This window comes from Helianthus annuus, chromosome 13 (assembly GCF_002127325.2).
Source record: "Helianthus annuus cultivar XRQ/B chromosome 13, HanXRQr2.0-SUNRISE, whole genome shotgun sequence".
Classification (NCBI taxonomy): Eukaryota; Viridiplantae; Streptophyta; class Magnoliopsida; order Asterales; family Asteraceae; genus Helianthus; species Helianthus annuus.
Genome location: NC_035445.2, coordinates 163,755,181 through 163,827,269, shown reverse-complemented (window position 1 = coordinate 163,827,269; position 72,089 = coordinate 163,755,181). Strand labels below are relative to the sequence as shown.

General features: G+C 35.8%; 5 protein-coding genes across 12 annotated transcripts; 1 reads left to right on the top strand and 4 right to left on the bottom strand.

Moving 5' to 3' along the window:
* The first annotated feature begins 14,072 nt into the window (after positions 1-14,072).
* Positions 14,073-24,245, top strand: LOC110900151 (beta-galactosidase 10). The gene is made up of 19 exons (XM_022147048.2): positions 14,073-14,318; positions 15,642-15,737; positions 15,859-15,971; positions 16,169-16,235; positions 16,744-16,836; positions 17,095-17,238; positions 17,327-17,415; positions 18,101-18,206; positions 18,315-18,402; positions 18,524-18,642; positions 18,730-18,894; positions 19,699-19,907; positions 20,527-20,636; positions 21,209-21,318; positions 21,550-21,657; positions 21,759-21,869; positions 22,434-22,642; positions 22,997-23,312; positions 23,899-24,245. Exons 1-19 carry the CDS (start codon positions 14,148-14,150, stop codon positions 24,007-24,009), a joined length of 2,535 nt encoding a protein of 844 aa, XP_022002740.1. The 5' UTR covers positions 14,073-14,147; the 3' UTR covers positions 24,010-24,245.
* Positions 24,246-24,494: 249 nt separating this feature from the next.
* LOC110900152 (beta-1,3-galactosyltransferase 7) lies at positions 24,495-29,419 on the bottom strand. The gene is made up of 11 exons (XM_022147049.2): positions 29,301-29,419; positions 29,103-29,193; positions 28,922-28,968; positions 27,888-28,096; positions 26,902-26,965; positions 26,510-26,582; positions 26,321-26,441; positions 25,784-25,871; positions 25,536-25,661; positions 25,085-25,194; positions 24,495-24,979 (listed from the first exon to the last, which is right to left on the bottom strand). The coding sequence occupies exons 1-11, from the start codon at positions 29,408-29,410 to the stop codon at positions 24,822-24,824; spliced, it is 1,197 nt and encodes a 398-aa protein (XP_022002741.1). The 5' UTR covers positions 29,411-29,419; the 3' UTR covers positions 24,495-24,821.
* A 1,314-nt stretch (positions 29,420-30,733) lies between these two features.
* Positions 30,734-34,253, bottom strand: LOC110900154 (pentatricopeptide repeat-containing protein At2g13420, mitochondrial). Of its 4 annotated transcripts, none has more exons than XM_022147059.2 (2): positions 32,340-34,253; positions 30,734-31,043 (listed from the first exon to the last, which is right to left on the bottom strand). In XM_022147059.2, exon 1 carries the CDS (start codon positions 34,222-34,224, stop codon positions 32,623-32,625), a length of 1,602 nt encoding a protein of 533 aa, XP_022002751.2. In that variant the 5' UTR covers positions 34,225-34,253; the 3' UTR covers positions 30,734-31,043; positions 32,340-32,622. The 4 variants fall into 4 exon arrangements, with proteins under 4 accessions (XP_022002751.2, XP_022002749.2, XP_022002748.2 ...); XM_022147057.2 differs by having other exon boundaries at positions 30,734-31,083; positions 32,366-34,253; XM_022147056.2 differs by having other exon boundaries at positions 32,366-34,253.
* A 1,697-nt stretch (positions 34,254-35,950) lies between these two features.
* On the bottom strand, positions 35,951-46,410 carry LOC110900153 (protein CHROMATIN REMODELING 24). Of its 5 annotated transcripts, none has more exons than XM_022147051.2 (25): positions 46,210-46,410; positions 46,044-46,136; positions 44,841-44,915; positions 44,604-44,729; positions 43,814-43,942; positions 42,910-43,727; positions 42,525-42,655; positions 42,374-42,428; positions 42,162-42,281; positions 41,973-42,080; positions 41,809-41,864; positions 41,298-41,388; positions 40,884-41,024; positions 40,722-40,799; positions 40,068-40,277; positions 39,907-39,978; positions 39,217-39,297; positions 38,726-38,847; positions 38,517-38,628; positions 38,358-38,426; positions 37,726-37,820; positions 36,953-37,078; positions 36,814-36,879; positions 36,281-36,413; positions 35,951-36,185 (listed from the first exon to the last, which is right to left on the bottom strand). In XM_022147051.2, exons 1-25 carry the CDS (start codon positions 46,325-46,327, stop codon positions 36,033-36,035), a joined length of 3,378 nt encoding a protein of 1,125 aa, XP_022002743.1. In that variant the 5' UTR covers positions 46,328-46,410; the 3' UTR covers positions 35,951-36,032. The 5 variants fall into 5 exon arrangements, with proteins under 5 accessions (XP_022002743.1, XP_022002745.1, XP_022002746.1 ...); XM_022147053.2 differs by having other exon boundaries at positions 44,604-44,726; XM_022147054.2 differs by having other exon boundaries at positions 44,841-44,912.
* Positions 46,411-48,002: 1,592 nt separating this feature from the next.
* On the bottom strand, positions 48,003-48,752 carry LOC110902226. The gene has a single exon (XM_022148935.1). It carries the CDS (start codon positions 48,750-48,752, stop codon positions 48,003-48,005), a length of 750 nt encoding a protein of 249 aa, XP_022004627.1.
* Between the last annotated feature and the right edge of the window lie 23,337 nt (positions 48,753-72,089).

Sequence of the window (72,089 nt, the reverse complement as noted above, 5' to 3'; positions counted from 1 at the left end):
ATTTATTTTTCTATAAATAATTTTAAACAAAAAGTTAGCTAAGAAAAAATATTTGTTAGTAGGTTACATGAGACCGAAGAGGGTCGCTTAGCTGTACGCAAATTCTTACGAACGCTGACTAAGGACTTCCAATAGATGTTTAATTTTTTATTAAGACATGTTTATATGCATGATTATTCTAACCTTTACGGTGTATCATAATTAATAGGCAACGCATACATGGAGTGAAGCTAAAGTGACAAGTCTCTGATCGGATCAAAGGAAGACATTTTGTAAATGATATTATTAAGACCAACAAACACTCTTAAATAATATAAATTACTTTGAGTAACCCGTGTAACACACGGGAACTTATGATTATATAAATATATATATTTAACGTATAAGATAAAAATTATATAAATAATAGTCTCGTTTAGGCTCACGGGCCGACTCAAGCTCAATAAGTGAAGCTCAAACTCAGAATCATTTACTACACGTTCTTATTTCTAGGCTCGCGCTCTGCCTTTAAGCTCTGCTAATTTCAAATGGCTTTTTTTAACGATAAATTTCATTAAACAAAGCAAATAACTTACAAGAGGCATTTAACCCAATCCGACCAAAGTAAGTCCATAGAATTCAATCTATTCTTAACTCCTTGAAAACTTTAGCAATACTCCTTTTCTTTGCCAAAAAAAAAAACCACATCGTTTACACTCATATTCACGAATCAAACCAATGTCTAATTCTACTGACCAAACAAATGATTTGTTATTAGGACTTTGTGACACAATGATATGGACATCAACCTAATGAGACTGGATCTCGTGACTCCAATCCAGAAGCATGACTGACTTGACTCTAGACCTGGCAATTTTGACCCATGGGCATAAATTTGGGTTGATTTGGACTTTAAAAAAGAAGGCATGGGCTATTTTGGGTTGTCATCTATACTTAAGGAGGTTGAAATGGGTATATACAAATTTTAATAGAAAAAAAATAGTGGGTCAGGATGGGCCAACTTAAAATACACGGTAGGTCAGGATGGGTAATTACATTCTGGTCTTGAACAGTCCAAAACTCAGAATGTACATAACAGATCTATCACGCAAAACAAATTTCCCAAGGCAAAATGATTGAGAATCGAACACTATTGCAAAATCGACCAGCAAAACGTTAATGTGGTGGCGCGTTATTCCTCCGGTGGGAACAAATTTCCAACAAATTGTTTGGAGAATTGAATGATATTGCAATCAGTTTATATTCTAACGTTCAAAACTGTTTGAAGATTGTGACATTAGTAGCTTAAATCTCCCCAATTTCAGTACAGATGCAATACGGTTAGGTTTACCAATTTCTGTTTGTTGTTACAGTAAATTAGTAGCTTAAATCTCCCCAATTCGTTGTCATTGGTTCCGGATTGTGTATGCATTTGACAAATTTGTTGTTTGGAGGACTGGAAAGTTCAGTTGTTTTTATTAACTTGTGATATTTGAAGTTCCATATTTCATAGTTGCTTGCTTGCAAACCGTTCGACGAAATCCCTCAGTGAAGCCATTTTAGTGTTCTTGATCAGGTGTTGTGAAAGTGAGAAGAGATGGATCAAAGAATCCAATCGTCTTTGTTGCTACAATCATTTTAGTTTCTTGTTTTTTTCTAATAAAGAGAATATGATATGATAAGAAAGATCTGGTTTATACATTTGATGATATCTGTTGTGATTCAAGCTGTGTATTTTTTTTTTTTTTTTTTGGTTTAAATGGACATGAAGCTAAATACAATTTAGAATTTAAAACCGAAACTATCTACCTTTTATTTATGATTCTATGAAAGTTAGAATTAAAAACTAAAACTTTTGTGGATTTTAAGTTGAATAAAGGTTAAAGATCATTGTTTTAGGTTTTATAAAGCTTAAACATTTTAACTGTATGTAGTTGTATTGATTTATTCACTGTAAGAGTTTTGTATGTTTGATTACTGTTTTGTTTTGGTGTAATTATCAATTATGGAGCATTAACGATATAAGAAGTGGATTATTGAGTTGCTAAAAGTTGGAAAGCACAAGTGTACGCTCAAGGTGGCTAAGAGAAAGTCGGGTACCCACCAGAGGGCGAAGAAGAAGAGAGAGGATATGTCAAGCATTCTTCACAAGATGAGATATTTTTCTTCTTTTTTGGACTTTTAGAATTTTTATGATTTTTTAGAATTTTTTTGATTTTTTTAGAATTTTTATGATTTTTTAGAATTTTTTTTATTATTAATTTTTTTAGATTTTTAGAATTTTTATGATTTTTTAGATTTTTTTAGAATTTTTTGATTTTTTAGGATTTTTTTTATTTTTTTGATTTTTTATATATTTTTTTATTTTTTAGAACTCATCTTAACCCAAACCCAACCTAACCCAAACCCATTTTGACTCATTACCCATCCAACCCTATTTTTAAAATACCCATCCTAACCTATACCCATCCTAACCCAAACCCATTTTGACCCATTACCCAAACCCATCCAACTTGCCCCTTTGCCACTACTAACTTGACTCCTTCGATTAGTATTGAACAAGTAACATATAGTTTTTTTTTTTTAAATTAAAAGAAAAGTGGATTGTTTTTAATTTTTTTTAATTTCATTGGACGGCAAGGAAAAGAAGGTAGCTTCCAATGAGCCTTCTTCTAATATATAAAATCAGGGGCGTACCTACCTTGACACATGGGTGGGCGAGCGTATCCTTTGTAAAAATATCTAGTGTATATTTTTAGATAAAAACCCCATCGCACCCTTTAAAAATATGGTTGAACCCTTCGTGTGTCTTCTAGAAAAAATTCATAGGTCCGCCACTTGATAAAATACATATTGATCTCTACAAAAGTATCTTGTAACAATACATATTAATAAAATGCATATTGATCTCTTCAAAAATATCTTGTAACAATACATAAATATAAAGTTTATAATATGTAAAGATTTGAACACCAAATCATTTGATAACCATTATTAAGAGCGTATACTATTAACGTGAAAATATTATTTATACGGCTAACAAGAATGTGATCTGAGGGTTGAGTACATATTATTTGTTTTCTAAATTCATCCTTCTGGTATATTTCTTACACGATTCTCCATTTTATTATTGTTATAACATTTACTCAATCTAGAAAACCTCCTAAACTTTCATCAATTGGCCGACAGCACTCCTAACTTTCAATTTGTACCACGTCACTCCCAACTTTTAATTTGTACTATGTCACTCTCAACTTTTAATTTGTACTATGCCACTCCCAACTTTAAACTTAGAGTAAAGTACAATTTCAGAGTCTCTGAGATTTACATTCAATCACGCTTTCAGCGTTCATTTGAAAATTTTCGACAGTCTGGTCCCTGTTGTTGTCGATTGCTAGCAATCTATGTCACTCCCAACTTTAAACTTAGAGTAAATTACAATTTCAGTCTCTGGGGTTTACATCCAATCACACTTCCAGCCTTCATTTGAAAAAATTCAACAGTCTGGTCCCTGTTGTTGTCGATTGCTAGCAATCAAGTCCCTCCCACTAACTAAACGTTTGTAATTCAGTGAAAAGACTAAAATACCCTCGTAACTTTATTTACAATTTCAGTCCCTGAACGTATAAATCACATTTTCCCTCCATATTCAAAACAATTTCCTAATCTTGCAGCTAAGCATCGATTAACCTAAATTAATCTGCAACATGAAGGTATTAACAACAACTACAAAACCCTGTAACAACACATGTAACCAGATTTGAACTTCAAATGGGTTTGACTTTTCGAAAATCAAATGGTTTCACTTCTAGAACTAGAATGTTGTTTTGACCTTTGTAACATCTGTTTGCTCAATTTACAAACACCTTACTTCTATTTTGAGATGTTCATCCAAAAAAAAAAAACAGGTTATCTAAAACTAAACAAACAAGTTTTCAAACCAAAACACACAATTACGATTCAATGGCTTACCCCTGGTCAAAACTAGTGACAACCCTTAGTGTCAATTGGGTCCTGTTGTATAAGTCCTAAATCTCTTATTGTCCTGTTGTAACATAAATCTCCTAAATCCTACAAATCCTTAATCAAGTTAAGCCTTGATTATAACAACCCTTAGTATAAGTCCTGTTGTGCAAACCAAATACATTTGCATCCCGGTTTTATTTATAACTAAGTCACAATATGCATAACTCTCCTAAATCCTACAAATCCCTTGTCAAATTAAGGCCTAGATTATCACAAACATGTGCATACCAAAGTATAAGTCCTGTTGTGCAAACCAAACACATGTTCATCCCTGTTTTATTTATAGGTAAGTCTGAATATGCATAACTCTTCTAAATCTTACAAATCCCTGATCAAGTTAAGGCCTTGATTATCACAAACATGGCTCAATATGCATATTTTCATGTACCATTAACACCTACATTACAACAATATCCCTATTGTGCATAACTACAATATCAATCAAGAATCACTAACGATTCCTGCATTCACTTACTGGTTTAAATGCAGTAAAAAATTTATAGGTTTATAAACTTTACCTCATGTCGTAAAAGTTGATTAAAGGAGCTACAATAAGTTTTCCTCAGTGGTTTAATGCTATTTATATCAAGAATGAGTTAAATACTGGCTTACGACGACGACGATAATAATAATAATAATAATAATAATAATAATAATAATAATAATAATAATAATAATAATAATAATAATAATAATAATAATAATAATAATCTACCTCTGTAGGGACATGCAATGTTTCAAGAAGTGCATCTAGTTCCGCAGCCAACGCTTTATAATTGAATGACTGCATTAACTTGTTATTCTCTGCTTCTATCTGTAACCACAAATTGAAATTCGCCATATTTAACATTTTAAATATAAGTAGCAACAATTTTGAATATTTTACACATTAGTTTAAGAACTGTAATACTTGATTAGCATATTTAACTTAGAAATATAAATTATAGAGTAAAATGCCATTTTCGTCCCTGAGGTTTTGCCAGTTTTGCGACTTTCGTCCAAAGGTTTGTTTTTCCGCATCTGGATCTAAAAAATAACAATACTAAACCAAAAGAACTTTTATTTGATACCTAATCCTTGGGCCATAGGTTGTGATTAAGTATTTTATTTTAACAAAAATTAATAAGAAGCAAAGCCAACTATAAAATTTTCCATTGATGACAATACGCTTAGGTAGCTCAGCTAGATAATTTGCCAAACACTCTAATTCAAGACTCGGCTCTAACAAATTGTAGAAAACAACAATTAAGAATGTGAAGAAAAGGAATTAACCCAAACATCAAGCAAAGAGGCAATAATTACCTTGTTGGAAGCCAGTTCTGCTCTTATAAATCTCCTGTAAACAACAAACATTCATAAAGGTGCTTTCTTTACGAGATATGTAAACAAAATATTACTTTCTTAAAGATACTTGAGAAATGTTTTTGCTGTTGGTGGTGAAAATTCAAAATGTTCAGAACTTGAATTTTTTTATTTTCGGAACCTGCAAGTAAACTTGTCAATATACTAAGGGGGTGGGGGTGGTACATAGCTTCAGTAGCCACCTCATCAAGTACGTCATCGATATCGTAAGCCAAATGTTGGAGATGAGTGAGCCATAGGCTGACAGACTCATCAGTTATTTCCTTGTGAGAAGCATCATTAAGCAGAGCTTGGATCTGGGACAACGTGCTCCCCAATTGCTTGAGCTCTGAGTGGATATTCTGAGAGCAAGCATATTTCTTGAAGGCTTCATCGGCTAGCTTCTCAAAAATGACTTTGACGAGGGCAGCAGCAGCGGCTTCAGCCATTGTTAACAGTGAAAACGTAAACTGGAAATTGGAATGAGAGTAGTTTTTAGTTTGTATGGTATGAAAATGTAGGTAAATAAGATGAGTGGAGATAAGAAAGAGCATTCTTTTTAGCCATTCAACCAATTATGTTAATATTCCTTCCTTTTCATAATGGAGTAATTGATTATTATTATTCATATGAACGTGTATCACTTTATGACGGTATGGGGCCCGGCTTGGCCCGGCGCCGGTCCCCCACACCGCCCCCCTCGGCCTGGCTAGTTCCAAACGGCTCCCACTCGCCGGTCTCGCCGTGTCTCTCTTCTCTCACATATACCTATACATACATATATATACATAAAGGGGCTCATCCCCCACCCCTAGGTCCATCCCCTTGAAGCCTTGCTTACGTGGCGGTGACGGGATGGCCCATCCCTTGGGGGTGAGGCTCTCCATACCCTCCAGTCTAATAGGAAGCAGAAAGAAAAATGGGTTACTTTACCTGTCAAAATCTTTTACATATGGAGTTGAAAGTTGTCAGACAATACAGGTTGTTACGTAGTTCCGCATCAAAGATCATATGCAGATTTCCTTATTAAAGTACAGCTTATATAGTTTGCTTTCTTTAGCCACAGATTGATATATAGTTTCACTTATCTTCCTATATAATAAAGCAATCTTTATGAATCCTATGTGTCACACTCTCAAGCCCCCATGTTAAAATCATCCTAGGTGTAATTTTCTTAGATTTTTCAATTTTCATGTTTTATTAAAAATATTGCATCTCTATCTTTTCCAATACCTTAAAGCATAATGTGCAATTATTTAAAGCATAGACATCAAACCCTCCTCATTCCGATAATCAAAAGCCTCCCGGAGTTCAATCGCTACACCCACGCCCTCAAGGTATGTGTACTGTTACTTCCTCAAGTTCTTCATATTATGGTGATGTACAGTATTTTTTTTTTTTCAAATATTGAAATTTATAGATTATTGCCTCATTGAAGCTTTGTGATTGTGATGGTTGAATATGTATGGGGCATATATAATAGTAATTTATTAAAAAAAATATGTATGGCATGCGACCTGGTAGCAACAATGAAAGCTGTATAATGTATTTTGATCTATTACCTTACGGCTTAAAGTCTTACCTTTCTTAATAGGAGGCATTAAGAGTGTCTTTCGGTTTGAAAAGAGGGCAAAGTTTATCTAATACCAAATGTGACTTTTGTTACATGTTTATTTTGTCTAAAAGGACTCTAACCGTGTGACAGATAACATTTTGTCCATCGGCCTCAAATCAATAGATAAGTGGTTGATTCTACTTTCAGAGTGTAATTTATGCTTCTATAGCTTTATTTCATAGTGTGTTCCCGGCTGTGCCATTTCTTTCTTAAGATATGTGTAGATTACTTGAGAAATATGTCCGACAGAGTGGCGAGGAGGTGTTTGTTTCCAGGACCTTAAAGATTGATGTCAACCGAGTGACAAAACAGAATTGAAAGTGATAAATGCTTAGAGGCGTGCGGTCTTGCCAGTATTGTTCTCGCAATCTCATCTGATTCCCTTCTCGGCTCCCCGTTCATTCAGAATCTATGCTCGACTCAGTGTTACAATGGTTGTCCCAACATTTTTTAAAATTATACATTTGCTGCTGGTCAATTGCCCTTTGTGTTGAACAGTTAGAAAAGATTCATACTTTTTATTGTGATTCTTTTTTGTTTCTTTTTTTTTTTTAATTTTAAACAGTTAGAAAAGATTCATAGTTGATTTTATGGTAATTAAAATCACAGGTGAAAAGACAACCTCACACATACGCATTCCTACAAGCAATGGGAGATCATGGAGAGTAGAAGCTGAAAAACTTGAAAACACTTTGTATTTAACAATTGGAAGAGATATGGTTGTAAGAGACCGCGACTTGGGTGCTTTTTTTCTTGTGTTTCGGTTGGTTGGTCAGTCCACTTTAAAGATACCTTTAGTTCTTCCTTCATTTTAGACCTTCACTAGAAGATGATTCCTCATTCTGCATAATCTTGGGTATTAAGAAGAAAATTATATCGTATTCATTTTCCTTACACTATTTTAGTTTTATTTATTTGTCCTAACATTATACATTAAATTTATAGTATTCTTATGAGGGGAATGTTCATAAGGTAGAAAATGGATGGTCAGTTTTGTTTTAGTGATGGATGGATCAAAGTTGTAGCAGATATTCCATTGGTTAGCTATTTATGCTTAAATTTTTTTTTTTTTGATATATTCAATTCAATTCATATACATTTTACAATATGAAGTATAATGATTATAGAATAAAAGAGTAACAAATTCTTAATACATACACCATTGAGTAAATTAAATTGCCCAACCCGTGTAGTACACGGGTTATAACTTAGTTTTAAATATATCAAACTCATCGGATACACAAATCCATGCCTTAAGTTGAAAGTGATCCCTCACTCGTGTATTGTTGTACAATATTCTAGCCAGAGTGGTCTTTCCCACCCCACCCAAACCGACTATGGGATGAAGTAAGAAAGGGGAGAGACACACCTGATTATCCACAACAACCTGCAATCGAACTGTCAAAAACCACTAGTGGATCTTTCGATACAAACAGAATCGGTGAAGTAAAATCATGGCTAGCTTCTCAATTCGATGCGGCCAGCAAAGATCATGTTCCTGATTTCGAATACACCTCTCGTAGCATCTCACATTTGCATAATCTGGCCACAATTTCTCAAGAGAGAACACAAGCTGGCTCCATAATCGCCAATAATTTTTGACTTAAAGCCTCCGAGTATCGAGGTTGTTAATCTGTTTTGTTTATGTTTTTCTGTTATGGTTCTGCATTGGTTTCTGAAAATTTGCCATAAATTATTAGGATGGAGGATGATGATTACATGTTGTGCTATTGAAAATTTGTGTACATTGATTTAAGTCTGATAAATTTGATGAAATGCATATAGTTATGTTGATAGTATAGGGATGTTTGGTAACTGTTTTTGTTGAAGTATTTAATTGAGAGAAAGGTTAGAGAATGAGAGTGTTGTTCTCGATTTTGTAAATTGATATAGTATGTTTGTTGCACTTTAGAAAGAAAAAGTAATGGATCTTCATGTTGGTGGTTTCATTGGGTTATCTTCAACTGGATCTTCAATGTGGTGGCGGTAAGTTTAGGTTTTCTTTGTGGTGGTGACGGTGGAATGAGAAGGTAAGAGAAAAAAGAGAGAGGAAGGTGGGGGTGGTTTTTTTTTTTTTTTTTTTTTTTTTTTTTTTTTTTTTTTTTTTTTTTTTTATAAAGCAGTGGGTCCTACAAATAAATAAATCTATTTAATATGTTAAATTATTTTGTTTTAAAGTAAGGGTATTTTTGTCATTTCACATCCTACTATTAACTGAGAAAACTAACTGATGTTAGGCCTAGGGACTATTCGAGAACGATAGCTGTAATTTTAGAAAGTTATGGACTAAAGGTGAAAAAAAGGCAAACCACAGGGACTATCTGGGCATTTAACTCTAATAAAAAAAGAAAGATACATGACAGTATTTTTGTAATTATCTTCTTTTATTTTTATATATTTTAAGTTACCAAAATTATCTTCTTTTTATTTTTAAACAGGGTCGTATTATTGGCACACCTGAACCCTTAAATCAACACCTTCAATACGGGTCGTATAGGCCTATACGGGTCGTATTGCTTTTTCAATTCCAATAAAGACTGATGTTTCAGATTTTGTCTATTTGACTGGACCTATGCGTGTCGTAGAGGTCTATATGTGTCGTATAGGCCTATACGGGTCGTATCGACCCCCTGATTTATCATTTAACCCCTATTTTTTTGAGAATTCAGGGGGTCTACATGATAAAGATTTAAAAATGTTTTTTGTTTAAAAAATAAAAGAATTCTTTTATTAAACTTTGTTGAAACTATGATTAAATGTGTACAAAATTTTGTAAAAAATGGGTCGTATTGGTTGAGGTTTTTTTTGACAATTTTTTATACATTTGTTTATGGTTTAAACAGAGTTTTCTAAAAAATATTTATTTATTTTAAATAAAAACTTTCTTAAATTTTTTTAAGAATACCATGAGTTTTTTTTTTCCACAAATTTTTGTACACATTCAATCATAGTTTTAACAAAGTTTAATAAAATAATTCTTTTATTTTTTAAACAAAAAACATTTTTAGAACTTTATAATGTAGACCCCTTAATTCTTAAAAAAAATAAGGGGTTAAATGATAAATCAGGGGGTTTATACGACCTGTATAGACCCTCTGATTTATCAATTAACCCCTTTGTATTTTTGAGAATTCAGGGGGTCTATACGACCCGTATAGACCCTTAATGTATCAATTAAGCCCTTGTTTTTTTAGAATTTAGGGGGTGTATACGACCTGTATAGACCTATAGGTCCAGTCTAATAGACAAAATCTGACACATCAGTCTTTATTGGAAATTGAAAAAGCAATACGATCCGTATTGAAAAGGCAAAGTGTGTAGATAATTGGCTGGTATGCCAATAGAATTCTCCTTTAAATATTTTAGAGTAAATTACAAGTTTTGTCCTTTATGTTTGTACCAAATTGCAGGCGGTGTCCTTTACCTTTAAATTTGACGAGTTTTGTCTTTAACGTTTCAAAATATTGCATGTTATGTCCTTTAGTCTAAACCCAGTTAGACTTTTGGTTAAGTATGATCATGTGTCTTACGCATGAGAGCATTTTTGTCATTGCATCTTTCCAGGGGCTATTTTGTAAAAAAAAATTATTCAGGGACTACTTTGTACCAAATTTATTCACCACCATCCACCATCCACCACCACCACCTCCTCCTCTCCACCATCCTTCTCCTTACCACCATCACCGCCACAACCACCGATCTCACCGATTCCGGCAACCTCATCCTCCAAAACTCAACAAATTCGTTGTCTGGAGCTCGTTCGAAAACCCTATCGATACGATTCTCTCGAACCAAAACTTCACCGTCGGAAACCCCTATCAACCACCACCGTCCACCTTCAGAATCCATCCAACCACCACTGTCCTCCACCCAACCACGACCGTCCACCATTACCCTCCACCACATCCACCATTCAAAACCCACCCACCAGATCCACATTCAAAACCCACACCCACCCTCACCTATAACCAAGAAAAAGAATCTGTCGTTAAACAACGACTTAGAACCTGGGAAATTAACGGTGCCAGAACAGCGAAAAGTTATCTCATGAGAAGACACAGAGATCTGGGTATTGGGGTTTTGTAATTTGATCCAAATTGAATTGAAATTGACTGGGTAACAAAGTTATGATCTTGTTTGATCAAGAAAATAATAGTTACAATCTAACTTCGTTACCCTCCACCAGATCCCCAACCACAAACACACAAACCCCCTCCATCTCCTCCGCCAATGGCATCTCCGACTAGGGGTGTTCATCGAATCGAACATCGAATTTTCGAATTATTCGAATCGAATTATTCGAATAATTTTTATTTTTTCTTGAATTCGTATTCGTTTCGAATTCGATTAAAACTTATCGAATTCGATTCGAATTCGTATTTGAATAAAAAACCCAATTCGTATTCGATTAAAAATTCGAATTCGAATAAATTCGATTTGATTTAGATTCTTTAAAAACATGTAAATAAATGAAACATAAATTTTAAAGCAGCCATAAAACACGATATCACATTAAAATGTTCCAAATAAAGTACTATAAGTCTAAAATTCAAAACGAGAAGTCGGCAATAACCACTTCACATTACAAGATAATATTTTTAGGGTTAGAAATCTATTGATAGATTTATTACTTAGGTTTTAATTATGATCCATGTAGTGAGTTTGGTAACGGGTAATTTTAATACTTGTAATAAATTTTGAAAATAATTTATAGTATAGCCTAATAAAAGTTATATATGTATTATATTTAAAAATAATAAATAAAAATGTATAATTTTTATTCGAATTTCGAATCGAATTTGAAATTATAAATTCGTATTCGATTCGTATCCGATTTACTTGACTCGAATTGAATCGAATTCGAATTCGAATTCTTCTAATCGAAACGAATTCTTGATAATCGAATCGAATTTAAACGAATTTCGAATTTTTCGAATTCGAAACCAATTCTGAACACCCCTATCTCCGACCACCACCAAGGCCCCTTATTCTTCGTTTCCATTTCGTGTTCTCACCGCCGCCGCGATATACTTAAATCTGGTCTCTCTTATCGAACAGACGCCTCGATTTTGTGTTGCTCTTCGGTGTCGAATGCGGTGCTCTCCCCTTCTGGTGTGGTGGTGGTGGTTCTGGTGTGGGGGTTTTGCCTGTGTGGGAGTTTGCCGCAGATGGTTAGAGAGTAGAGAGAGGCTATTTATTTATTTTATATAATATAATATAACTCATTTTGTTTTAACTATTTAATATCTAATGGATTTTTTTAAATATTTAGGTAAAATGACCGATTTGCCCTCTACTTAACAGTTAAAATTAGCTGGGTTAGGGTCAAAAGGCAAATCGTGTAAGATTTTGAAACGTTAAGAACAAAACTTATCAAATTTAAAGGTAAAAAACAGCGCCTTAGGGTGTAAGGGGTGCTCACCTAATAGGTGAGTCCCCCCTCTTACACATAACCAACCAGAAAGTGCCACGTCAACTCCCCTCTAACACTCCCCTAATACCCCTTTTTGATGGCGGCACTCCCCTATTAGGGGAGTTGGTTTTTTTTTTTTTCTAAAATGATGCATGTTTATAAATTAAAAAAAAGATTAATAAAAATAAAAATTAAATAAAAGACATTTCATTAAATTAAAAAAAAACATTCGAACTAGAAAAAAAAATACATTCAAACTAGAAAAATATAAAAACAAACTACTCGTCGTCCGAATCAACTTCAAGGTGAGGCAAATCTAAACTTCCGAGATGCTCAACGATGGACCTTATCTTTCTCACCGTTTTCGAACGCATTGGACGATTTAGTATTCCCCACTTCGACTTTAACACACCAAACGCCCGTTCCACATCTTTTCTTGCGGCCCGTTCCACATATTGTCCACGCAATTCTGTGGGGCACATTCTCCAGACGAAGTGTGTACAATCCAGACTACCCAACATACCAGGTAGGTGATGCCTCTCCTCATGAGCCTGATACAATAGCGCGACGTCGTGGCTCGTTGGTCTACGTAGGAATTCACCGCCATACCTTTTACATACCGTCTCGCAGAAATATTCAAGGCACTCACGAGAGGTCCTTTCAGACATATTTAAATACTCGTCCCCCTCGTCTGGTGGGTTACCGGTTGCAAGTTGTTTAATTGCCGAAGTAACCTTTTGCAACGGTGTAAAACTTTTCTTCATTCTCCCGTCTAAGCCTTCTTGAAACCACTCGTCATACGCTTCCACGTCACTAACAATTTTTAGGAACAAAGACTTGGACATACGAAACCTGTGACGAAAAGTATCTTCATTAAATTTTGGATTTTCATCAAAATAATCGGCCATGAGTGTCTCGTGGCCCCCCACACGATCTCGACGGACATAATTTTTTTTACTAGACGATGCTGTGTCTAGTAGCTCCGCTTGTTGGATGAGATTTTGGAAGAAAATTAAGCTACTATCGCTTGACGATGCATCTCCATCGTCGGGAAAGTCGGGTAGGGTAGAAAGAAACGGAAGCTTAGAATCCATTTTGTGTTTGAAAGATTTGAGTTTGAGATTTTTGGTGTGGGTTTGAGAGTGATGAGAGTGGTAAAAAAATTATTTAGGTTGGTTTATATATATTGTTTAAAAAAAATTGAATTTTTTTTTTTTTAATGAAAGTCGACCGTTGTTCAACGGTCAAATCTCGATCAACGCGCAAATTCAATCGGTGAACCCACACCCAAACCACCCCCCGAATCGGGACCCCGCGATGACGGCGGCGGTGTTCCCGATCGGGGAAACCCCTCACCGATGGCCCTCCCCGAGAACGCCCCGTACACCCTTAGTAAGAATATAAAAGGTTGTAATTTAGCCAATATTTTATTGTTACCAAAATCTTGCCACTAAATCAGCAAAATCTCTGACGACCACCGTCATCAATTCAACCTCAGACAACACATGAGCTGTTTATCTGACCAATCTCTCTGTATCTTACCCTTCTTCTTGAAAATCTCCCATTTCTCTCTCACCAACAAAACACACACACTAATGGTGATAAATGCAGGCTGCCGGTTGGTCCATCCACTGGACCCCACCACCCCACCTTCTCAGATCACCACACGTGTCCTCATCCAACTTCTGTTTGATTCCATAACAACCCATATAAAAAGTTTCAATCTTTATCCAAAATTGTAGAAAATCTTGATACCCAGTGAAGCATTCTTGAATGGGTTCATCTGTTTGTACTCTGTTTCTTTTGTGCATTGTGTGGTTGTACATTTTGTTATTTGTAGAAGCAGCTAACAATGTGACTTATGATAGTAAGTCACTCATCATTGATGGTCAAAGAAAGCTTCTTATTTCAGCTGCTATTCACTACCCTAGAAGTGTTCCTGCTGTAAGACTGCTTATTATTTAAAAAGTTTGTATTTTTAACCTGATTTTGATTAAAGATTTTGGATCTTGATGATGTGTGATTTGGGTTTGTTGGTTTTGTGTTTGGTTGTTTGAGTTGGGAGTTTCTTGAAATGGGATTATGTTGAAGGTGCTATATTGGTGTATTTTTAAAAGAATTAGATAATAATAATAATAATAAAGGAATATTACTATTTTGATTGGGGGGGGGGGGGTATTGCACGGTCCTCCCAACCACTGGAGTGATCCCACTCCACAAGCTAGCTTAGCCCCATAGCTGCCTGGCGGTTACTACCCAACCAAAAGCGAAAGCCTGAAGGGTGTGCCTGCCAGGATTCAAACCGGGGTCCTCTGGGAAGAGGTGGGTGAGGCTGGCCACTGGGACACCGGCTAGAGGTGTACAAAAAAACTGGTTTTAGAACCGAAACCGGAAAACCGAAACTGGTTTTTTTTTAACCGGTTTTTTTATAACCGGTTTTTTTTAACCGCCGGTTTTTATACTGGTTACTATTCTGGATTTCAAAAACCGGTTATTAACCGAACCGGTTATTAAAAACCCGGTTTTTTTGGGAAAAACCGGTTAAAAACCGGTCCCAACCGGTTATACCGGTTATTGTTTTGGACCTCAAAAACCGGTTAGTAACCGGAACCGGTTATAAAAAAAACCGGTTTTTATTTTGGGTGAAAAAACCGGTTTTTTTTTAACCGGTTTTTTAAAAACCGATTAACCGATTTGTACACCTCTGGGACACCCCAAGTGGTTACCTATTTTGATTATGTGCGTTAGGGTTTTTATTGGTTTTTTAGTAATTTAACAATGTGAGCAAAATGGGAAGTGATGTATAATTGGTTGATATGTTTAGTTATATGAAAGTGAAACATTTGACCCTAATTATTAGCTAAAGTCTTTGCATTGATTGATTTTATTAAAATTTAGGGGTTTTATGGATATAATTTTATTTTCTTTATCCCATTTTTTTGTGGAGAATGAGAGAAGTTTTTATTTGTTTGATTGAGTTGGAGGCATAGTTGTCAATAGCGACAAGCTACCTATATGGTACGTAGCGATAACAACGAAATAGCGCCTGCTGGCTGCTATTTCATGTTATCGAGCAGTGGAGATGAGGAAAAAAAAGAAAAAAATGTTATTTATCACTATATACTATATAGCGACATATGACCTATACGCTATGTAGCAATACGAATCGGATTCCTTTAACAAGATTTAAGTTTTCCTTTAAAACGCGAAGCTTTACACGATTCCATAAGATATTTACATAACTATACAACTTTCTGTTGTTAATAGATGTGGCCTGGATTGGTAAAAACTGCAAAAGAAGGAGGCGTAGACGTGATTGAAACGTACGTATTTTGGAATGGACATGAACCATCACCAGGCAATGTGAGTGGCATTTCAGGCTTTGACTTTGACTTTGTCAAAAAGTCAAAATTGCTAGTTTCAACTGTCTTCATGTTGACTGATTAATCTTTTTTTGTGCGTTTTCTTGACGTTGTTTTATTAGTACTACTTTGGTGGAAGGTACGATCTACCCAAATTTGTGAAGATAGTTCAGGATGCCGGTATGCTTTTGATTCTTCGGATCGGCCCATTCGTTGCCGCAGAATGGAACTTTGGGTATGCCCATGACTGTTGTTTCTCAATTTAATTTCAATATTGAGTTTTTTATGCTTTAAATATTAAAACTATATGATCGGGTGGTTCCGCTGGTGGCACGATGATACTCCAGTCGTCCGTCAGTGATCCAAATCTGCCGTTCAAAAAAAATATATTTCTTTCAAAGATTCCTGATGACTTTCCATTAAAATATTCAGCGGTATACCTGTTTGGTTACATTATGTGCCTGGGACCGTCTTCAGAACCGATAATGAACCTTTCAAGGTGAGAAATCGGTTAATATTGAGTAAATTACAAAAATCGTCCTTTATGTATGTCACTTATTACAAACTATGTCCTTTGTCTTCAATAATTACAGAAAACGTACTCGATGTTTGCAAACCCTTGCAAGTTATGTCCTTTAGCCCTAACTCAGTTAATTTTTTTGTGGTTAAATCTAAACAAATGGACCCCGCATGAGGGTATTTTGGTCATTTTACTCTCATGTGGGGTCTATTTGGTCAGATTTAACCACAAAAATACCCTCATGTGGGGTCCGTTTGGTCAGATTTAACCACAAAAATTAACTGAGTTAGGGCTAAAGGACATAACTTGCAAGGGTTTTCAAACATCGAGTACGTTTTCTGTAATTATTGAAGACAAAGGACACAGTTTGCAATAAGTGACATACATAAAGGACGATTTTTGTAATTTACTCGTTAATATTTCTTCTAATTTCATAAGAAATCTGAATATTGTGTATATAAACGTCTGTTGTTGGTCGAAAATGCAGCATTACATGCAAAACTTCACAACTCTAATTGTGAATATGATGAAGAAAGATAAGTTTTTCGCATCGCAGGGTGGCCCCATTATCTTAGCTCAGGCAAGTAAAGATCAAATCTCAAACTCTTGACACCATACAATGATACGGCTATACGAATTCTTGTTTATTCGGAAACAAGGGCGTAGCTTAAGAGGGGCCGGGAGGGGCGCCCGACCCCCCGAACTTTTCGCTCAGTAGTGTTATATATGTAGTTTTCGTATATAAATTTTTGGGTATATACGTTTTCGACCCCCCGTTTTCATGGTCAAGCTTCGCCACTGTTCGGAAAGTAACTTTTTTTTGTTTGACTTATTGTAGGTGGAAAACGAGTACGGATACTACGAAGCTGCATATGGCGAAGGTGGCAAACGTTACACTCAATGGGCGGCTAAAATGGCTCTTTCTCAAAATATAGGTGTACCGTGGATAATGTGTCAGCAATGGGATGCTCCCGATCCAGTGGTAAGGGTCCCGCTGACCGCCTTATGCATAATTGCGCATAACTCGATAATGTTTATGACCCAGTTGACCATCATTGTATTATTTACAGATCAATACGTGTAATTCATTTTACTGTGATGATTTCAAGCCAAGCTATCCAACGATGCCCAAAATCTGGACTGAGAATTGGCCAGGATGGTATGCAACTCATAATTTTCGTACACCATCTAACGTTATTATTAGGGTTGTAAACGAACAGAACGTTCAACGAGCAGTTCGTGAACTGTTCGGCTAGAAGTTCGTTTGTTTAATAAATGAACGGACACGAACAAAAACTTTTGTTCGTTTAGTTAAATGAACGAACATGAACAGTGACCGCGGTCGTTCATTTATGTTCTTGAACGTTCAGTAATGTGTTCGTTTGAATTTGGTAGTTCATTAGGGTTGTTTACGTCTTGTATCTTATTTATATTCTTCAAAATCCCCATTAATATAATATTTAATAAATATTACCTTTCTACATATGTTCATTTTTGTTCATGAACGCCCTTTGTTTTGGCTTATGTTCATTTGTGTTCATGAACTTTCGTTTGTGTTCGTTACCTAAAATAAACAAACGAACTCAAACGAACATGAACAATTTTATTTCCATAATGCACGGACACGAACATAGAATCTCGTTAGGTAAGTGTTCATGAACAGTTCGTGAACACATTATTTTCTTAACAAACGAACAGGGCCTTGTTCGTGTTCGTTCGGTTCATTTGCAGCCCTAGTTATTATCAACATACAAATAAACTTATTTCACAATAAACTCTATTTTTAATATAGAAGTTAAAGTGAATAATATATATGAAACGCGGTCTTTGTTATGGTGGCATAGGTTCAAGACGTTCGGAGGCAGAGATCCCCATCGGCCCGCAGAAGATGTTGCGTACGCCGTTGCTCGATTTTTCCAAAAAGGAGGAAGTGTACATAACTATTATATGGTATTGTTTTGATGAGTTTTTATTTCATTAATGCAATTGTTAGTATTGATACCCTGCATAATTTCTCTTCATGTTTGACTTTGACTTTGTTTTTCTTGTCGAGTTTAGTATCACGGTGGGACGAACTTTGGACGTACGTCTGGTGGGCCGTTTATTACCACTAGTTATGATTATGATGCACCGGTTGACGAATATGGTTAGCTCATGAAACTCTTTAATATGGACCTTTGACTTTGACTTTGACTTTGACTTTGAATGTCAAACTTGTATCTCACAAACTTACAAGAGTGTATATATCTTGTACATATGGGGTGTAGGGTTACCAAGGTTTCCAAAATGGGGACACCTTAAGGAGCTACATCGAGCTATAAAGTTGTGTGAACGTGCATTGTTGAACAACAAACCGACCTTGGTTCATCTTGGTCCTAAACAAGAGGTTCGTTTTTCAGGCGAAATTACCTATTTGCCCATTGTTACTAGATGTGATGATTGTGTTTTTTTTTTTTTTTTTTTTTTTACTTAGGCTGATGTCTATGATGATCAATCGGGAACATGTGCTGCCTTTATCGCTAACTTAGACGATAAAGATGAGAAAACGGTACAGTTTCGGAATGTTTCGTATACGCTGCCAGCATGGTCGGTGAGCATTCTTCCCGACTGCAAAAATGTCGTCTTCAATACCGCCAAGGTAACCAACCACCTTTCACTTCTCTCATTCTCATGTTCCTGTTTCGTGTTTGACTTTTGAGTGTCAAACATGCTATATACAAAACGAAGGGTCGAACATTCAAAATTTGAGTTCAAGAGCTACAAATTTTAAGGTTATAGAAATTATCTATGACTAGGGGTGCAAACGAGCCGAGCCCGAGCTCGACCAGGCTCGAGCTCGATTAACTTATGAGAGCTTGGGCTCGAGCTCGGCTCGATTCGAGCTTTGTTTTCAAAGCTCGAGCTCGGCTCGTTTGTATTTTCTCAAGCTCGAGCTCGACTTGGGCTCGGCTCGTTTATTATCTATTAACTATTATATTAAATAAAAATAATATAAATAATAGACTTTTTAGGCTCGCGGGCTCGATAAGTGAAGCTCGGGCGTGGGCTCGTTTACTAAATAAGCTTATTTTTAGGTTCGAGGTCGGCTTGGAAACAAGTTTAAATAAGCTCGGCTCGACTCGGCTCATTTACACTAAGGCTCGACGAGCCTAACGAGCTTCACATGCGAGGCTCGAGCTCAGGCTCGATAAACAAACGAGCTTTGTTTTGAGGCTCAAGCTCGGCTCGGGCTCGATAAGGCTCGGCTCGTTTCGAGCTTTTTCTCGAGCCGATCTCGAGTAACTCGCGAGCCGCTCGGCTCGTTTGCACCCCTATCTATGACTACATTAAACGACATAGAGTTACTAGAAAAACAGCACTGGCTGTGCTCGAATTATAGGATTTAAAAGTAGTTTGGTTGACCTTAAAAGTCAAAGTTGACATTATACATGTTTTTAAACAGGTTAAATCTCAAACTTCGACCGTTGAAATGGTACCAGAGCTATTGCAGTCTTCAATGGTGTCACCGAATAAAGATCTGAAAGCACTTAACTGGGAAATATACGTCGAGAAAGTCGGCATTTGGGGAAAACCCGACTTTACTATCAACGGTTTTGTCGATCACATCAACACCACAAAAGATACTACCGATTACCTTTGGCATACAACAAGGTTTGTATATATAAAGATTTCTTTAGGGGCGGCAATTCTTGACACGACCTGCCAACCCAACCCGAACCCGACACAAAAAAACAGGTTTGGGTCGACTAACACATTCCGTTTTAAAAAACGGGTTGGGTTTGGGTTGACCCGTATTAAAAACAAGTTGGGTTCAGGTTGACTCATTAACCCGTTTAACTATTTAGAAAAAAATATTACATTTTTGTTTTTGTTCTTTCCGTTTCTATTTTACATCGTTAGTCATAATCATGAATTAGTTTTGACACAATATATTATCTACTTGTCACACTCATACTCAGCATTAAACATGTTATAAATCGTCATAACTTTATGACCCATTTAAAAATACGGGTTAAACGGGTTGGCTTCGGGTTGACCCGCATTTATATGTGTGCGGGTTAGGGTTGAAATCCCTGACCCATATAATAATATGGGTCGAGTTCGGGCTGAACATTTCAACCCGCCCATCCATCAACCTGGCACGATTGACACCCTTAGATTTCTTTGTATTTTAAAAGCATTTAGAAAACTCTTTACCTATAAGTCAAACGTCTAAAAGAACTTTGACTCGTAAAAGTCAAAATTAATGGAGGTTACATTTTTCTTGCAGTTTATTTGTTGACAAGAATGAAGAGTTTTTAAAGAAAGGAAGCAAACCAACTCTTCTCATTGAGTCAAAGGGACACGCGCTCCATCTTTTTGTCAACGGCATACTTCAAGGTTATATGCCTATATACATTAGGAAAAATTACAAGTTTTGCCCTTTATCTTAATACCGCTTATCAGACGGTGTCCTTTTTAACGAATTTTGACAAGTTTTGCCCTTTACAAGGAATTTTGTTGCATGTTTTGTCCTTTAGGCTTAACCCAGTTAGATTTTCTTGTTAAATCTTGTCACCCAAGGGTATTTTAGTTTTTTTACCCATTTATTTCAAGAGTCAACCCTAAAATGTTTTGTTTTATTCTTTTAAATAATATTAAATAAACGGGTAAAAAGACTAAAATACCCTTGGGTGACAAGATTTAACAAGAAAATCTAACTGAGTTAAGCCTAAAGGACAAAATGTGCAACAAAATTCCTTGTAAAGGGCAAAACTTGTCAAAATTCGTTAAAAAGGACACCGTCTGATAAGTGGTATTAAGATAAAGGACAAAACTTGTAATTTTTCCTATACATTATTCTAAAGTCAAACTTATTATTCAAGAAGTTTGACCATTTGTTATTCACTCATTTGATCATTAGTTATACGCCTGAGTAACATTGTTTGTATGATTTACTTGGTTCTACTCAGCTAGCGCATCGGGAAATGGTACCGTTTCACCGTTTAAATTTAAAGGGCCGGTTTCTTTGAAGGCAGGGAAGAACGAAATCGCTATTTTGAGCATGACTGTAGGCCTCCAAGTAAGTTACTCTTTTTAATGTTTTAACGTTTTCGTTTTATGTCTTGTATCTATATGATGTGAGACGAATCTTCGCTCTCCTCGAAACGGCTGGGTAGTCACCGCCAGGCAGCGTTGCCAGGTCGCTAGCTTGGGGAGGGGGATCCCTCCCGCGGTCAGGGGTACCGTGCAATTACCCTTTTTTTATGATGTGAGAGGAAATACTGACGTGATTGTGGGTCCCGTTTAATAGAATGCAGGATCGTTTTACGAATGGGTTGGAGCCGGTGTAACCAACGTTACACTTAAAGGATTAAAGCATGGAACCAATGACTTATCTAACGCCACATGGACCTACAAGGTACAATCCTTTCCTTTGTCTTTAACATTTGACTTTTAATAGTCAAATTGGTCAAATTTGAAGTATTAGGTTTGACTCGCTTCTTTCTGGCTTTATTGCAGATCGGTTTAGAAGGAGAGCATCTAAGTCTATACGATGTGGACGCTTCGAAAAACGCGAACTGGACTAAGGTTTCTGAGCCACCTAAAAGCCAGCCGTTGACATGGTACAAGGTACGCGACAAACGAGCTTAGGTTCCATTAATTTTAGCCATTTCAGACCGTTTTCTTGCAGGGGTGCAAACGAGCCGAGCCGAGCTCGAGCTCGATTCACTTATGAGAGCTCGGGCTCGAGCTCGGCTCATTTGTATTTTCTCGAGCTCGGCTCGTTTATTATCTATTAATTAGCATATTAAATAAAAATAATATAAATAATAGACTTTTTAGGCTCGCGAGCTCGATAAGTGAAGCTCGGGCTTGGGCTCGTTTACTAAATAAGCTTATTTTTAGGTTCGAGGTCGGCTTGTAAATAAGTTTAAATAAGCTTGGCTCGACTCGGCTAGTTTACAGTAAGGCTCGATAAGGCTCAACGAGCCTAACGAGCTTCACATGCGAGGCTCGAGCTCGGGCTCGATAAACAAACGAGCTTTGTTTTGAGGCTCAAGCTCGGCTTGGGCTCGATAAGGCTCGGCTCATTTCGAGCTTTTTCTCGAGCCGATCTCGAGTGGCTCTCGAGCCGCTCGGCTCGTTTGCACCCCTATTTTCTTGGTTCTGTTTTACGATTATTGAATCTTGTAGGCTGTTGTGGATGCGCCACCTGGAGATGAACCCGTTGCACTTGACATGGTTCACATGGGAAAGGGCTTGGCATGGTTAAACGGAGAGCAAATCGGAAGATATTGGCCCCGAAAGGCTCCAAGCGACAAGTGTGTTAAAACGTGTGATTACAGAGGCAAGTTTAACCCCGATAAGTGTAATATGGGGTGCGGACAACCGACACAAAGATGGTAACTTACTAACGTCTCCCCTTTGTCCCATAGATACAAGAAAGAGTTAATTACTGTTTTCGTCCCTGTGGTTTGTCAAAAATCACTATTTCAGTCCATTAGTTTAAAAATTGCGATTTCAGTCCCTGTGGTTTCACTTTCGTAACCATTTTAATCCATTTATTATGTTAAGTACAGGGACTGAAATGGTTACGAGGTGGACTGAAAAGGTTACGAAAGTGAAACCACAGGGACTGAAATCGCAATTTTTAAACTAATGGACTAAAATAGTGATTTTTGACAAACCACAAGGACGAAAACAGTAATGAACTCTACAAGAAAAAAAGCTTATAGTTATAAACATTGTCATCATAGGTACCATGTTCCAAGATCTTGGTTCAAGCCGTCGGGCAACGTTTTGGTGATGTTTGAAGAAAAAGGTGGAGACCCAACTCAGATTAGGTTTTCAAGACGGAAACTATCCGCTCTTTGTGCTCATGTAGCCGAAGATCATCCCTCTTTTGTTACCAACAGCTTGCAAAAGAGCAAAGCGAACTTGGAGTTAAAATGCCCGATGGACACACAAATTTCCGCTTTCAAGTTTGCTAGCTATGGAACTCCTACCGGGACTTGCCAATCGTTTGCGGTTGGAGATTGCCATGATCCTAATTCCACTGCTATTCTTGAAAAGGTAATCAATCACTTTCGCGGTCTTTAAAGTAGCGTTTGGCAATCGATATATCCAAGTTAGTGTTTAGAGTTTAGGGTTTAGGAATGTACGTATTGATACAAACCATAGTTATTGATAGCGAATAGTAGACGAGAGCTACAAGCTACCTATACGTTATGTAGTGATGGCGATGAAATAGCGGGCGCTATTTTATGTTTAGCGACGCACTAGGAGAAAAAAAAATTTAGAAATATTTTATATGTATATTATATCCAAATAAGCTTTTATACGATGTTTTATATGTATGCTTAACAAAAAAAAAACCTAAAATCCTGCTATTTTATACCCTACAAAATCCTGCTATTTGTACTAAAGCAAAAAAAAAAAAAAAAAAAAAAAAACCTAAAATTCCGCTATTTGCCAGCTATGGAGGTTGCCAAAATCAAATAGCGACACATGAGTGCTATGCTACGCTATTCGCTATAGCACTCACTATGAGCGCTATTAATAACTATGATACAAAGTGGTTTCGCTTTCGCATGCATCTTCATGCAAAAAAGATTTATGTTCCCATTTATTGCGGTTTCATTTCTCATTGTCCGTGCAGCAATGCTTGAACAAGAACGAGTGCACCGTAGAATTAACAAAAGAGAATTTCAAGACGGAGCTCTGCCCTGGCATAACGAAGAAACTTGCGGTAGAAGTAACTTGTAGCTAAATCTTGCCATTTTGATATGTTGTACGGCTTATGTTTTTTTTTATATAACTACGAGTCCTTTTTAGGTACGTTTGGCGTTTTTTGTAATCTTTATTTTGAGGGTTATATCCGCTAATACCCATATTTGGTGGGTCTCGAGTACATGTAAGCAGGTGTCGAAACTAATGTTTTGACGCTAAGATAATATAACTTATGTGTACCAATATCACGTTTAAGCAATAGTTTTGAGTGTTTACGCATTTCTCTATTTAAAACTGGTTTTGTATTGAACGTCTCTTTATATATGTGTATTCAAGTTGGAAACAGGGACGGAGCTTAGTGGAAACCCGGGGGTGCACACACCCCCCCCCCCCCCAAATTATTTTGCCTAAATATTTATACAATAAATAAATTGGATCCCATGACTTTCCGCCCCCTCGGAACTTTTAGTCAAGCTCCGTCACTGGTTGGAAATCAGGCCCTTGATCAAACAGACACAAACACAATTTGAACTAACTGTTCGACTCTTTTTATTATTAAATAATAGAAGCGCACAAATACAATAACCCTAACCCTTTATTTATACTAAAACTCATTCTAGTCCTTTATCGCACAATGTAACTTGAACCATTAAACAAACATATAAATACTTTATAAATAATAGACTTCAATTTTTAAATATGAAAATTTCGAATACGACTGTTCTTGCGACAGCTTTTACAAAGGTGTTCTGTGATTGTATGGAGACTCACAAGAACTGCCTTGAGAGAAACCGTCGACTGCGGTCATCTCCATGATTGTCGTGTGTGATTTCTCGGGTACAATTTAGCATCTCAAATTTTCAATGTTGGTCGGTTCCAAAGTGCAGCGCGATTTTCGCCACATTTCTTATGAACTTCTTTGATTCTTTCTACGGATTTGCATATCCCACTGCAACTCCAATCGAATGACGCAATGCACACGTTGCCTGTTTCCGCTTTCCACTCACATTCTACATAAAGTTGAAACCTTCATTGGCAAACTTTGACTTTGACTTGTAAAAGTCAAACCTCAATTCTATTCTAAGTTTTAACAAATTTTTTTTAGAAGTACATACCAGGAGGGGTCCCACAGCACATGTTTCGATCATCAATGTGCTCAACGTCAAGACCAATAAACCAAGCGCCAAGTGATACATCTTCGTTCGCATACTTGTGTAGTATTTGCCTGCATCACTCAGATTCGTTTTACGCTATTATTCTTTGTTTATCATACAAATATTATCAAAACCAAGATTTATGTAATGAACAGTGGCGGACCTACCCACAGTCGTGGGTGGGCGGACGCACCCCTTGAAAAAAACATTTTAGTGTTTTTTTTTTTGGCAAAAAACCTGACCGCACCCCTTGAAAATATGGTTGAACGCCTCATCCGCACCCCCAACAAAAAATTCCTGGGTCCGCCATTGGTAATGAATATATAGTTTTATTTTTTGAACTTGTATGAAAGAACAAGATTTGAAAGCCGTTGACCAAACCGGAAAGACAAAAAAGTCAACGGATTCTTACTGATTGCTGGAGATGTATGCTGCAAGATCGTGTGAAATAGCATAAATTTGTCCGGTTGCATGCCAAAAATATTTGTTTCCTTCCTCTCCGAATTTCCAGTATTCAGGTTCATGATATTTGACATTCCTACATAACACCAAAAGTCAATTACTTTGACTTTGACCATCAGTCGAAACATTTATATAATTTCGTCTTTTAAATATTGCACTTTTGATGAGAAACAGAGATTAAAGATTTAGAGGAATTACTTTTGAGAAAGAACAGGTCCAGATTTCATGCATCCGATGTAGACCCGAGGCTTTGACTGATGCCTGTCGAGAGTTGAAGCTAACATGCCTGCAAAATGACGATAATGAGCGACTTTCGTCCAAAGGTTTGTTTTTCCGCATCTGGATACAAAAGGTTTGTTCATCCAGCTCGTTAACTCCATCCATTTTTTCAGTTAAGTCAGGGGTATTTCCGTCTTTTTTGCTAACTTAAAGGGCAATTTGGTCTTTTTCACTTTATGTAAAAAAACGGAATACCCCTGAAAAGACAGAATTGCCCTTTAGGTTAACAAAAAAGACAGAAATACCCCTGACTTAACGGAAAAAATGGATGGAGTTAACGAGCCAATGAAAATGGCAAGATTTCAAACCTTTTGGATCCAGATGCGTAAAAACAAACCTTTGGACGAAAGTCGCAAAACTGGCCAAACCTCAGGGACGAAAATGGCATTTTACTATTTTTTTAATAAAAACTGAAGAAGACATGCGAAATAATATTAAACATGCAACTTTATATACCCAAATTGACATGAACATCATCGTCCACTTTGACATAGAATTTTGCATCCCAATTAGCGTATGCAGTCGCGAAAAATGTTCTTGTTTTGGCGGTTAATCCATGATACCCTTCGACATGTTCCTGCAACGATGATAATATCAAATAACCGTACGTGTGATCAATATGAAATCAAGTGTGTTTGATCTTACAAGCCTCAAAAAGTCCTTATGTTGTGAATCCTCAGAGTCGATAGCTCGATCTAAAATGCTTTTAGATGTCACACTGCAAAATAACCAAAGAACATATCCTTTATTTTTTTGTAAACAAATCATCGTTTTTTTTTTTTTTTTTTTTTTGTGAAAATGAAAGAGTTTTGCACCATCAGGGGCGGAACCAGAGGGGGGTCAAGAGGGTCCGTTGACCCTCCGGTCACCGGAATTTTTTGAATTTTATTTTATAAAGTTTTTGAAGAACAAAATTAAAGATGGACCCCCAAATTTGAACCAGTATAGAATATAAGCTTATGATGACCCCCTAACTAAATCGTTCTGGTTCCGCCACTGTGCGCCATTCATTGTAAAGAAACGAAAGCACGAATCACCTATGACCAATTATGAAACGGACGACAATGCCCTTTTCCTTCTCGAGCTGAATCAACTTTTCGCCTAGACAATGTTAAAACATTCACATATAATTGTCTAAACTCACAAAATATAGTTAGCAGTTATACACAAAAAAGTTGATCAACAGTCACCAAAATGCATTTTTTTAGAGTTAATTACGTTTTTGGTCCGGTTTGTTAAAAATAACCATTACAGTCCATTTGTTTAAAAATTGCCAAGACAGTACCAATACTTTCACTTTTGTAACAATTACAGTTCACCCTCACTAACCCCATCCAATTATTTTGTTAGTTTATTTGAAAGAGTAAATTACAAAAATCTTCCTTTATGTATGTCACTTATTGCAAACTGTGTCCTTTGTCTTCAATAATTACAGAAAACATACTCGATGTTTGCAAACCCTTGCAAGTTATGTCCTTTAGCCCTAACTCAATTAGTTTTTTGTGGTTAAATCTGACCAAATGGACCCCACATGAGGGTATTTTGGTCATTTTACTCTCATGTGAGGTCCATTTGGTCAGATTTAACCACAAAAATACCCTCATGTGGGGTCCATTTCGTCAGATTTAACCACAAAACTTATCTGAGTTAGGGCTAAAGGACATAACTTGCAAGGGCTTGCAAAGATCGAGTACGTTTTCTGTAATTATTGAAGACAAAGGACACAGTTTGCAATAAGTGACATACATAAAGGACGATTTTTGTAATTTACTCTATTTGAAATGACCATAATGCCACTTAATTAAAAATTAAAATATAAATAAATAAAGAGTTAATTACGTTTTTCGCCCCTGTGGTTTGTTGAACGAAACCATTACAGTCCATTAGCAGGGTATTGGTGGGGCCCGTGAGTTTTCCCTATCGAGTTCTAATGGTTACCTAAAAAATGCATTTTTGGAGAAAAAAATTGGACTGTTGATATAAGTTTTTTTTTTTAGTACAAACGTTTAAGGACGAAAAGTACCCCTAGGCATCCATGTTTCTCTAACCGAATCACGCCTTCTTCTGCTACTAAAAGCAGTGTTGATCCCGATAACCACAAACGCTTTTTTCCTTCTTGTGTGCTCGAAAACTGTCTTGTTTGTTTGCAGCTTGCTATTGTTAACCTTCTCGGGTACACTTTGGACACCAGGGAGCTCCATTCGCAGCCTCGAAATCGAGTTTCCAAGTGACCTGAGAGTACTCCAGTCATCCATTAAATGTGTAATGTGTTATATTTGTAAAAAAATAAAATAAAAATAAAAATAAGAAGATATTTGTGAATCCAAAACAACATCAATTAATTTTGTAACCGCAGCTCGAAAACTTCCCAAAATATGAAAATACGTTGTAATTTTTATAGGGGTTGGCTAAACGTACCCTGTTGCTGAATGCACCCCTTATTGATTTGACTGATTTTATTTATTCTATTTTTTGTTTAGAATGGCCCGTATAAGATGTAGCGTACGAAGGTCGCCTCTTATATGGTTCGTATAAGTAACGTTCACCCTTTTATACAGTCGGGTGTCGGTTAGAAACTTAAACATCAAAAACCCGAACGGATTAACACAAAACCCGATTAACCCGAACTACATCAAATCAACTTTTGGCATGTTATCAAGAATTCATGAATACAAATTTTTTTTTTTTTTACTTTCGAGATTAATTTCATTCCAATCAACACGGCAAATTACATAAGAATAGCAGGTAGACGGGCAACAAACTGCGCCGCCATCCCCTTCTGAATGGAAAACCCGAACCTACTAAAGTCTAAACCACACGATAACCGAGTAATCCAAACCCGATGAACCCGACTGTGGTACGGATCGGTTATCGGATACAATATCATACACAAAAAACTCGAATAACCTGACCCGAACTACCCAAAACCCGAATATTAAACCCATCAACACCAACTGATTTAACGAGGGTACATTCGGTAAAAAATGGAGAATGAGGTACGTTTAGCACAACCCTTTTCATATTACGTAAAATATGTATCGATAACAAATTATTTACCGGATCGCTTCATCGGATCTTTGAATTGCTCCCAATAAATCATTATCCTGAACCAAAATCACCAACATCACATCAGACAACAACATCTTTTAATAAACAAAATATTTATAAATTAAAAAAAAAAAAAAAAAAAAAAAAAAAAAAAAAAAAAAAACAGTTTCTAAATGCATGAACATGTTACCTTGTTTGTGAGGCAATCATGAGACACAATCTTGATCTCTTGTTCTCTTCTACGCATAACAGTTCCATCTAGATCAAGTGGGGCCCACACCCTACAAATTAAAAAATAAAAAAGAAAGAATAAAAGAGTTATATGTGTGGATCAAATGGGTGTGTGATAATATAATATAGAGATTATGAGTGATGGGTTGAGAGAGACCTGTTGATGAAAAAGATGATGAATGTGAAGGTGAAGATGCTGAAAATGAGTATCCATTTGGGTGATAATTTGCGGCCACTGGATCGGTTGTTGTTGTTGTTGTTGTTCATCTTGTTTAATGTCAGATGATCAAGTGTCAGAAGTTTGTCATATTATTATTATTATTATTATGAGTTAATTGCTCGGATGGTCCCTGTGGTTTCAGATTTTTTCACGTTTAGTCCCCACATTTTGGAAATAGCAGGTATGCTCCCTATGGTTTGTCATTTTGTTACTCGGATAGTCCCCTGACATTTACTCAGGGAAACAACGCTCAATTGGTCCTCAAAAAAAGGACCAACTAGCAACCCATCGAAAAACAACTCAATCCAAGGGAAACAAATGCCAACTAGACCAATCTACATCTTTCCATCTAGACCTATTACAAATCCAAAAGAAAGTCTCAACGATCTCTATCGGCCTTCGATGCTTGTTATTAAAGATGCGATTATTGTCTCAACGATCTCTATCGGCCTTCGATGCTTGTTATGAGGTGGCAATAAAAAAGACAAACCGATGAGGCGGTGGCGGAGTTTTAACGAAAACTCAGTGGGAGGCAGACTCTCAAAATTCAAATCAATGGGGATTGGACTCTTAAAATTCCAATATTTTACACTAAAAAAAATCAGAAATTTTCGTTAAAATTAACACTACATATGAAAAAATCGGTGAACCCCCCCCCCCACGCGCGGGCCCCAGTAGAGCTTTGCCAGTGCAATGAGGTAAAATCGAAGCAAGTCAGTCAGTTTGGTCGGTTTAAGATTCGTATGGTTAGGTTTTCACGGTTTAGTCGTTTGTTTAAAACTTGAAACTGGTCATATATCCTACTAATTATATATACTTTTTGAAACTTGAAACATGTAGTTATGTATTAGTGGCACAAAATTTTTGTCAAGACAAGAGAAACCGGACCGTAAACACCACTATTAGGCTGGATGGTGTGGTTGGAGCCCCCTAGGGGCTTTATCAGGCCACATTAGCGCCACCTAGGATCCACCTCAACCATGGAGCCCCCTTTAATTTGCATGGTGTGGATGGAGCCCCCTATTAAACAAAATTAAAAAAAAAAATCATTGGTTTAAATCAAGTGGGCCCCTCCTATAGCGCCCCTTCTCAATCTTTACCATGATGGAGCCCCTCCTATAGCGCCCCCCTTTAAATCCGAGGGTGTGGAGGTATAGCGCCCCGGGGCACTATAGATGATGAGTTGGCGGGGGTGGCGCCCCCACACCCTCCGGCCTTATAAGTACTCCAGTCAGTGGCTGCTTGTATGATTCATAACAGTTTAGATTTTACATAATACAGTATCTGAGATGTAATATAAACTATTATATGATATTATCTAAAAATTAATTTTATTTCTGTACAATTTACATGCATGCAACGTAGATCAATGATTAGAAATGTTGCTTAACTTAATCTCATTTGATGACACATAGAAATACGGATATGTTGTATACAACTTTAAAACAATCAATAAAACAAATAAAGAAAATTATTTATTGATGTCACAGATAGAGCATATGCAGTAGGGACCGGTACGACAGGCGCGGACACTGTCAAACCTGCCCGAAAAAAAGCCCACGGACCTTGACCGTCTCTCTTCCACGTCAGCTCACGGACCTCCCAAAAACCCGTGTTGCTGATGCTCTTATGTGGTACATATTTCTTGATGTGGTGGCTCTGTGAAAAAGAATCACCTAACTGTTCATGAGGCCAAACTTTAGCATCAAGTGGTAACAAACTGTAATTAAAACAAGAGTTAATTACTGTTTTCGTCCCTGTGGTTTGTCAAAAATCACTATTTCAGTCCACTAGTTTAAAAATGTCGATTTCAGTCCCTGTGGTTTCACTTTCGTAACCATTTCAGTCCCTGTGGTTTCACTTTTGTAACCATTTCAATCCATTTATTCTGTTAGTACATGGACTGAAATGGTTACGAGGTGGACTGAAATGGTTACGAAAATGAAACCACAGGGACTGAAATCGCAATTTTTAAACTAATGGACTGAAATAGTGATTTTTGATAAACCACAGGGACGAAAACAGTAATTAACTCTTAAAACAATAAGAATCATTTTTAATGTTTATTGGTTGAAAGTAGAAACAGAATAAACAAGCCGAAGCCATCCAAATAGTTAGGGTGTTCATAAACCGTTGAAACTAACTCGGGGCCAGTTTGGCTGGTATAAGATCCAAAAGGTTCGGGTTTTGCGGTTCGGTTTGGCTTGTGATTTCTAAAAATAAAGTATAAAATCGGCCAAAACAAAACAGTTTTAGAACCTTAGTTAGCGATTGACACAAAATTTTCATTAAAAGTTCAAAACCAGCTAAACCGGACCCCAAACTACATGTAATTCTGTTAACTAGAAAGGCAATTCGGCCATATAAAATGACCGAATCCCCCTTCTCGTTAACAGAAATAATGGATGAAGTTAACCCAGTGCACTAAAATGGCAACAGTGAAACCTTTTTGGACCCACAAGCGAAAAATGAAACCTCTGGACTAAACTGACAAAATGGCCCAAACTACAGGGACTAAAATGGCATTTAACTCTTTATCATTATATAAATAATACAACTTTTCAATTATAGCTATAACATAGTTGTCTATGGCGAATAGCGACAAGGCACCTATAGGCTACGTAGCAAATAGTGACGGCTATTTTATAAATAGCGATTACACTAGAAAAAGAATTTTGAAAATTTTTATATGTATATTACATCAAAATACCCTTGTATATATGATATTTTACATGTATATTTAACAAAAACCTATAAATCCAGCTATTTTATAGCTATATCTAATTGATATTAACATCAAAAAAAAAAAAGCCTAACTGTCGCTAAGTTCGCTATTTATCGCTAAGACCTATATAGCGACACATGGTCGCATTGCCATATAGCGCGCTATAGCGACCGCTATAGCCGCTATCGACAACTATGAGCTATAAGTCTAAAACAGTAATCATCATAAATTCAAACAAATGTATGCAAGACCTATTAAAAGATATCTCAGCAAGTACCATTTCTCTGCATGTATTTGACTTTTTCCTACTGCATCTGCACTAAAACTAAGAAAATGAAGTCATATAAGTATACAACCCTTGGTTTCAAAAAGCGCGAGACGCTCCAAGACGTCTTCATCACCGCCTCAGTCGCCTCGTGCATCACGCGCGCTTGAAGCGTGATTCGCTAACTACTTCGAAGACACAATAACCAACTATTTATCACCTAAAACCAAGTCTTTTTGCATTCAAGATCCCAAGCTGCATTGATCATTTCATCTTTTATAAGGTTTAATATGGTAGTTTTCAAATTCCGAAGAAAACGACACAAATTCATCATCAAGCTTCTTCTTCAATCTCCGCCACGTTCTTAACATATCAGCCTGTATCAAACCCCTGTATAACGTTTCAAACGTCGCCTTTTGCGGCAAAATCCCTTTCTCAATCATTTCAACAAAATATCCACACGCTTCTTGCCACTTTTGCTGGTCACACAAATGATGAACCAACAACGTGTACGAATCCAAATCTGGCCCCGACCCGCTACCCTTCATATCATCCCAAATCTCCTTAACAAGATCGAATCGGTCCAGCTTTATAAACATCCCCAAAAGTATGTTATACGTGTGCGTATCGGGTATCAAAACCGATTCCTTTTTCATCTGTTTAAACAATCTCATTGCACTCTCAACATCTTTCCTACCCCTATACTCTTTAAAAAAACAGTTGTACGTAGTCGCAGACGGTGTAACCCCGTTCTGCACCATTTCATCGAGCAACCGGTATGCATTGTCAACTCGGCCACACGAACATAAACATTTAACAACCGACGTATACGACACTAGTGACGGATGAATACCTCGGTCCTTCATCGTCTTTAATATCTCGAGGGTCCCGTCAGGCTTATGCGCGCGACTATAAACATGCAACAAAATCGAATAACTAGTCACATCCGGCTGAACCCCTCGTTCAGCCATTTCATCAAACACCTTACGTGCACGTTCAACCGTCCTCTCAAACCTTTCCTCCGGATGCAAACTAACCCTCCGACACATCCCATTCAAAACCACATTATACGTAACCACATTCGGCTCAATCCCACTCGCCACCATCTCGTTAAAAAACCGCTCCGCCATCTTCCCATTCTTAACCTTCCACCACCCGTTAATCAAAACCGTGTACATCTTCACATCCGGCTTAAACCGCCACCCTTTCCACTTATTAAACATCTCCGCCGCCACTTTCGGGTACCCGTATTTACACAATGTATCAAACAAATAACAAAAATCATCAACTTGTTGCTCCATTTGTTCTTGGTCAACATCATCGTTGACCACATTGTCAACGAAACAACCGATATCATCGAAAGCCCGAACCGCTTGTTTCGTTAAACCTGCGGAAACTAATCTACGGATTAACACGTAAAAAGTGGTGAAACTAGGGTTTATACCTTTACTATCCATTTCTGTGATTAATTTCCAACAGGTGTCGAATTGTTTAACTTTACCTAATATGTCGATGATGAGGGTGTAAGTGGAAGTGGTGTGAGTGTAATTGGGGTGAGTTTGGGCCCAACGGAAGAAGGAAAAGGCGATTTTGGAGGTGTGTTTGAGGCGAATTAGGGTTTGGTGAACGAGAAAGTGGGAGAGAGTGATGCCGTTGAGTTGGAGGGAGGATTCCATGGAGTGGAAAGGGTTGTGGTGGTGGATTAGGATCTGTGAGAGACGATCGGCGTCTGGTGAGGGTTTGATTGTTGGGGTTAGGGTTAGGGTTAGGGTTTCGTTTGGGGAAGATGATGATGAACAGAGTGTACGGATGTGAATGAGAGTGTGTGTGATTCGAGAGTGGGTTAATCGGAGAGACATTGTAAGGAACATGTGGAGATGATGATGTTGATGATGATGATAACTTTGGTTCATTGATATATGTTTAAACGAAAACTAGCGGGATTTCGGTCGGTATTGATTTGTTGCTTTGGGATATAGGTTTCATACGGACGCCTACAGAAGAGGATACCGACGCTTGTTTTATTTCATATTGATTGAAATCATAAAAATGAATGTTGGTAGTGTGTTAATGTTGTTCAACGTTATCGGTCTGATTTTTTATAGTAAAAGTATGGTACATGCACTCAGTATAGCTTTTGGTAAAAAAATAAATAAATACTTTGCTGTGAATACAACTCCGTTTTAAAGGGATTTTACATTGTCAAGTCGAGGGAGAAAACGAACTTGGTGCTTGGGAGGATCGGTAGGTTCGGTAAAAGACAAAAAAAAATAACTATATTTGACTAGTTCAAATAAAATTATGAGTAAACTGCCATTTTGGTCCCTGTGGTTTGGTCATTTTTGCCACTTTAGTCCAAAATTCAAACTTTTTGTATCTGGGTCCCTGTGGTTTCAGTTTTATTGTCATTTTGGCCCAAAAAATGAAATCAGATCATATTTGTCTTATAAAATTCTGCAATTTTGTCATTTTCCTCAAGGGCAAATCAGGTCATATTTGTCTTATAAAATATGGTATTTATTTATAAAAAAGAAATGATCATTTTGCCCCTGCGGAAAATGACAAAATAGCAGGATTTTATAAGACAAATATGACATGATTTCATTTTTGGATCAAAATGGCAATAAAACTGAAACCACGGGGACCCAGATGCAAAAAGTTTGAGTTTTGGACTAAAATGGCAAAAGTGGCCAAACCACAGGGACCAAAATGACAGTTTACTCTAAAATTATTATTGAATTTTGGATAAAAATAAATACGTAGCAATGCTCACAATTTTATAATACATTTATCGAATTAATAAGGTGGCAAAGCGTTTAGGAAAACGACTTTTCCTTGTGAATAACAATATATCATTTTTAAATAACGCAAAACATTGTTAAGTATCTTAAAAGCTTTTTCCCCTACCATTTTTGTATTCAAAATAAAGAGTAAAATGTTAAAATCGTCCTTGAGTTTAGATCATTTTTATTGTTATTTTCATTCAATTGGCAAACTGAAGTTTCATTTTTGTTGTCATTTTCATTCAATTGGCAAATTGAGTTAGAATTTTCTGTTACCCTCTCTTGTTTTTGTCTTTTTCCTCATTAAATTAAAATATATTATGGCATAAAACGATGATTATACCCTTCATTTAAATGAGAAAAACAACAAAAAAGAGACGAAGTTAACAGAAAATTTTAACCCAGTTTGTCAATTTGATAGAAATGGCAACAAAAATGAAACCTTAGAGACCCAGATACAAAAGTTTCATTTTTTGATTGAAGTGGCAAAAATAGCCTAAAATAGCCTAGAATCAAAAACCAATGGACCATTTTAGCATTTTACTCCAAAATAAAAGTATAATGCAACTATAATTTTGAAGTATCTATTTCAAAATGTTCTGTCATGATCATAATGCTATAACGCACTTAAAAAAAGGCTTTATTTGTGTTTTTTTTTTCTGAATCTTAATATATAGTGGATTTGAGTCAGTAACCAAACTAACTGTTAACTTGAAGTATACTTTTATAGTGGATTTTGCAGTATTGTCCAATTTGTAATATAACAAAAATAACCAATTTCATGGAAACATCAAACATGAAAGCCTTCTGTGCAGTGGAAATGGTATCAAAAAATAGAATGGCTTAATGTTTTCAAAACATTGAGGATATGTTTCACAACAGTTTCATGTTCTCATTCAAATATTAATCACCCTGTTAAAATCATCACTTAAATCAACGGTTTCTATTTCACCGGTCTTCGACAAACGAAGCTTATTAAGCTCAGAATTCAACTCCGAGATCTGTTTTTGTATCTTCGCCCCATTGTCCCCTAACCTCGCCACCATTGCCTGAACCAGTCGCACCAAACAGATAACCACAATATTAAATATTTAACAAATTTTGAACGATTTTTCATCGTAGTTTCTTCATAGTTAGATGATACCTTGTTTGCATAGATTTGAGATAGGCGGTTGATTTGTTGTTTGATTTCTGATTCCGTTAATTTGTTGGAAATGTTTGGGGAGTGATGCGTTCTTCGCACAATGTCCTTAGGATTGACAGCAAATTGAGCACTGCTAAAGAAGAAGATATATAATAAATCGAGTTAATTACTGTTTTCGTCCCTGTGGTTTGTCAAAAATCACTATTTCAGTCCATTAGTTTAAAATATGTGATTTCAGTCCCTGTGGTTTCACTTTCGTAACCATTTCAGTCCCTGTGGTTTCACTTGCGTAACCATTTCAATCCATTATTCTGTTAAGTACAGGGACTGAAATGGTTACGAGGTGGACTGAAATGGTTACAAAAGTGAAACCACAGGGACCGAAATCGCAATTTTTAAACTAATGGACTGAAATAGTGATTTTTGACAAACCACATGGACGAAAAAAGTAATTAACTCTAATAAATCAGATCACTATAAAACTATAAAAGTATTTGATCTAAAAGAAGTATTGGGATTCTGAGAAGACATACGCGTCGACATTTTGTTCATGCAAGGAACGCGACGTTGAGTGGCCCACATATGTTGATTGTCTAATCCTACAAACCAATCAGAAAACAGCGTTAAAATGTGAAATGACCAGAATGCCCTTATAGGTTGAAAAAGGCTCACCTTGTAAGTTCTTCCTCTGCTACAGGTTGAACGGGAGCGGTTCTCGAGAAGAGCAAACTGTGGTGACTGATGCCGGCTATACCGAGAGATTCCAAAAACTTTGTGTGGACTTTGAGCGACGGATCCCTATAAAAATATAATACCGGTAACTATGATATAAAACAAAGAAATGGTTATATAATTCGGAAAATAATTACAGAAAGAGTAAAATGCCATTTTTGTTCCTGAGGTTTGGCTAGTTTTGCGACTTTCATCCAAAGGTTTGTTTTTCCGCATCTGGATCTAAAAGGGTTGAACCGTTGAAATCTTGACATTTTCATCCAGCACGTTAACGCAATAACGTCATCCATTTTTCTCCGTTAAACCAGGGGTATTTTCGTCTTTTTATATTAAATTAAAGAGCAATTCAGTCTTTTTAAGGGTATTTGGTCTTTTTACTTAAAGTGAAAAGACCAAATTGCCCTTTAAGTTAATAAAAAAGATGAAAATACTCAACTTAACCAAGAAAAATGTACGGAGTTAACGAGCCGAATAAAAATGGCAAGATTTCAAACCCTTTGGATCTGGATGCGCGGAAAAACAAACATTTGAACGAAAGTCTCAAAACTGGCTAAACCTCAGGGACGAAAATGGAATTTTTACTCTTGTAGAAAAGAACCATCATTCTGCAGCAGATCCAAAACTAATCATTCAAATTAAAAACTAGGACCATATTTCAAATAAAAAGTAAAAACTATATAAAAAATGTAATAACGATTGAAAGGATTACATACATTGTGTGTTCACTATCATGTTCTTCATGCAACTGTTGCTGAGTTAGAGAGACATCAAAACCCTGCTTCGGGAGACTGAAAAGCTCCCTAAGATCCTGAGATTACAACCAAGTAATTTCGCTCGTTTAGTTATTTAAACGGATGAACATGAACAAAGGCAGCATTTGTTTGTTTATGCTCGTGAACGTTAGGTAACGTACTAATTTGTTTGTGTATGTCCGTTTGTGTTCGATGGTTCATTAGTGCTTTTAACTTTTATATTTTATTTAAAAAATTCAAAATTTTGACAAATGAAAGATTTAATAATTATCAGTGTATTATATATTCTGTTCATGACGCGTGTTTGTCTTTGTTTTCATTTGTGTTCATAAACATTAGTTTATATTCGTTTGTGTTCATGAACGTTCGTTTTCGTTCGTTACTTAAAATTAACAAACAAACACGAAACAAGTTCATTTCCTTAACGAACGAACACGAACAGGAAATCCCGTTCTGTAAGTGTTCATGAACAGTTCGTGAACACATATATTTCCTTAACAAACGAACGCGTTCGGTTCGTTTGCAGCCCTAACCCACCCGTTTTTCCATCTCTATGTACAAATAAAAATAATATCTAACTTTCTGGTATTCACCTGTGCGCTGAAATAACGAATTTGCTCTTTTTGTTCTGTAGCACTTCTGAACAACCCACCTTTGTATATCTGTCTTGATAAACTTAAAAAGGTCAGACATAAAATACGAGAAACAAGAACATCGAAAACTTATTATATAAAACAAGGATAATGTTTGACCTGCTTTCTGTATATCTTTTCTTCCACAGTACCACATGTCATTAAACGGTATACGAGAACATCCTTCGTTTGTCCAATACGGTATGCACGATCCACACTTTGATTATCAGTACTGCAAAATAGTTCAAAAGTAGAAATGACTAACTGTCACTGAATTTGATAAAGATTCATCACGGTCTAACTGAAAAGACATAAATGCCCTTTTCAACCTCGGGTTCCAAGCGGGATCAGCCACAATAACACGATCGGCCTTTGTAAGTGTAAGTCCAAGACCGCCAACTTGAGACGTCAAAAGAAATATAGGTGGAGCTCCAACACCCTCTTGGAAATCCTGTTTGTTAAAATTTAAAATAATGTCATATTTAGCTGGAATAAAATATAGAGTAAACTTCCGTTTTGCTCCCTGTGGTTTGGTCACTTTAACGGTTTTGCCCCAAACCTTTAAAAATAGCCATTTTACTCCCTGATGTTTTGGTTTTGTTGCCAGTTTGCGCCCTGCGGGGAGCAAAATGGAAACACAAACAATTTGGATAGAGTTAGAGGCGGGGAGCAAACTGGCAAAAAAAACGAAACATCTTGGAGCAAAATGGCTATTTTTAAAGGTTTGGAGCAAAACCGTTAAAGTGAACAAACCATAGGGAGCAAAACGGAAGTTTACTCTAAAATATACTTAGGGTGTTACGAAAAGAGAAATACTAACGTTGACAATCTTTAATCTATCACTAGCTTTGGTAGTACCATCGATCCGTAAGAACTTGTAGCCTTGAGCATTAATAGCATCCTGAGCACAAAAGAAGACCAAACGAAAATAGAAATATATTATCTGCTTAAACGATACAACAGATGTGGCATTTTCAATTTATTTACTTATAGTAGAGTAAAAAGATCAAAATAGTTCAAAGCGAAAAATCATTAGCGTAAAAAAATATAAGTCAAAGAAGTTAAAACAATTAAAGTTACCCAAAGGGTATGTTTACTACATGATTTTATTAAAATAGATTATTAGCACTATTAAAATTAGAGTAGAATGCCATTTTCGTCCCTGAGGTTCGGCCACTATTGCAACTTTCGTCCAAAGGTTTGTTTTTCCGCGTCTGGATCCAAAAGGTTTAAATCTTGCCATTTTCATCCGACTCGTCATCTCCATCCATTTTTCTCCGTTAAACGATGGATGGAGTTAACGAGTTGTATGATAATGACTTGACATTTTAGATCCAGATGCGGAAAAACAAACCTTTTGTCGAAAGTCGCAAAAGTAGGCAAACCTCAGGGACGAAAAGTGCTAATCGTATTTAGTAACAGTTAAAACAAGGTCTATTTTGGCTTCAGACGCAACCAGCACGTTTATAATTTTATATAACAATGTTAATGACAACAGTTTAAAACAAACCTGAATAAGATTAAGCATTTTGCGAGTCTGCGAAAAGATAAGAACATGATGACCTTCGGGAATCAGATTATCCTGTTACAGAAATCAAAAAACAACTATCACACTTGCTGCTATAAAACACGCATGTTTAATAACTGCTCAAGATTAGATAGTATTCTAACCAGCAAAGATACAATAAACGAAATCTTGCATGAAAGAATGTCGTTATTTTCACGAATATCGTATTTATCCGCGACATCTGCAATGTGCATTGCAAGTTTTTCTGCAACCCCGTGATCTTCCTGATTTAGATCCGACTCCATTCCTTCTAAAACGTCTTCAGCAGCTCGTTTTGTTAATAGAAGTGGATGATCACATATCTTTTTCAATATCTAAAAGATTATGTAAAAGCAAACAAATTAAAATAATAATAATAATGTGATTCACAAATAAAAATTTATGTAATTAACACAACTGAAATAAAATTGGAGGCCTGTAAACGAACCAAACGAACACGAACACAAACATATAACCGAACACACTTTTTTGTCCGTGTTTGTTCATTAAAAAAATGGGCATGTTCGTGCTCATTTAAGTTTGTTTAATTTAAATACCTAAAAGAACAGTTCTTGAACGTAAACGAACATAAACAAACAAACATAAAACAACACAAATGAAAATAAATGACCAAACATAAACAGAAAAAATTCAAGTTTGTTCATTTATTTATTTAATAAACAGACATAGACGAACTTACCGCCAAACAAGTTCACGAACAGTTCATGAACATTCGGTTCGTTTATAGGCCTAAGTAAAAGATAAACCAACTACAATACCGTGATAGCAGCCAAAGGTGAGCCATCAAATGCTGAAAGAACAATCTCACTTTTCAAAAAGGCTTCATACAGTTGACGCTGCAACCGAAAAAGTTCAATCATATAAGCGATATGAAAGTTTATTATCCTTAAAGTGGTCACTAATTATAAACTTGTAAGTACCTGACATCTGGATAATCTTAACCAAACAATAATCTCGTTCTTTTTAGAAAGCTTGGCTGTGTTGGTATTACCGCCATCTTCACGAAACACTTCGCTTTTTAGGCGGCGAAGAAAATAGGGCTGAATGCAATTTCTTAAATCCTGTTTTGAGTTGGAACAAAAGTAAAATAAACTTTACTAAAAATGCATTTGAGTTATTGTTATATCATTAGCATGTATTTGTTTTATGATGATTAAAACCTTGAATGAAAAAAAAGTAACTGTCATGTAGTTATAAAAATCATGATTGGTAAACTATTAAAAACGACACTTCTTAAACCATGATTCGCACAGTTTAAAACCAAGGGCAAAATATCTATGAACCTGTAGGTTTTTGGTATAAATATACTGCATAAAATTCAAAAAATTTATAACCTGTGCAACAGCTGAACCAATGCGCTTATCTCTCTCCGATGCATTTTTGTCATTTCCACGAAGAATTGCTGATTCATATTTGTCTTTAAAACTGAAAAACAAAACACAAACGTAATGACAACAAATAAGAAAAAGAAAGAAAAAGTAGTTACATGCAAGAAACATTCTCTTATTAAAAAATAGAGTTAATTACTGTTTTCGTCCCTATGGTTTGTCAAAAATCACTATTTAAGTCCATTAGTTTAAAAATTGCAATTTCAGTCCCTGTGCTTTCACTTTCGTAACCATTTCAGTCCCTGTGGTTTCACTTTCGTAAACATTTCAATCCATTATTCTGTTAAGTACAGGGACTGAAATGGTTACGAGGTGGACTGAAATGGTTACGAAAGTGAAAACACAGGGACTGAAATCGCATATTTTAAACTAATGGACTGAAATAGTGATTTTTGACAAACCACAAGGACGAAAACAGTAATTAACTCTAAAAAATAAAACTTGAATAATATCTTACCATTTCTTATCACCCAAAAGCTCTGGACAACAGAAGTTAAACAAAGCCCACAGTTCCTAGATTCGATAAGAAAAAGATCAATAACGGGATTGTGATACAAACTATTGTGTGATATATAATCAGTTGAAAGGCATAACAGGTGACATAATTATCAAGATGCATACCTTAAGATTATTCTGCAGTGGAGTGCCACTAATTATTATACGATGAGCACAAGGTATCGCAAGCAAACTTTTAGCCCTTTGTGTACTAGGATTCTTAATGAGATGACCCTGCATTTAGACGTTCAAAACTTTAAAAAATAAATAAATTTGCAGTTCAAAAGAAATTAAACAAATAATAAATATATAAACCTCATCGAGAATCATGTAATCCCAGGTCACAGCATCATCCTCCATCTCATCATAGTCTCCAGATAACGCTTTGACGTTATTGCGAACAATATCATAAGTAGTAAGAAGAACACCCTTATCCTACAAAACAAATAAAAAACCGTAATTATAACACAGATGTGCATAACTAAATACTTGTAGAAATTAAAAACCTTATTTATGTCAAAGATTACCTGGAGTACATACTGGAGTTCATACTGTCGAGCTTTTGAACATGTCCCGAAAAATCTGTAACGTTAAGAAAGAAATTAACAGTCTCAAATTCGCACAACTATAAGTTTACGACGTTACAAAAATTACCACCAGTTATTCAAACAAACTCACTCTCTTGTAATCCTTGAAAGATTAACAACACCTAGCTCTTTCATCCAATGGGGTAACAGTGTCTTGGGCGCAACAACTAATACACGTTTTATCAACTTTGAGTGAAATAACCCCGCTAAAAAGCCACATATCTGAAATTACATAAAACGTTAAAGTCATTGAACTTTTTTAAGTTTCAACATATAGAAAAAAGAGTGAATTGTCATTTTCGTCCCTGAAGTCCGGCTACTCTTGCGACTTCGATCCAAAGGTTTGTTAAGAAAAGATTTTGAAACCACAAGGACCCAGATGCGTAAAACAAACCTTTGGATCAAAGTCGCAAAAGTGGCCAAACATCTGGGACGAAAATGACATTTACTTTAGAAAAGATGATAAAAGTGCATACCTGCATAGTCTTTCCGAGGCCCATGTCGTCACCCAAAATACCACCCTTGCCTTTACAATGAAGAGACCAAAGCCATTTTAAACCTTCGCGTTGATGCGGGTATAACATATTTGCAATCTTACTAGGTAACGAAAAATTGAATTTAGGGTTCCTTAGAGAAAAAGGTACTTCATCTCGTGAAGTAGAGTCATTTGATTCGTTGGTCAACGTATAAACCGTGCTAGAAACATCGTGCCTACCCTCCACCTTTTGGACAAACTTTTGGCCACTCGTAACGACACAATCGTCATCATCGTCATCGTCATCATCAGCCTTGACATTCTTGCTCTTCTGAAGATGAACAGAACTTTCAGTAGCTACAGCTTTTCTTACGTGATTCTTTACGTATCCAGTGTTAATATTTTCTTTTCTAGTGGCAGTTGCCTTTGGTGATGAATCATATCGATTCGATGCAGAGGAAAATGACGTTTTTTCAACATCTATGCGTTCAGAGACTTTAACCGGCTTGTGTTCATTCAAACTTTCTTTTGTAAACGAATCAGATGAGGTTGAAAGTTGCTTGGCAGGGCGTTTTCCCTTCTCGATTGATAAAAACTCAAACTTTGAGCTTAAATTGCTGAGAATGTCTCTGATTTCATCACCACCGTCCGATTTGTTCGCGGTGTTCTTTGCAGGACTGGGTGAGTCAAAGTCAGCAACGACAGCTGAGAATTCAGACTCCACATCGTGAAATTTATCATGTTCCTCATCGTCATCATTCACCACTACTTTGCAGAGTCTCCTTCGTCCATGAATTTTCACCTTTTGATGTCGGTCCCCTAATAATCACAAATACATACCCTTTTTAACAGACTCCAAAACAAAATACTCATACGTTTACATGACATAGACAAAAATCGTATACCTTGCTGAGAATCGACATCATCCTCAATGATACCAACAGGTTCACCGAAGGATTCTCTACTTTCAACTTGCTTAACGCTTTCGAATTCATCTTCATTCATAACTTTTGACACGACCTTCTCTGCACCATCTTAAACACCAACAATATAACATAAGATATATAACCACATCAGCAACAAACATAGAATGTACAAGTATTGTTTTCTAAATCGCATTAATCTCTTTGGTTTACAAAAACCATAGTTATTAAAGGCGTTAGGCGCACTCAAGGCGCATAGGTCTCGCCTGGGGCCTAGGTGCAAGGCGCCAAAAAGACGCAGGCCTGAGAAAAAAAAAGCGCACAGCAAAAAAAAAACTTAAAATATTTTTATATAACAGAAAATTAATACTATTCTTCAATAAAACAAAACTAAAGCTATTATATAACATTTAACATCGTTTGTTTAGTACCAAAAGTTATAAAATGCTAGTATATTAGTGTAGAAAAATAATTTTCGTTAGATAAAAGTATAAATTTAGCTGGAATCTTGCCAGAATTTAGAGAATTTGAAACTCTCCAGAATCTAGGAAACTTGCTGGAATATGCGTAGAAACATCGCCCAGAGAATTAAAGCGCAATTGCCTTGACTTAAGGCGCAATTGCCTTGACTTAAGGCGCAATTGCCTCGCCTTGCTAGGAAATTGGGCCTAGGCGCAAGAGGCGATGGCTTTTAACAACTATGACAAAAACATAAAGCAAAACCAGTAAATCAACTAAATACATAATTAAATAAATCCGAAGCGACTAGTACCAGAAGATGAGTAATCTAGACCGTTGATCGCAGATTCGTCAATACACACACTCTTTTCACAATCATCAAACAGTTCAAATGACGAAACCTTTTCCTCATCCGTATCATTTTCTAGACTTTTTGCTGCTACATTTCAGGTCAGACAACAAATTAGGGTTTATCAATTGTCAAACACACACACACACACAAAAAAAAACATGTCAAATGACTCAAATTAAAGTTTAACAATAAACTCACTCTCTTCAGCACCACCAGACCGTTCAACAGACAAAACCTTCTCTCCATCCGTATCATTTTCTAGGGTTTTAGCTGCTACATTCCAGTTCAAACATCAAATTAGGGTTTAGCACACACACTAACAAAAAACCAGGCTAAGTAGTTAATGCGGTAAAATATCGGATATCGGTTATCGCAGAGGGATGTCGGTAATCTTAATATCATGCGAAATTTATACATCAGAAATTTAACGCTAACAATTCAGTATATTCTCCTACCATTAACAAATTAACCTTTTACAACTTGCAAAACACTAACAATTGTAGTAAGTAGGAATTGACTAAGACTTAAAAAACTAGCATTTAACAATAAGTAACCAAGTATGAGATCGGTACCTTACCGGTGCCAAAAACTACCAATGCCGAAAACAAGTAAAAAAAAATACAAATACCTATGCGGTTAATATCGGTGATATATCAGTTATATCGGTCCCTTAGTAAAATATCGGTGTCAAATACCGGTCAAAATATCGGTACCGATATTATCTGCGATATTGACCGATATTTGACCGATATATCACTGATATTTGACCGATAAAACCGATATATCACTGAATTATTGGTGTTAAATTGCTATATATATAAATTCTGCATTATATTAAAATTACGGATATACCAACGATATCTCACCGAGATAACCTATATTTCAAGTATCGGTCCGATATCTGATAAAACAAGTAAAAAAAATAAACCAAATACCTATGCAGTTAATATCGGTGATATATCAGTTATACCGGTCCCTTAGTAAACTATCGGTGTCAAATATCGGTCAAAATATCGGTACCGATATTATCCGCGATATTGACCGATATTTGACCGATATATCACTGATATTTGACCGATAAAACCGATATATCACTGAATTATTGGTGTTAAATTGCTAAATATATAAATTCTGCATTATATTAAAATTACCGATATACCAACGATATCTCACCGAGATAACCTATATTTCAAATATCGGTCCGATCCGATATCTGATATTTTACCGCAATAACTGCATAGCCAAATAGATTATAATCGGTATACCTAAAAATATCAAAAACTCAGTAATACCGAAACCAAAAACCCTAACAATAATACCGGTAGTCCAGTACCGATTTGTTAGGTCAGTATCGATACACAAACTAACAAATACTTCCAGATAAATATAAAAAAATCTTACAACAAGGAGAATCGGAACCGGAATCGGAATCGGAATCGAAATCAAACGAAGGTCCGTCGTAGTCATGCTGCCGTTGTTCTGGATTCTTCATTTCTATATGAAAACAAAATGAAATAGATATGAATCTGATTAAGAAGAAGTGAAATAAGAAGTGAAAAAGGAGTACCAGAGAGGAAACCGTAAGCAGCAGATGATTTGGAGTGAGAGGAGGCTGTGAGGAAGCGATTGTGGAGCTGGTTTAAACCCATGGCTTTCTTCTTCTTCTTCGATGATTCGTCTTCCATATCGATCTGTGTGAAGTTCTCCCGCTTGGATTTTGAATTTGATCGCTCAGATTGATTGGCTCTGATTTAAACTAAAGTTTTTAGCCTTTATGATTTTTTTTTTTTTTTTTATTGGTTAAAACCTAGTTTAACAATAAAATATGTGACACGGTATGGGCAATCGCGTGTTACACGGTATATTGTTTGTTGATTGATTTCAGGGGTGTTTATCGGGTTTCTTTCCTCAAGGTTCCGAGTCGGGTTGTTTGGGTTTTCATCTAGGAAAAATTGATCCGATAACCGACTCATTTAAAGTTCGGGTTAAATATAAAATGAAAAATAAATGTTTTTTTTTACATAATATCATCAAAATTCATGTCACTGCTTTAAAAATATCATTAAAGTTCAAACATTGTTTCACAGTGTGCTATTATAATATTTAAAAGTCTCAAAACTTAATGTTTCGTATATTAAAGACTCCAAACCAAAACACTTCTATAAGGAAAAAAAACAGTAAATGTTCGTATTTTTTTCGGATTTTGGGTTTTTCGTGTCAGGTTGTTCGGGTTTTTGGTGGGGAAAAAGTGACCCGATAATCGAACCATTTAAAGTTCGGTTTGGTCGGATTCAGGTTTTTCGGATATTCGCTAATTCGGTTGATGAGTATGAGTGTGACAAATAAATAATATAATGTGTCAAAACTAACATTATTATAACTAACCATGTAAGATAGAAACGGAAAAAATAGAAACAAAAGTAGAAAAGTTTTTTTTTCTAAATAGTTAAACGGGTTGATGGGTCAACCCGAACCCAACATGTATTTAATACGGGTCAACCCGAACCCGACTCGTTTTTTTAAACGGGTCATGTTAGACGACCCAAACCCTTTTTCGGGTCGGGTTCGGGTCGGGTTGTTAGGTCATGTCAAGAATTGTCGCCCGACGTTTGTGAAGTAAGATAGCTTGCAGCCAGTGGTGGCATTAGCGGTGTTTGCGAAGTGGCATTGGTGAACATCCGCAACCTTAAGGCCAGAGGGTGTGGGGTCGCCACCTCTGCCAGATCATCATCAATGGCGCCTGGAGGGCGCCACCACCAACACCGCCGAGTTTAAGGAGGGGGGCGCCATGGGTTGTCCGCTTCCATGGTAACGGGGAAGAAGGAGATGTTCAGGTGGGGCCCACATGATTTAATCCAATAAAATCTTTTTTTTTAATTTTGTTTAATATGTGGCTTTATTTTACACCTTGCAAGTTAAGGGAGGGCGTGATAAAGCCCCCTGACTGACGTGGATCCTACGTGGTGCTCACGTGTCCTGATAAAGCCCCTAGGAGCTCCATCCCACACTCCATAGCCTAACACATAGTCTTAATGTTACATACAAAAAATTAGCAATCGAGCTTAATGAGTGAGAAAGATTAGACTGTTCGGTGTGAGCTTAATGGTCGTATTTTAATGAAGTTTACGAGTGAGAAAGATTAGACTACTCGGTGTGAGCTTAATGTTCGTATTTTAATGAATTTTACGTTTTAAAAAACAACACTTAACCATGCATTTTTTCACCGACCTTTTGAACTTTAAGCTCATTGCAACATATTATTATGTTTTTTTGTTTTTTTTTTGAAAAGAAAATTTCATTCAAAACAACGCTCAATTGGTCCTCAAAACAAGGACAACTAGCAACCCATCGAAAAACAACTCAATCCAAAGGAAACAAATGCCAGCTAGACCAATCTACATCTTCCCATCTAGACCTATTACAAATCCAAAAGAAAGTCGTAAACTTAATAGTCTCAACGATCTCTATCGGCCTTCGATGCTTGTTATTAAAGATGCGATTATTGCGCTCATTCCAAATAACCCACAAAGTCGTATACACAATGCCTCTCAAGACGTGTTTTGCTTTCTTAGTCAACGTTAGGGTCTCCGGCACCTTCAAAATGTCCGCAACATCAAACAGTATATTAGGATTTAAGCGACACCAAGTTTCAACCATGTACCACACTTCTTGGACAAACATACAACCCGTAAAGAGATGGAAAGAAGTTTCTAAATCAGCTTGACAAAAGGCACAGCAAGTCTGTTGAGGGCGTACACCACGCTTTACAAGTTCAGCAATAGTAGGGAGCCGGTTTAGAACAACCCTCCATACCATAATCTTACATTTAAGCGGCACCCACACCTTCCATTTAATCTTCGGAATCTGAACAGCCAAGTTGTTGTCGGAAAGCAGACTTTTAGCCGACTTCACAGAGAACAAACCATCTGAAGCATGCTTCCAGTTCCAACTATCTATACCGCCCTTCCAGTTGAAATCGTGAATTTCATTAAGGAGCTGGAATAGTTCTGTAACTTCTGCAGCCGAGTTGGGGTTCGAACGCCAGTCCCACGTCAAAGTCTTGATATTATTAACAACCGTAACTCGAGCCGACACTTTAACCCATTTCATTTTTTCAAGCCTAAAAAGATTAGGAAACACTAATCTAAGAGGTTCGTCTCTTAACCAAGGGTCACCCCAAAAATTAATAGATAATTTAATTATGTATCAGTGTTAATTTGCATTTGACTTTGAAATGTTAGCATTAATTTACAATAAATTTTAACTTATAGTTTGGACTCATTTATCAAATATTATATTTTTATGATAATTTAATTTAAATTAATACATGTACACCATCACTAATTAAAGCTAGGTACATGAATCTTAAGTTTATGTAACTTTATGGTAAATAAATTTCTTTTTATATAATAACTTTAATTTAATAGTTAATTATGTAATAAATATGTGTTCGACTGTTCGGTGAGCATGGGGGTGGACCGAACTAGAAATTTAAGCTCAGTTTTATAATAATTATATTTTGGGGTTAATAAGTTCACGTAGAAAGTGTTTTATCGTACAAAACGTACGAAAGACATGAAAAAACAAAAAAAACGCGATGACATTTTCGTAATTATTTGTTCGTGGGATAATTATCAAAATCACTATACAAATGATCTTGTAGAGTAACTTTTGATCTTGTCGGGGTGATTTTGTAAAATGATCTTGCGTAGGGTAATTATCAAAATTACTCTACAAGTGTATCAAAATTATTCTGCAAGTTTATCAAACAACATACAATTCAAAATTACTCAACAAGATCATTTGTATAGTAATTATGATGTTCTTCAAAATTACCATACAAGATCAAAATTACCATACAAGATCATTTGTAGAGTAATTATGATACTCTACAAAATTACTCTAGAAGATCAAAATTACTCTACAAGAATATTTTGCAAAATTACGCTGCAATATCATTTGTAGGGTAATTTTAATAATCACTCTACAAGTAAATAATTATAAAATGTCATCACATTTTTTACCTTTTCACCATATTCGTACATAAGTGTAATCTTTTGTCTTTATTTTGGAGCTTCTTTTAGGCAAGATTGTGATTAAAATTTGCATATTACTTTTGATTTGTAAATTAATTGGAAGTAACGCCATAAGTTGATTGATTTATAAATTCTTCTAAGAAAGTCTACTACTACGGTCAGTATTTTACAGAAATTTAGACAAAAATATCAGTGTTAATATGCTTCTAGGTAGGAAGATTCGGAGTGGAGGGGCATGAAAAGCGGGGTGTTATGCGACATATGGTAATCGTGTCAGCACGCGTAAAAAAAGTGGTTTGGTGCAAAAAAGGTGGAGTGGGAGTGGGCGTCAAAGGATGACGTTATTCAACACGTGACACACACTTTTATTAGTATTTTATATTTAAAAAATATATAAAAACTATTAAATTTAAATAAAAAAAGTTAATATTAATTGCATAAATAACATAAAATAAAAAAATTACATAAAGTTAAAATAAAAGATAATTCTCAAGCGAAGACGATGAAAATGATGAACTCGAGCCTTTCATTTTTTTAAAATTATGTTAAAAATGGGAGTGAAATGTAGAGAGAAATGGTTGGATTGGTTGTGTTTTTATGTGAATTTTTTTAGTAAAATGAGTGAATATATAGTTTTTTTTAAATAATTTTTTTAGTCAACGGCTAGTTAGATCACACCCAATACAATTCGGCAACGTCACCCCACCATTTTCCTCAACGCCAGTCGAAACTCCAAGCCCTCCACACCACGTCAAAGACAACACCATTTCCAGAGTGGTGTGCGTGGCGTGGACTGGCTTCTACGCCAGATTTCCACACCCACGCCGTATAGTCTAACTAGCAGTAACTTGTAGTCTTGTATAACAACTAACACAATATTAGAAAGGAACACTTGATAGAACACACCATGATCATTAACTATAACTTATAAAAGGTTAATAAATTTTATTACAATGAAAAAAGAAGAATGATGCTAGATAGTCAAATATCGTTCCACCCATACATCTTCCAATAGCCAGCTGGAAAAGCAGCATCCCCAATGGAAAAATAAAAACCATCTTGAGCAACATACCAATAATATCTATTCATCGAAAACCCGTGTGGGAAAAAGTTGTAGATGTCCTTATCGAAGACGGGAAAATCGTTAAACTTACGAACGTTACCACCTTCAAACCAATAAAACCGACAACCATAACTGTTTGTCCCAAGAAAATTCATACGAAATTTCCAAGAAGTAAAATCGCCGGGTTTGAGTACTTCACTTCCACGATCGTCGCATCCCACCGCAACATTTGGAACATCTTTGTTAGTGATGGTAATTCTAAATGGTTCAAATGATTTGCTTGAAGGTGGGGTGTTGGCTTTTAGAATATTACTTAGATAGAACCAAAGGAAAATGCAAACATAAAGTTTTAGTAAGAAACTCATGGTTCGAAGTATAACATCTTAACATGTTCTCATTATATATATATGGTGCAACTATTATATTTTTAAGAAAAATGTAATTTATGATTTACTTCAACACACTAGTATATACATATTAAATAAAAATATGGATTAAATTGTTGTTTTTGCCCCAGTGGTTAATACCAAATTAATTGCTATAATTTACAAATTTGAAAAGTTTCGCAAAAAAAAAAAGACTCAGGTTTTAATTTATTGTGATTTTAGTCCACATTTAAATGATGGTCACGTGACAAACCTACGATGGGTAAAATGGTATTTTCACACCCACAAGGACCAAAACAGCAAATATATCTAGTCAATCCCTTAATGTAAAATATTTACAACTTTTTTTTCTTCAGATTTTGATCATTAACTAAATAATCAAATTGCATGTAACAACCACTAACATCGCACGAAGTATAATGTATAATGAAATATCATAAACTATTACCTGAACTATATTGTTATCCATCTTTACTTATCTTAAAACAATGTTCCAAACTTGAATAATCATGACACAATAACAATTCTATAATAGGTATTGTGAACATTATTGTGAACCATCAATAGTAGTATAAATAAGAAAATTATCTACTATATCTTGAAGCTTTGGGCGATTATTTTTTTCATAAGATGCACTCTAAATTGAATACAATAAAATGTTAATCATATTAGAATAGTATGTTAATTTATAGAAACATAAAATCTCGTTCGATAAGTGTTCATCATTAAAAAAACAAATGGGTTTATAATAATTTACATCGAGATAGTTGGTAAACGGGCTACAAGCTGCGCCGCTACCCCTTTTTGAATAGCAAAACTAAGCCTTTTAAAAACTACGTCCATAGATCTCGGGGTCATAACATTACTATGCATGACCCTTTGAACTCGACTAAGTAGGTCCACAACCTCTGGCGCCAGAAAACCAAAAGTATCAAAAGCAAATTATTGTTATAACAGAAGATTGCATATTGCATATTATTATATTTTGCAAACAAAAGGATGCAGAGTGCAACAAAAAAGTTTGAGGGTGGCAAGTGGCAACCTATTCCCGTCATCAAATCAAAGAGAGACAAATTCCACTTTACTCAAAAAATTATAATAAAGTATGTATATATAAAAAAACCTCAAATATGTATATATAACTTATTTGATAACTTAATCAAATAGAAATTAAATTAGTTTGATCATTGCAAAAAAAAAAAAAAAAAAACCCCTCACATTTGTGTGAAAATATAAATTTCAAATACTAATTTGTGTTGTAAATTGTAATAAAAAGAGACAATTAATTAATAGTAATTTAATGGCGAAAATGTACAGTATAATTTTTGTTCCCATTAGAGTTATTGCGTACATTATATTTTTGTTCCCATAAGAGTTATTGCGATATTATGGCTAATTATATATTTATGTTAAAGGTAAACTTAAATTAAAAAAAAAAAAGAGTAAATTTCTGTTTTCTCTTTGTGGTTTGATTTGATCGTTTTAATGGATTTGCCCTAACCCTTTAAAAATAGTTATTTTACTTCAATAGTTTACTATGTTTTTCCATTTTGGTCCATGACCTTAACTCTATTCATAATGTCTCTTAACTAGAAGGGCATTTTAGTAATTTTAAGAATAAAAGTAAGGACATTTATGATTTGTTCTTAATTAATAAATTAATAAATAAATAATAGAGTAAACTTCCGTTTTGCTCCATGTGGTTTGGTCGTTTTAATGGTTTTGCCCAAATTCTTTAAAATTGTCATTTTACTCCAATAGTTTACCATGTTTTTTCCATTTTGCTCCCCGACTCTTAACTCAGTTAAATCATTCAACTAAGGGTAGGGATATTTCAGTAATTTTATATATAAGTAATTAATTTATTTATATATAATAACCATCACTCTCTCCACATAATTAAAATCCCCTTTCTCCATCTTCTCTCTATACCTTCTCTGCACCATCCACTACCCACTTTCACCACCGCCACCATCATCGCCACCGCCGCCACCACCCCATTCCCTTCCAAATGATCAGAACCACCCAAATCTCCCCATCTCTCTCATCCATATACAGAGTTAGTTCCATTTTATTTAATATTGTTACATCCCAACTGATGGCGGAAACATCAGAGTGAGACAAAATAGATTGCTCATTACTCATAACACTAAATGTGACAAGTATTTAATAATAAATTTCATTTCATTGCTAAAAGAATCAATTACGTTGTTTGAAATCGAATACAGCAAGTTGAAAGAAATGAATTACAATACAACAAGTATTTAAAGTTTAAAATGCGTTTCTAGGCATCCTACTAAGTTCCGTGCATCATCATCATCATAATCCTACAACATGTTTTAAAGTATAGTTCAATACAAAAGTATTGGAGAGTATACAAGTTTTGGAATACTAGCACATAAGTATAAAAGGTTGTCCCAAATCCAACATGGCAATTCATATACAAAGCTGAAGCTAGCATGCATAACTATAGGCCAAACCCGAGTGCCCATGAGAATAATGTGCATCCCTCATCACCGAAGTGAACGAGATCGTAAAGTATAATGACTTAACAATACCCCGACGGGCGGCGTGCTACTCCTATAACGCTGTAATTGTTAAGGTGGACTAGCTAAGTTAATCGTAAATAGAGTGCATGAAAGTATTCTTAGCATAAACAACCTAAGCATAACAAATAGCATGTTTGGCGGATTGGGTGATCGAATATGTTTGATTATGTGTATTGTGAATTTTGATAGTTGAAACATGTTACACCCAAAAGTGCATTAAAGCGTAAAAAGGGTCAAGTATACTCACAATATTGCAAGGCCTTCTGATTATCCGTGAGTGACGAGTTGTTTATGAATAAAGAGTAAATGGTAAGATAACTGGTGTTTATGGAGTGGTTAGATTCGGGATTTAGAATTTAAAGTACAAAAAGTATGTATTCATGAAAGTATTATCTAGTCTAAGTACTCGTAGTGACACTAAGTTGTATTGATTTCATGGGTCCTAGTTTGCCCATTAAAATCGACAACGAATGACTTAGAATCGTAGATAAGTTAGCCCTAGTTTATGATGAATAACCATAAACCCGATTATTATCACAAACTTGGCCAAGTTCATATATAGGGATGGCAATCAAACCCGAACCCGTTGGGTAAATCCGAAACCCGACATATTTGGGACGGGTTTTGGGTCGGTTAATCGGGTTTGGGACGGGTTTGGGAATAGTTTTTATTTTTTTCTCGGGTTTGGGACGGGTTTGGGATTTAGTGATATACCCGTTTACCCGACCCAATTACCCGATAAAGTGTACCCGTTTACCCGATTGTATACCCGATATAATTTCTTTTATATTATTAAATATGTATATACATGATACATCCATTTTTTACACATATAGGTATTCTATTTCGTATACATTGTAGTTATTTGATATATATTTTTATAATGACAATACAAAATGTAACCGGTTAGTAGTTACCCGGTAGATACCCAATAGGTTTTGAGATGAGTATACCCAATGAGTAATCTTTTTAAATTAACGGGTTTACCCGAAACCCGCGGGTATACCCGATACCCGATGGGTATTTACCCGCTAGAAACCCGACGGGTTTTGAGACGGGTTTGGGACAAGCTTATCTAACCGGGTTTGGGTTTGGGATTACCTAAACCCGTCCCAAACCCGACCCATTGCCATCCCTATTCATATATATATATATATATATATATATATATATATATATAGGGTAAGGTTATTGTAAAAAAGACCAAAAGTGTGAGAAAGGTAAGAATGAATCTCAGTCATTAGATCTAAATTAATTGAAAAGGGTAAACAAGTAATTTTATTATTAATTCAATTAATTAAAAACTTCCCATAACCGCCACCTTAATTATAGGAAGTATATAACACCATTCAGTAAGTATATAACACCATTCAGCAAGTATATAACACCATTCAGCATTCAGCAACTATATAACACCATTCAGCAAGTATATAACACCATTCAACATTCAGCAAGTATATAACACCATTGATTAAGTATATAACACCATTCAGCTAATATATAACACCATTCAGTAAGTATATAACACAATTCAGTAAGTATATAAACCATTCAGCAAGTATATAACACCATTCAGCAAGTATATAAAACCATTCATTGACTAAACATCTGATCGAAACATATTTTTTTTCTCTATATAAGTATAGAAATATGGTACTCATATTAAAGATAAAAAAACGCTCGTTATTATGGTGTAATTTTTTTTAAGAAAAAAAGTAACGTATAAAAAGTTATTGACGTTTAAAAAAGATGGGGGGAAGTTACATGTGCATTACCTAATTTCTAGTGGGTTTAAAAGACTATATTACCCCTAGATATTTCAAATCAGTCCAAATTAATGAAAATATTTTACAATTTGGCCCCTATTGATCTCAACCATTAGATCAAAAGATCTAATGGCTGAGATTCTTTCTTACCCTTCTCACACTTTAGGCCTTTTTTACAGGATCATCTACCTATATATATATATATATATATATATATATATATATGTATACTTATATAGTTATATTAATAGTGGAAGGTTCAAATGAGAAGAATTTTTTTGTAAGAATAAAAAAGAACAAACTTCAACTAATAAGAATACTTCATTTTACTTCATTTAATTTTTGTATTTAATATGGGCGTAAGGGTATATTGGTAAAATTAGATATATCATTAATTGTTATTCTTCCTTTTTAATAGCTAACTAAATTAAATTTGTAACTTATTTTCAAAAAAATATATTTTTTCAAAGAAGAAAAAATTTAATTTAAAGTGTAGGATAAATAATGAGGTGTGTAGGATGAATTACGAGTTGTGTAGGATAAATTTCAGTATGTGTAGGATAAATTTAAAAAACGTGTAGGATGAATTTTGATGTGTCTAGGCAAAAATTTTAGTGTGAAGAATGATAGTCTTTATGACTAATTAATTAGTCAAAAATAATAATAAATGAGATGAGAGAAAAACTATTTAATGTTTTACAATTTTACCCTTTGTTCTTTTTCTTCTCAATTTAATTTTATTCTCAAATGAACCTCCCCCTATATTAATAATCTAAGTTAAGTCCATCATACAGTGTCATATATTATCATGTAAGTCAAGCATGGAGGATTAACCTGTTTGTATGATTCACCACTACACAAATCATCACAATGATGATTCGGAGGGTCATTAATAACAAGGAATAAAAGAAACTAACTAGTACATTAACAAGTAGCCAAGTAAGTCTTAACCCGGGTGAACCACCACAACATGGAAAGAATTAACTAAGTGTTGGAGGCTAGACGGGGTTATATTACTTTGAAACTAGAAAGCTACTTGGATTATCAAATAAAAACATTAAGTGAGGTGTGGAATCAAATTAGGAATGCCAAAACATCTAAATTTCACACTTACATCAAACATAAGTCTCACCATATGAACTATGGTAAACTTATGTGACTTCAACACTTGTGGGTTGTATTGAACCCTAATAAATCAGAAAGTTTAGAGGTTGTTTGTACCTCTAAACTTGTAAGAATCAACTCTAACAAGTTCCACAACCATTGATGGGTTTAGGAGGTTGTTAGGTACAAGATTCAAGCATAAAAAAGTGAGTTTTGTAAAAGTTAACCAAGTTTCTTCCAAAACAGAAAGTTTGGACCTCAAAATGGCGTTGTTCCATCTTGGTTTACCATGGTAAACCTGTGGAAACATTCCTATTAGTGTTCCAAGCTTTGTGGAAGAAGAAATGATGAAGAAAGTTAAAGAAAAGTGAGTTTGCATAAGTTTATATAAATCAGAAAGTAAATCTGTCTTTGGAGCCTTATGTAAGTGATGTATCACCTGATTTCACCTTGGTGAACCTTGGATAACATACTTGAAGGTCATCCAAGTAGATTGGTACAAGAAAACAGGAAGAAAAATCGAAGAAAAGTGCTCAAAACTCATTGTTTTGAGCAAAGGTATAATCTGCCATAACTTGGAGATTTGGATGAATTGTGGGAGTTTGAGAGTGAATTGGGAGAGTGTAAAGGGTTAGGAGTGTGCGGAAGACTTGAATTTATAATGGGGTATTAGGGTTTAGGCATTTAAGTGGGTTAGTTGGGTGTTTAAGGCAATTAGTTGGGAGTTGAATGTGATAAATGGGCCAATAGTCGCGCAGAATCAAGGCTGGTGTGGATCATCATACGCCGCGTGTCGCGGACATGTTCCAAGGTCCGTGCGCGTGTCGCGGGCGGGTAACACCGTGATTTCTTTCATTATTGACATAAATGGTCCCTAAGGTTTGTTATGCTAGATGTTTTAATGTATAACTCGTGTATTTAACATGTAGTTAGGTATAAACTAAGTATAAAAGTGTAATCCAAGTATTATGAATATGAAATTAAGTATTTGCAGGTATAATATGTATAAAAATACGTATTTACGATCGTGTGCCGTGTGCGTGTAAAATAAGCATGTGTTTACGTGAACGATGGATATGTGTCGATCATGTGAATGAGATAAATGTAAAACGAATACGCGAAATAAATGTATAACTTAGGTAAAATAACCAAGTTTTATTACGAATTAAAGCTTCGAATTATATAATGGAAATGAAACATGAATACGATATGGATATACGTTTCCAAAAATATGGATGTAAACAATCTTTCTAAATAAGGTAAGTTTCAAAAAGCAAGGCGTTATAAATATGGCTTATTGCAGAAAGCCTAACTCCTCCAAGTGCAGTATATAAAGCAAGTTTCCCAACTGGAATTCCCATAACCTGTACGAAATTAAAAAGTTCCATTATTGGACAACAATATATTACATCGGATAGAACTTATATGACATCGATGAAACGTAATCGTAAAGTTAAGAAGACTAGCTTATTGTACCTGACACCCAAGATCTCCCAATCCCTATATACGCTCACCATCTATCACCACAATAGCTTGAATATTCCTCTCAGGCCATTTCCTGAGTACCTCAAGAATCTTTCCCCTATAAATCAGGGTATATCACTGTCAAGAGTTGAGATATTAAAAAAATAACCCTACCTATGAATTATAAGATGAAACTAACTCTGTATATGGATTAGAGAGGGGGTAAGATTTTAGGTGGTTCTAATCATTTGGAAGGGAATGGGGTGGTGGTGGCGGTGGCGATGATGGTGGCAGTGGTGGTAGTGGGTGGTGGATGGTGTAAAGAAGGTATAGAGAGGGGATGGAGAAAGGGGATTTTAATTATGTAGAGAGAGACATGGTTATTATATATAAATAAATCAATTATTTATATATAAAATTACTGAAATACTCCTACTCTTAGTTGAATGATTTAACTGAGTTAAGAGTCGGAGAGCAAAATGGAAAAAACATGGTAAACTACTAGAGTAAAATGGCTATTTAAAGGATTGGGGCAAAACCATTAAAACGACCAAACCACAGCGAGCAAAACGGAAGTTTACTTTAAATAATAAATAACAATTATAAACACTTGTCTGCACATTATTCCCAAACCCTAGAACCCAAATTCATTGTAGCCACTACCATACATCACCACCGCATCCTTCCACCACCATCTCAAGTCGGTGCACCCAAATACAGATGTCGTTACCGCTGTTTATGTCGGAACCCTAACTCATCGGACACCCCACGCCGACCACTGGACACACCACGCCGACCACCACCGCTCACCGGCTACCACCACTGCCATCTCTGACCCGACTGCCACCATCCTTCCCGACCAACCAGATCCACCACCTACAGTGAACGACACCAGCACCACAACGTAGTATAACCACCTCACAATCATCGTCATCGCCGCCTTACGACAGATCTATATCATCGTTGTTTGAAAAGAAAGAGTAGAAACATGTATGTTTATTGTTGTTTGAGGAGCCTGAATCGTAAAAAAATAAAGAGTTTGTTATCGTTGTTGTTTAAGACAGAAAGAAAAGAAGAAAGTGTGTTATTGTTGGTTGCGACTTAGGGTTTCTTGTATGAAAATTAGGGGTATTCCTCACAATAAATTTCGTTCAATTGAGAATGAGGAAGGTGCGACAGTTCGGAGTGAAAGGTGGTGGTGGTTGTTTTAGGTGGATGGTGGTGGTGGTGAAAGGTGGAGATGGTGGTAGTGGTGGTGAATAATGAGGAAGATGAAGTGGGTGGGTAGGTGGTGGGTCCCACATAGATTAACTCTTAATTTAATTAATAATATATAATTAATTACTTATATATGAAATTACTAAAATACCCCTACCCTTAGTTGAATGATTTAACTAAGTTAAGAGTCGGGGAGCAAAATGAAAAAAAAACATGGTAAACTATTGGAGTAAAATGACTATTTTAAAGGATTGGGGTAATGTAACACCCCGTGTTTTCGAATGTCAAAGTCAAAGTCCAAGTCAACTTTGACTTTCTTTGACTATAGATAATCTATTTTATGTTTTAATTGTATTATGTGGAGTAAGTGTTGTAATCAGCAAGAATCGAAGTAATCGAATGTGTTAACGCGAACCGATCTACGACTGTGAATGGTAGGAAGTAACAATGCGATAAAGTTAACTAATCAGTAATCAAACCGATCTAACAATCATCGAACTCGAGACTCGAATTATGCGAATTTTGGTATCGTTATACGTGTGTGTGCGCCTTATGTGTTACTTGTGCGTGTTTACTTTATGTTTGGTATGGTACTCAAGAGAAAATCGAATCGAAACTCGAAAGGCAATCGAACTCAATCGAAACCGACATCGAAACGTGACTTATAGAAGATTGTATGTTAGATATAGTAGTTGGGACTGAAAGTAATTTGACTAGGAACTCTATCGTATTCGTATCATCGTCCATCGAAATCGAAACGTCAAAAATCGTCGCAAAATACTCAAAGTGTGTCGCGGATCGAACAGGAGGCATCCTGATCGAACAGGCCAGCCGATCGGCTAGCATCTTGCCAGCCGATCGAGCAGCCCACTCGATCGGAGCCCCTGGTCGATCGGCTGCCACTTTCCCTGTAACATCCGTCAGAATGGATATCCAAAATCCGACCCGTTTTAAAAATCGGATCCTAACCCTTGAAACTTGAAGTCTTGTAAGATTTTTTTTTATCGTTAATTTGACCCGTTTATAAATAATATATTGATTTATTCATGTAATTGAAATTTATTTAAATTTGCGAATACAAAGTTTAATTTTTTTTGTTAATTAAGTCATTTTTTAATTAATTAATTAAGTTAATTAATTTAAAATTATTAATAAATAAATTATAAGATTTTTTTTTAATAAAAAGATTTTGTTATAATAAAAGTTTAAATTAGCAAGTTAGTTATTTAAGGTTAATAATAACTAAGTTAGTTAAGGTTATCTTTTGTTAAGGAAATGATCAACTAAGTTAGGAAAATCAGTTAACCTAGTTTTGTCATATAATAAAAAAGGGGGTTCCTCTTTAAGGAACCGGCCCTTGCCGGATTCGAACCCGGATCACTCGTTTCACAAACACGCGTACAAACCGACCGGGCTACCGTCATCCCTGTTTATTAACTCGATCAATTAAATCTTATACGTAACTTTCGCGAGTTCCTTTTTTTAAATCTAATCCCGCCAAACACGTAAACTAGTACAGCAAACCTTTCCTTTTCTTTTTCACTGAATGTTCGGTGATTACAATGAATTCCGCGTTTCCATTGTTACGATCAATCGTCAACTCGTTTCCATACTTGGCGAGCCATGCGAACGCTATAAAACCGAACCATTATCACAGTTCTATTCCATATCTCGACACCCTCATTCCCTCACACCTTTCATCACACAAACACTCTCCCTCGTCAACTACACGTCGCCGGAATTCCAAGCTTCTCACCGGAGAAGTACGAAGACCACGACGGAACCACGTCGTCTCGATCTATCAACCGTGTCGGAGACACGAAGGACCTGCCGGAGACCCGAAGATGCGCCGACGATAACAGGCATCACGACGGAAGTCGTTTCGCTTGATTCGAGGCTCGCCGAGAAACACCGAAGTCCTCTGTTCGTTCGTTTCGGTATACTTTCATACTCAATCTTGTTCTTTCGTTTAAACACTCGTTTTGTTGGAATTTCCGTGTAACTTTTAGAAAATAATTTTATCAATTTGTCAAACAAACTGAACGCAGCGGAAAACATGTACACGAGGTTCGATTCTAAACCGATTCCACCAGTGATCTCGTTACAATCAAAATAAGTTAAAATAAAATAAAGAATCGTGACATCCAAGAAAGACACCTTGGTTCAACGAACGATCTCGCTAGACGATCGTTGATCACGAAATTTGATTTGTTCGTTTGAAACGATTTCAAACGAAACCTTAATCTAAACAAAAATAAAGTTCAAAAACTTTACTTACCTATTTGCGTAATCAAAGAAACTAAACTTTGGTTGTGCTCCACGGTTGAGACCTACTTCTTTGAACAAGTCTACCTCCCCAATTTATTTTGCTTTGGTTTCCTTTTAAACCACTTTCAAAAACGTCCAGGAGCCTACAACTTCAAACTGAGAGTTCTCCTTATGTTTACTTTCTGTTTCTTTTTGGAACTTTTGAAAAGCCTCTATACTTCAACTAGAAGATTCCGTATACATATCTCTATTAAATTGAGAGCTCAGTTTTGAGACAATTGTGGGAGTTAATATATATAAAAGATATATATCTTTTATTTTAAACCAATTGTATTCTAAATACAACTCCTTTATAATTATCTCATAACTAAAACAATTATCTCTCTTTTTAATTATGTAGATAATTAACAATTAACAATATATATATATACGATTTATTATAATTAACAAGTTAATTATAATATTAATCGGCTCTCCGTAATTATTCCAAATAATTACCCGTTTCTTTTATTACGCTTATTATTTCGTGATCCGGTGATTAACGATTAAAACACCGCTAAATGTTCGTTGCCCAAAGTGTAACCCTTTGGGTCGTACCTTGACGGTAACGTTGAATTCTAATCGACAATTGAACATTAGATCCAACAATCTCCCACTTGGTCGATTGGCCGATTAAGTTTCAATGTAGACAATAGTGGGTGCCTAGCTGCATCATATTGCCCCCGGCAAGGTATGACATACTTATGTCAACTAATTCTTTGCACTAATCAAACCTTTGGTTATGCAAATGCTATAGCCCTGGTTATCGACTCATTTATCCCTCTGTATTGAACACTTGTTGAACATGAGACATGGATCCAATTCATTCTCATATATCATTCAACCATTTCTAATTTCGTTCCTGATTTAAAGTGGTTTATCAAACTACTACTAGTTCGAGCGTGGCCACGCATTTAACACCAGTTCAAATCAACGAAAGGCGCCAGAGTGTTCCTCTCCTAAGTATAGAAGCACAGATCCCTTTGGCTACAAACAACTCCCACTAAACTTCAGATCATTCCCAAAACTATCCTTATTACTGCCAGTTACGTACAGCGTTAGATAGAATCAAAGAGCAACCATTCATTTAAGTTAGTTCTAGTATGCACCGCAGGTCTAAGGATACAATGATCGTACCTATTCAAAATGTCTTATGACTAAGATCCATGAAGATCATTTTGAAACGAGTTACGCCCAATATGATTCAACTAATCACATCAGTGAATATGGTTCTCAACACTTTGAGTATCCATGATATGGATCAACCATCTAATTCACAATAGTCTTTTACCAGATTGGTTCTCACGAATCTGATAGACTACGTACATTTTAGAATACAATATTCATAGATACTTAACGTACTAATATTTGAACACATATATAATAGTTTAAAAGACATTCAACCATTAAATTCAAATAAACATAAAATACTGTTTACAGTTCAAAATGCACCAAATTACTAAATTACAAAATCAGACCCACTGTCTAGCATATCTAAGACCTATACTATCAGCATGCTTCTCGTGTCTCACTTGAGGTATAGGCTTAGTAAACGGGTCCGCTAGATTCTGATCAGTATCAATTTTCTCTACTACGATGTCTCCTCTTTCCAAAACTTCCCGTATGTAATGGAATTTTCTGAGAATATGCTTCGTGCTGTGATGCGACCTTAGTTCCTTTGCCTGAGCAATTGCACCTGTATTGTCGCAAAATATCTCGATAGGCTTCTGTATGCTTGGTATAACTTCGAGATCAGCAATGAACTTTTTCATCCAAACAGCCTCCTTAGCAGCTTCTGAAGCCGCTATATATTCTGATTCAGTGGTCGACTGGGCCACCACGCTTTGCTTAGAACTCTTCCAAGTTATAGCACCACCATTTAAAGTAAAAACATAGCCTGTCTGAGATCGTGAATCGTCACGATCCGTTTGAAAGCTTGCGTCAGTGTAACATTTTACTTTCAGCTCTTCTTCCAAACCGCCAAATATCAGAAACATATCCTTAGTTCTTTTTAAGTACTTTAGGATATTTTTCACAGCAATCCAGTGACTTTTACCAGGATTCTGTTGATATCTGCTAGTCAAGCTCAGAGCAAACGATACGTCCGGTCTAGTACATAACATGGCATACATGATGGAACCGATAGCAGAGGCATATGGAACCTTTTTCATATCCTCTTTATCTTTGTCCAATTTGGGACACTGATGACTATTCAGTACGGTTCCACTTGCCATTGGCAAGAGACCCTTCTTGGAATCTTGCATCGAAAAGCGCCGAATGACCTTATCGATATACGTACTTTGACTAAGTCCAAGTAGCCGCTTGGATCTATCTCTATAAATCTTTATTCCTAGAATATAAGCAGCTTCTCCAAGATCCTTCATTGAGAAACATTTACCAAGCCAGGATTTAACATCTTGCAGCATTGGGATATCGTTTCCAATGAGAAGTATGTCATCTACATACAGGATCAGAAAAGTAATAGAACTCCCACTTGCCTTCTTGTAAACACATGGCTCATCTTCGTTTTTGATAAAACCAAATTGTTTGATTTTCTGATCAAAACGAAGATTCCAGCTTCGAGATGCTTGTTTCAATCCATAAATGGATTTATTCAACTTGCAAACTTTCTTTGGATTCTTAGGATCTACAAAACCTTCAGGCTGCTCCATATAGACATCTTCTGTAAGGTGTCCATTTAGGAACGCGGTTTTGACATCCATTTGCCATATCTCATAGTCATAATACGCGGCTATGGCAAGTAGAATCCTAATAGACTTAAGCATGGCTACTGGCGAGAAGGTTTCCTCATAATCAACTCCTTGAGTCTGAGTAAATCCTTTAGCAACCAACCGAGCCTTATAGGTTTGCACATTTCCATCCATGTCTGTTTTCAACTTGAAAACCCATTTACTTCCTACAGTCCGACATTCGGGAGGAAGTTCAACCAAATCCCAGACTTGGTTGTCATACATGGATTGCATCTCGACGCCCATGGCTTCGAGCCATTTTTCAGATTCGTTACCTGAAATCGCAGCTTTGTAGGTTGAGGGCTCTTCTTGATCTATTATCAAGACGTACCTATCAGGTGAATACCGATTAGGTTCATGACGATCCCTCGTACTTCTGCGGACGCCTAGTGTTACATCAGATTCCTGAATTCTCTCAGGTTCAGGTTCAACAATATTTTGTTGAGAGGCAGATTTGACTATTGGTTGATTAATTTGTGGTTCTCGAATTTCCTCAAGATCCACAAGATTATCTCCAATTCCTCGCGCCATAAGCTCATCCTCTAGGAATGTTCCTCGACGCTTAGTGAAAACTCTATTTTCAGCAGGATTATAGAAATAATAACCAACCGGATATGCATATCCAATGAAAACAACCTTTTCACCGCGAGGATCAAGTTTGTCCGAAGACTCACTGGTAACATAAGCGTTACATCCCCATATGCGAAGGTAAGAGACTTTAGGTGGTTTACCATGCCATATCTCATATGGTGTCTTTTCTACCTTTTTAGTAGGAGCAATATTCACAAGACGTGTAGCAGTTTCAAGAGCATAACTCCAAAAGGAGTGTGGTAAGTTTGTACGACACATCATTGATCGAACCATATCTAATAAGGTTCGATTTCTCCTCTCAGACACACCATTAAGTTGTGGTGTTCCAGGTGGAGTTAGTTGGGATATAATCCCACACTTCTTGAGATGTTCATCAAACTCTTGATTAATGTATTCACCACCTCGATCGGATCGAAGTGCCTTAATCGTTTTCCCTAGTTGATTTTGTACTTCATTTTGGAATTCTTTGAACTTTTCAAAGGTTTCATGTTTAAACTTCATAAGATAAACATATCCATATCTACTATAATCATCAGTAAATGTAACGAAGTATCTTTCCCCGTTCCTTGACATAGTCCTGAATGGACCACATACATCAGTATGTATGAGTCCTAACAGGTCTTTGGCCCTTTCACTAGTTCCGGTAAAAGGGGCCTTAGTCATCTTGCCACTTAGACAACATTCGCATAAATCATAAGTCTCTTGACCCGTGGATTCTAGAATCCCTGCGGTCTGGAGCTTCCTCATGCGATTGATGTTAATATGGCTAAGACGACAATGCCAACGATATGTTTGATTAAAGCTAGTTTTAACACGTTTAGAGGAAAGAGAGCATACCATATTATTTGATCTATTGTTAGAAGTATCTATTTCATAGACACCATTGTGAGGCTTAGCCTCAAAATAGAACACACCATTTAAAAATGCAGAAATGTTACCATTAACAATATCAAAAGCATAATTAAAACCTTGTTCTCTTAAAGCAGAAACAGAAATAATATTCTTAGTCAAACTAGGAACATAAAAAACATTGTCTAAAGTAATAAACAATCCAGAAGGTAATTCAAGAATAAATTCTCCAACTGCCTTCACAGCAACTTTCTGCCCGTTCCCAACGTGCAGCTCTAAGTCACCCTGCTTCAGCTTCCTAATCCTTTTTAGTCCCTGCAAATCATTACAAATGTGAAAACCACATCCAGTGTCAAACACCCAAGATTTGCTCGAAAAGGAAAATAGATCAATAACATGTATACCTGAGGATTCTCCAATCTGCAGCTTCTTAAGCTTCAACTCAGCCAGGTACTTGGGACAATTCCTCTTCCAATGCCCGATCTCATCACAGTGAAAACACTTGGCATCTTTATGAGGCTTTGCCTTCGGAGTGGCAACCTTTTTGCCTTTGCCCTTGTCTTGCTTACTCGCCTTGCCTTTTCCCTTGGATTGCTTCTTCTTGGTAATTCTTCCTTCCCTGATCGCCAGCACTGGATTGCCCTTAGTTGGGATGTTTGTCTCAGCAGTTTTTAGCATCTGATGCAACTCTGGGATCGTTCTTTCCCACCCATTCATGTTATAGTTCATTACGAACTGATGATATGAATTGGGTAGCGAGTTAAGGATCACATCCGTAGCTAACTCATTACTAAGGGGTGCGTTCAGACGCTCCAGTTGATCAACGAAAGACTTCATTTTCAGTACATGAGCACTGACCGAAGTACCTTCCTGCATGCGACATGTAATGAGAGATCTCATCACCTCAAAACGCTCATGACGAGCTTGCTGCTGAAACATGTTTTTCAGCTGCTCACTCATCTCATATGCTCCCAAGTTTTCCAGATTCTTCTGAAGTTCTGGAATCATCATAGCAAGCATAAGACATGTCACATCTTGGGAATCATCAACATGTTTTTCCCATGTCCTACGGGCTGCACCCGTATTAGCAGCAGGTGCTTCGGGAATTGGTCCTTCAAGGACATAAGCCTTTTTCTCCGCCCTGAGAACAATTTTCAGGTTGCGGTACCAATCCATGAAGTTAGAATTATCAAGTTTAGCATTTTCAAGGATGGACTTAAGTGAGAATTTGGTGTTATCAGAATTGTTTGTAGACATCTGTAGAATTTAGAAGAAAATTTTATTAGTAATTTTCATGCATTAACCTAATTCAATTTTGACCCAAGATATACAAAATTTTAGGAATTAGGATGAGATCCCATCTCCCCATAACTCAGTGAATGGACTTAGCACTCTTCACTGGCATAGATTGAAGGGTAGGTGACGATCACCAATTGTTTCAACTACACAATTCTCGGTTTGGGGTCGCATGACGAGTGTTGTCAAGCATTGGTACGTTAACCCCAACTACGCCCACTTTCACAACCGTAGAAGACGAATGCAGGGTAAACACTAACATTCGCTCTCGTGTCGCAAAAGTGATATTTGTCCTCAAATCAGAACTGTAGCCCGACCCATGTAAGCATGGAAATCGCGGAACTACCCCTAACCAAAACCGTAGGCCTGGATGCAGGGTAAACACTAGCACCAGGGGTTCGGATAGATCAGTTCGGGTGTTCTTAATTTAGGGTGGCGTAGAATATCGATTTAATTTGGTTATATTTTAAAATTACCAGTTCGGGTCGTTTTAAAATACTTGTACGGCCTATGGCATGAACATAGGCTATACAATTCCTTTGTAAAAATCAATTTTACGTTTTAATTTGTGACGACTTGAAACACCTTTCAATCACTCGACCGATTAATTTTAAATACCCTATTTAATCTAAGTTGGTCGTGTCGCAAATTTATTTTAATTAATAACTTTTATTAATTACGGTTTTCAAATTAACTTTTAATTTTGTAAAACCAATTTTGATTTTTGTATTTTAAAATAAACTGTTTATTTTAATTACCTATCCAATACTTAATAAACCTTTTATTAAAATTGTCGTTTTAATGATCGTGTATTAGTTATTAATTTTATGGCGTAATAAACATCTCATGGCAAAACGCAAAATAAATAAATAAATATGCAATTCCGGGTTCATAATATGTTCGGTTCGTTCGAGCCCAAGAACGTGAACCGAGCCCATTAAGTGTAGCACAAACCCTTTTGTGCTCCCACTTAATCTTGGATCCAATCCTAAAAAAAACTTCCTTTTTTGTTTGTTTAAATTTCCGATAAGGAAAAATTTAATGAGTTCTGATTTTTTTTTATAAAAAAAAATATATATGGCTTTTATATTTAAATCATTATTTCAATATTTCCAACCTTTTTAATTTATTTAACCGCGTAGCTAAAAAACTAATTTAGTACGCGTGTCATAAAAAAAAAATTCTAAACCCGGATTTGCATAGTACGATCATTAAGCTAAACGAAATAGGTTAAGGCCAAAAATTATTTCAAAGAAGACTTTGACAAGTGTTAGTTTTGGCCTTAATACAAACTTGTCTATAACTATTGTATGTGACAGGTTCCTATGCCAAATCTACTCGATTTTAAGCATGCAATTCTATAACTATTTTATAGATCTACAAACACATGTATAAAATAACCTACTTTGATTTGTAAGGTGGCTCTGATACCACTGTTGGAATTTCCGTGTAACTTTTAGAAAATAATTTTATCAATTTGTCAAACAAACTGAACGCAGCGGAAAACATGTACACGGGGTTCGATTCTAAACCGATTCCACCAGTGATCTCGTTACAATCAAAATAAGTTAAAATAAAATAAAGAATCGTGACATCCAAGAAAGACACCTTGGTTCAACGAACGATCTCGCTAGATGATCGTTGATCACGAAATTTGATTTGTTCGTTTGAAACGATTTCAAACGAAACCTTAATCTAAACAAAAATAAAGTTCAAAAACTTTACTTACCTATTTGCGTAATCAAAGAAACTAAACTTTGGTTGTGCTCCACGGTTGAGACCTACTTCTTTGAACAAGTCTACCTCCCCAATTTATTTTGCTTTGGTTTCCTTTTAAACCACTTTCAAAAACGTCCAGGAGCCTACAACTTCAAATTGAGAGTTCTCCTTATGTTTACTTTCTGTTTCTTTTTGGAACTTTTGAAAAGCCTCTATACTTCAACTAGAAGATTCCGTATACATATCTCTATTAAATTGAGAGCTCAGTTTTGAGACAATTGTGGGAGTTAATATATATAAAAGATATATATCTTTTATTTTAAACCAATTGTATTCTAAATACAACTCCTTTATAATTATCTCATAACTAAAACAATTATCTCTCTTTTTAATTATGTAGATAATTAACAATTAACAATATATATATACGATTTATTATAATTAACAAGTTAATTATAATATTAATCGGCTCTCCGTAATTATTCCAAATAATTACCCGTTTCTTTTATTACGCTTATTATTTCGTGATCCGGTGATTAACGATTAAAACACCGCTAAATGTTCGTTGCCCAAAGTGTAACCCTTTGGGTCGTACCTTGACGGTAACGTTGAATTCTAATCGACAATTGAACATTAGATCCAACACGTTTAACTCATGCAATTCTAATCAGAAACAAGGAAAGAACAGTAGTTTTAAATACATGTACATATTCGGCTGGTTGTTTTAAACGAGAATGATAAACTGTTAATCATGTCTCATAAAATAAAAATAAAAAACTCAAACTTATCTGTTCTTAGTAATTATAACATAAGAATTGGAATTTTTTTAAGGTTGATTATACCATGGTTTTGTCATCTTCTTTTTAATGAAGAAGGTGATTGCTTTTACTTTGTGTATAAAAGGAATTCAAGGCAAAACAGATTGCATCTTTTCTTTTTTCCTTTGACCGTATATTTAGTTTTCAAATGACGTTTTTCTTTTCTTTTTTTTTAACAATATTTTTGTATTTAATTAATGAGTTTAAATCTTTAATCCAGTATCTACTTAATTAATTCTTTTAAATCATTTTTGTTTTAATTATACTTTTAATTGTAACCATAAAAATCGAGCGAGGTATGATTTATAATTTATTTACAAAAATCTAATTAATTAATGATGTATTATTATAATTTAACCCAACTAATTAGCAAGTGAATTAAATAAAGTTTAAACAATAAACGATAGGATTTTTATTAACTCACATACAATAATTGGATCATTCACGGGTGACATTCTAATTACCTAGGTTAATCGCTTCGTTGTTCTTTTGGAATTCACCACCTTTACTCGTACGCTTTTACAAGAAATCGCAACGCAATCAATGTGAGTATACTCGATCCCATTTTCGTTTTAAACACATTTGGGTGCAACATGTATTACATATTCAAATTACACAACATTTGAGTCTTGTTTTTATCACACTCTATCCACATTTAAACATGAAACGATGTGATGCTTGTAACCCCACATTCTATGCAACTTGAACGATATTTGGATGCAACTTCAACACTCTTTGAGTGCAACTTCATTATATGCAACTTGAACGATATTTGAATGCAACTTCAACACTCTTTGAGTGCAACTTCATTTGGATGCAACTTTATTTGAATGCAACTTCAACACTCTTTGAGTGCAACTTCATTTGGATGCAACTTTATTTGAATGCAACTTCAACACTCTTTGAGTGCAACTTCATTTGGATGCAACTTTATTTGAATGCAACTTCAACACTCTTTGAGTGCAACTTCATTTGGATGCAACTTTATTTGAATGCAACTTCAACACTCTTTGAGTGCAACTTCATTTGAATGCAACTTGAACGATATTTGAAAGCAACTTGAACAGTGGTAGCTAGTGTCATCGTCTTCATGTTGGATATTGAGCAACTTCAAAACTTGTTTTATTCTACTTTATGCTATGTATCAAACTTGTATACTCGCCAACATATTTTTGTTGATGTTCTTTTAATACATGTTGCAGGTTAATAGTCAAGATGATGAAGGAATCAAGTTAGGATGGACTAGATACCCATTTTAATAATAAACCATGTTTGTTGCAATTTGTCTTTATTTGAAACAGTGTATTATTCTTTAGTTTTAATAAAATGATTTAATTCATATTGTCACCTTTAGTGTTATGTTGTTTTGGGCAATTTGTTCGTCTCATCCCGATGTTTCCGCCATCGGTTGGGGTGTGACATTCCCCTTTTAGAAGCCTATAAATAGGGCTGTCCTTGTCTTCATTTCCACTTTTGGAAAGTTCTGACCGGCCAGCCCCTATCCTTCACCTTTTCTCAGATTTCTCTCAACTCCGGTAAGTTTTCGCTCTAATTCTTGTACGTTTTTTATCATTACTTGATTCTACACCTTTCTATCTTTCAAAACTTGGATTTTAACCGTGAAATCACCAAGATCTAAGTGTTCTTGGGTGATGTCATCATGGTGTTCTTGAAGAACATCAAACTTTGGCCTCATTCAACCATGAATAGCTTAGATCTAACCGATTTCCACATAAACAAGTTAAGATCTATCGAGGATCTAAACATCCACATGTTATGAAGGATTGAAAGAAGGAATCCCAACTTCCTTTCAACTCTTTTACACTCAATGCCTTCAAACCGCTAGAAACGGAGCTTGAACCGGCTAACTAATCATTCTAACAAGTTAAAAGGTTCAAGATTCGGATTCTATATACAAGGTTCACCGATTTTGGGTTAAACTCTAAACCAACGTTCCGAACCGTTCACCGGCCGGACTTGGGTGATTCCTGTCCAAGCCAAAGAAGCGAGTAGGAACGGAGGGCATCATAGTTCAACTCATTGTCAAGTTACCTTAAAAGAATGACAAGTAACCAAACGACCAAGTGTTAGACGAAAGGCCGACCAGGTCAGACTTGAATCTGAGTTGTCGGAACGGAATTATTTGCCTAGTTGCTTTCTATGATAACTTGTTTATTTATTTGGGATACGGTATGGGACGTATCATTTAACTTAATTTGTAATAATAGTTGTTGTGGAAACTTCTGGACAATCTGTTTCGCTAAGTGCCGTGCCCCGATGATTCCGCCATCGGTTGGGGTGTGACAGGTAAAACCATTAAAACGACCAAACCATAGAGAGCAAATGGAATTTTACTCTTAAAAAAAAAATTGTAAATTTCGTCTTTTATCTATATACCTCATTTCATGTTACGTCCTTAATGTTTAGTAGTTACGCTAGACATCCTTAATATAATCGTTTGTTACAAATTACGTCCTTTACACTAATTGACGTTAAGTTTTTCAGTTTCACAATTTATACTATATATAATA

Coding starts and splice junctions, on each gene's coding strand:
- LOC110902226 (XM_022148935.1), bottom strand. CDS start 48,752: ATGAAATGGGTTAAAGTGTCGGCTCGAGTTACGGTTGTTAATAATATC.
- LOC110900152 (XM_022147049.2), bottom strand. CDS start 29,410: ATGAACAACAACAACAACAACAACCGATCCAGTGGCCGCAAATTATCA. Junction 26,966..27,887: donor AGAAACATGGATGCCTAGGG/GTACTTTTCGTC, acceptor AACATTGTCTAG/GCGAAAAGTTGATTCAGCTC. Junction 26,583..26,901: donor CGTTTCATAATTGGTCATAG/GTGATTCGTGCT, acceptor GTTATTTTGCAG/TGTGACATCTAAAAGCATTT.
- LOC110900154 (XM_022147059.2), bottom strand. CDS start 34,224: ATGTTCCTTACAATGTCTCTCCGATTAACCCACTCTCGAATCACACAC.
- LOC110900153 (XM_022147051.2), bottom strand. CDS start 46,327: ATGGAAGACGAATCATCGAAGAAGAAGAAGAAAGCCATGGGTTTAAAC. Junction 39,979..40,067: donor CGTTTATTGTATCTTTGCTG/GTTAGAATACTA, acceptor TTTCTGTAACAG/GATAATCTGATTCCCGAAGG. Junction 39,298..39,906: donor AAATGCTTAATCTTATTCAG/GTTTGTTTTAAA, acceptor TTTTGTGCTCAG/GATGCTATTAATGCTCAAGG.
- LOC110900151 (XM_022147048.2), top strand. CDS start 14,148: ATGGGTTCATCTGTTTGTACTCTGTTTCTTTTGTGCATTGTGTGGTTG. Junction 15,972..16,168: donor GCCGCAGAATGGAACTTTGG/GTATGCCCATGA, acceptor TAAAATATTCAG/CGGTATACCTGTTTGGTTAC. Junction 21,658..21,758: donor ACGCCACATGGACCTACAAG/GTACAATCCTTT, acceptor GCTTTATTGCAG/ATCGGTTTAGAAGGAGAGCA.